Source organism: Pan paniscus, chromosome 6, assembly GCF_029289425.2.
Source record: "Pan paniscus chromosome 6, NHGRI_mPanPan1-v2.0_pri, whole genome shotgun sequence".
Classification (NCBI taxonomy): Eukaryota; Metazoa; Chordata; class Mammalia; order Primates; family Hominidae; genus Pan; species Pan paniscus.
Genome location: NC_073255.2, coordinates 187,337,660 through 187,398,607, shown reverse-complemented (window position 1 = coordinate 187,398,607; position 60,948 = coordinate 187,337,660). Strand labels below are relative to the sequence as shown.

General features: G+C 54.8%; 1 protein-coding gene across 6 annotated transcripts; it reads left to right on the top strand.

Moving 5' to 3' along the window:
* The first annotated feature begins 2,631 nt into the window (after positions 1-2,631).
* Positions 2,632-35,996, top strand: KCNH2 (potassium voltage-gated channel subfamily H member 2). 6 transcript variants are annotated; one of them, XM_014345869.5, is made up of 15 exons: positions 2,632-3,116; positions 6,016-6,246; positions 21,226-21,390; positions 22,460-22,903; positions 23,461-23,672; positions 28,108-28,536; positions 29,121-29,508; positions 29,837-30,036; positions 30,538-30,790; positions 31,910-32,103; positions 32,416-32,515; positions 33,073-33,345; positions 33,433-33,619; positions 33,893-34,070; positions 35,438-35,996. In XM_014345869.5, exons 1-15 carry the CDS (start codon positions 3,041-3,043, stop codon positions 35,585-35,587), a joined length of 3,480 nt encoding a protein of 1,159 aa, XP_014201355.2. In that variant the 5' UTR covers positions 2,632-3,040; the 3' UTR covers positions 35,588-35,996. The 6 variants fall into 6 exon arrangements, with proteins under 6 accessions (XP_014201355.2, XP_034821131.1, XP_054971504.1 ...); XM_034965240.3 differs by having other exon boundaries at positions 2,648-2,802; XM_034965239.3 differs by lacking the exon at positions 2,632-3,116 and adding an exon at positions 5,914-5,932.
* Positions 35,997-60,948: the final 24,952 nt, after the last annotated feature.

Below are 60,948 nucleotides of genomic sequence, written 5' to 3'. Positions count from 1 at the left end.
TTGGGAGCTGGGAGGAGCCTGGATATCTCACTGTAGCCTCTCTGTTCCCTCAGTCACAGGCAGGGTGCGGGAGAGCTCTTCCCAGGAATGGTCTCTGAAATGGCTCTTGGAGCTGAGATGGGGGTGGGGCAGATTCTAGAGGCTTAACAGCCCAGCTCTTGGTATTAGGGTTGGGCACTTTTCTCTTTGTCCCAGATCTGGGGGTAGCAGAGGTGGGAAGTTGAAGGCAGTGGGGGCTTCTCCATCAGCTCATCCGAGGCCCAGAAATGTTGCTTTGGGGAGAGCTTGTCCCCTCTCACAGCTTCTCTTCCTCAGCTCAATTTTTGAGTGTGGGGGCGGCTAAGTGGGTCTGCCTTCAGGCTCTACCCTGAGCCTCCAAGGAAGTCAGAAATCTACATTCAGCTTTGACTTCTGAGTATGTGGAGTGGGCTGGGGGGAGAGAGGGAGAGATCTGTCTCTCCTCAGCTTGAGGGAGCAGCTCTCTTCTTGCCTCTGTGCACAGAAGGAGGGCTACCCCGTGCCTGGGCTCCTCTCTGTTTGGGAGGATGAAGGGCTCCTCTGACTCCTGTCTTCCCTTTGGGATAAGAGCAGAGGCCTGTCCCAGCAACACGGGTACAGGAGTGGAGGACAGCTGGCCAGCTCAGATGAGTGGCTCCTTCCCTTCAGGGCCTGGCTCTCCCTCTCCCTTGGTCTGGAGAGAGGGGGAGGCTACAGATGTCCCTTTCCCTTCTCGCTCTCCCATGCCCATTCTCAGCTGCTGGCCTTTGCTCACTTTCTCTCCATCCCCTGGCCTGGACAGGAGGACACTTCACTCACACATGAATCATCCTGGATTCATGGTAGGCAACCCAGCAGCCAGGGGTGGCCTTGGGGCGTGGCGGGGGCTGGGCCAGTCATGGACTAGGTTCTACCCGGAACCCAGATGTGTTGATGCACCTGATGCCAAATGCTACGCCAAGGAGAAGCTTGTGCTGTGGAAGGCCCTGGGCCCCCGGGGGGGTGAGTGAGGAAACTGCTGGCAGTGGAGAGGGCCTGAGGAATAACTGCACAGGCAAGAGCCTCTGGACTTTTTTAGCATCAGCTGTGGAGCCACCTCCTTCTCTCCCACTGGCTGCCTCCCTGAGTCACTGCCCACCCACCAGCAAATAAAAAAGAGTGTCATCTGCTGGCCAGTGGCCCCATTTGGCCCCAGTGTTTGCATCTTTGTGCTCCTGGGTGGAAGGTGAGAGTCCGGGTAGGGTGGTCTCACCACGACAGTTTTCTGCGCCTTCCTCCTTCGGGACTCCGCTTCCTTCCCTGCCCTTTGTTCTTCCCCTCCCCCCATGATGGTTCTCGCTGGTGACAAGACCCAGCCCCTGCTCCAAGGACAGAGGCAGCTGCAAGCCCTCAGGAGCCCCCACATGGCCCCATCCATCTAGACAGGTCTCTGATCCGGCTGCAGGGAGGGGACCCTCGGCTGTTCAGCTGCGACTCCTCCCTCCCCGCCCGCCCACTCAGCTGTCAACACTCGCCTCCCCGCCCTGGCCTTCCCGGGGCCCTGCCTGACTGCTAAGTCCGAGGACACCGCGCCCAGAGACCCTCACTCAGATCCATGCAGGCGATGAGCAGGCGGCGGGCAGACACCCCGCCTGCCCTTGAGCATCCCTAGGCCTCCTTGCCTAAATAAGGGAGCCGCAGCTGGAGCGAGCCAGCTGGCCGGGGGGAGGGGCCTGCGGCTAGGCCAGGGCTTTCCGAGGGGCTGGGCCGTGGCCGTGGCCGCCGCCGCAGGGCCCCGAGCCCGCCGATTGGGCGTGCAAGGCTGGCCCCGGGCTGCCGGGGGAGGGCGGGCCGCTCGCACACGGGGATCCCCTGGTTGGAACCTCGCGCTCAGGGACCTCTCTTTGATCCTGCAGCTAGGAGGCCGCAACTGCTGTCAGAATGTCCCTCTCTGTGCAGCTCCTATGCAGAGCCCCACAGAGGGCTCTCTCTCTCTCTCTCCGTGTGTGTGTGTATATGTGTGTGTGTGTGTGTGTGTATATGTGTGTATGTGTGTGTGTGTGTGTGTGTGTGTGTGTGTGTGTGTGTTGGGGCAGGGGGCGTGCCCCTTCTAAGTTTAACCCTCCCTTATTTCAGAGCTCTGCTGCTCTGGGGCCTCCAGATTGTCTTGCTTTTCCTATTTCCAGGGTCTCCCTTGACCCCGGGCTCGTCTTCGAGGGCCCAGGCCTTGCCCCGGTCACCCACAGTAGGCACTGAGCGCGTGCTGTGTATACCAAGCCAGTGCTCGGCGTGGTGGGGAACCAGGGCATAAGGACCCGCCGTTTCCCTTCAAATCAGGTTTCTTAGTCGCTAATCTGGGGTGGGGGTGGAATCCCTTCCCCCATCCCGGCCGCCTACAAGCCGGCCATGGCACCTGTCCTCACGGTTTCCCCTGCCTAAGGGTCCCTTCCCCCTCTTCTGGGCGCGCGAGTCCCAGGGGCTCCTTGGCAGAGCGAGGGGCTGGCGCTGGGGGAGCACTCGGCGCGGCTCAGCCAATGGGAAGGTCGGGCGCGCGCGGTGGGGCGGGAGGGGGGAGAGAGGGCGGCGCTGCAGGCGCGCGGCAGGCGGGAGGGGGCCGGGAGGCGGGGGCCGGAGCCGGAGGGGCGCGCGCCACATTAACCCTTCCGCGGCCGGGCCGAGCCGCAGGCGCTGCCCGAGCCGCGGGCGCTGGAGCGGCTGTCGGCGCGGTGGCAGGCGGGAGCCAGGAGCCCGGGGCTCGGGCGGGCGGAGCGCAGCGCGGGGACGCGGCGGAGCGGGCCCCGCGGCTCGGCGGGGGCCGGCAGACAGGTGTGCCGGCGGCGGGCGGCTCGCGCTCAGGCGGCTCCAGGCCGGGCCCGGGGTCCGGAGCGGGGAGCCGGGAGCCGAGCGAGGACCCGGCGCCCGCAGTCCAGTCTTGGCCGCGCCCGTGCTCGGCTTGGCCGCGGGGTGCGGGGACCACGGCCCGGCCGGGCCACCCGAAGCCTAGTGCTGGGCCGGGCCGGGCCGGGGTGGGTGGGGGCCCGCCCGGCCCGCCCATGGGCTCAGGATGCCGGTGCGGAGGGGCCACGTCGCGCCGCAGAACACCTTCCTGGACACCATCATCCGCAAGTTTGAGGGCCAGAGTGAGTGGGGGAGGGGGCTGAGCGGGGAGGGGGCTCTGGGGGCGGGCCGAGCTCTTCCGAGTGTGGATGGGGGGGCGTGCCCGGGCCGTGTGCGTCGGCAAGTGCGAGTCAATGGGGCCTGGTGGGCCCCAGGCTTTGGCGAGGGGACGGCGGGGGCAAGGCTTGGTGCACCGGGGCCGTGGGCACCGGGCCAAACGGTTTGGGGTTGGGGCTTGGGGCGGGAAACTCAGCTCAGGCTTTTGGGATCGGAGTGTGTGTGACACGCTGAGTGTGCAGGGAAGGGATGTGGGATGGAGTGTGCAGGTGTCCCCAACTCTGGGTGCGTGGACGTGGATGGGGCTGTGTGCAAGGGCATAAGAGTGTGTACGACCCAAACCCTGGGATCCCGAGAGTCCAGCGCGCACACTGGTCTTGCCAGATCTTGACTGTGTTGTGCCTGAGGGACTGAAAAGCCGTGGATGCAGGGTCAGCCCATAATCTCTTCTTGTGTGTGCCGTGTGTATATGACCCTGAGCCCATGTGTCACCCGTGAGTTAGACCCTGTATGGGCGGTGGGGAGGTGTCTTTGACAAGGCTGCGAGCTTGTGGGCTCTGTGGAGACAGGATGTCCTGGGGCTAGAGCTGGGCTTTGAGGGTAAGCAGCTCCCTGTGGTACCCCCAAGTTGTGGGTTTTCTTGCCCTGGACACTGTCACCTAATTCCCTTATGGGGACCGGGAGTACAGCACCCCTAATGCCTGCCTGGTAGGGAGGCTTCTAGAAGGGTCCCAGATTAGGCAAATGTCCTGGGGGTGGGCAGCATTCATGTGCCTGTCCCTAGGAGGCTGCATGAGCCACAGTGGGTGTGACTGCCAAGGGCCCTGGGAGTTGGGAGAGGATGACATTCCTTGCCCATGACCCTGTGAGCACAGGACAACGCGTGCTTGTAACGGTGGTTGGGGGAAGGAGGGGTCAGTCCGATGGTCAGTATTGTGTGAAGCGGAGGAACAAGATGATCCTGAGGGGGTGGAGACAATGACACTGGTTGAGGGCCTCCCTGAGAGGTGGGGGTGGGCCCAGGGGGAGGCTGTGGGCGGGCCTACGAGGAGGCTGGGATGGATGTGGGGGGGGGTGCTGGATTCTAGCCCTACCTTTGCCACTGACTGCCATGTGACCTTGAGTGACTCTTCCCTCTTTGGGTCTCAGGTTCCAGGTCTGTGGAGGAGGGGCAGGCTTTCTGTCCCATCCCTGTATTCCAGGATCTCAGTGAAGGGTGTGTGGTGGGGTGGGGCATGCCTTCGAAGAAACTTGCTCTTCTTTCCCCAGCCTGGGAGAGAGGACAAGGGGTGGTTTTTCTTCTATGAAGCTGGGGTGTGTGGCTGGGCCTCTGGACTGCCTTGGACTGTGGCAGAGCTGGAGGCCGAGTTAGGGGGTCTTTTCAGGTGACAGGAAACCCTGACTCCTGGAATTGATGGCTGCCTGGGAGGTCTGGGGGGCCTTGGGAACTGGCCAAAAGATGACCCAGTTCCAAAAGGCAACTTTCTGGGGGCCAGGGGAAGGGAGAATCGAGAAAGGTGGGAGGAGGCCAAGTCCCGATGGCCTGGGCCTATCTCAGGGTGCCCTGCTGCAGCCCAGCCTTGCACGTAGGATTGCCTAGGGCTGCAACCTGAGGGCTATGCCTGCTGGGGAGGGGAGGGGAGGGGAGGGGGAGAATTCCAACTGCTACTGAAAGCCCCAGCATTACAGGCCAAAGTGGCCGGAAACTTCTGTTTATAAAAAGCTCTTATCCCAGGAGCATCTTGCCTGGCACAAGTGAGGCTGCTGCCTGCCTGCTGCTCACTCGCCAGCCTGGCTCTCCGGGCAGGCCTGGAGTCAGGGAGCCAAGTCTGGCAGAAATGGAACCATGGGGGTGCTTATCCAGGATGAGGCCAAACTGAGGAAGGCCTCACATCCCTGGGCAGGTCCCCTTTCTTGGGTCTGTTTTCCTACAAGTGGGGCCAAAGTCTCAGGCCCCGCCCAGGCTCCAGGTGTGTCCAGGGTTTGGAGCTGCAGGTCCCTCTCTTTGCTTCCTATGACCTTGGGCTTCTGCCTGTGACCCTCAGCTTATTCTTCTGCCTCTGCCAGACCAAGGTTCAAAAGCTGGCTCTATCATTTACAAGCTGCAAGACTTGGGCATGGTGCCGAACTTCTCTGGAGCCTTGGTTTCTTCATCTATAAAAGGAGGATAATAACACCTACCTTATGGGGTTGTCAGAGGACCTAATGAGATGCAGCGTCCTTAGGTGTTCAACGTGTAACTTCCCTCATCCTCTCTGGCACACCCACCCCTCAGCTCCTGACTGCCCTTGGGGCGGGGGTGGTGTGCAGAAGTTCTAGGGGGTACTGACCTGGTAGGATCCTCAGATAATCGGGGAGTGATTTCCTAGGGAGCCTCAGGATAAGGAGTGGCTCAGGGAGCGCCCCCCAGTCTGGAGAGCAGGGAAATTAAAAGCAGAATCCAGAGAGCCGGTGCAAAGGGAATCCTGGCCGCCATCTCTGGCCTTTCCCAGGCTCCCTTTCTAGGCCCAGTGTTTATCCCTCCGCCGCGGCTGCTGACACGCGTTGCTGACACCCGCCAGGCTGGCCTCAGCCTCGGGCATGGAGGAGGCGGCGGGCTGCTGGCGGCCTGCCCGGGGGAAGCCACGCAGCCCGCCCGCGGGCCAGGCGGAGGAGGGGGCGCGCCGCGCGGCCCGGCCGGCCAGGCACCTGTATCGGGGCACACGCACAGCTGCGTTCGCCCCCTGCTGGGGACCCCAGTCCCAGCCATGCTTCCTGTGGCGGGGAGTCCCCGGGCGGCTGTGTGAGTGGAGAATGTGGGGAAGGGCTGGGAGTCCCCGAGGCTGGGGTCCCCGCTCACGCGCACTCTCCTCCCCGCCCCCCTAGGCCGTAAGTTCATCATCGCCAACGCTCGGGTGGAGAACTGCGCCGTCATCTACTGCAACGACGGCTTCTGCGAGCTGTGCGGCTACTCGCGGGCCGAGGTGATGCAGCGACCCTGCACCTGCGACTTCCTGCACGGGCCGCGCACGCAGCGCCGCGCTGCCGCGCAGATCGCGCAGGCACTGCTGGGCGCCGAGGAGCGCAAAGTGGAAATCGCCTTCTACCGGAAAGATGGTAGGCGCGGGCCGGGGCGGGGCCACGACCAGGGGCGGGGTCAAGAGGGGCGGGACCACGGCGAGGGGCAGGGTGCGTGGGGGTGTGGGGGTGTGGGGGTGTGGGGGCCGCTGGAGAACGCCCCGAGCCCGGGCAGGGTTCTGTGGGGGTGTGACGCGGGCGGGGGCCCTGCGGTGTGCCTGTGGGAGGCGCGGTTCCGGGGCCTGCGCCTCACTCTGCTGAGATGGTTTTCAGGAGGGCAAAGGAGTTGCTAGGCTGTGGGTCTGGCTCCTCTGGTCCTTTTTTTCCCTGGGCAGGTGTGGGCACGTAGAGCAAGTTGGACTAGAGTTAGACCGAGCTGGGATGGCAGGTACGTGCGTGGATGGAGGTTAAAGGTCAGACTGGCAGTTGGGCGCTGACATCCGGGCACAGGCCCCTATCTACCTTAGGGCAGTTGCTGCCAGGTGACAGGTCTGGGAGATGTCATGCAGGGACAGGAGGGCTGCAGGACTCTGGCTGTCTCTGCTGCCCCCCTCCTGCCCTGCGCTTCAACAGCACCTGGGGGAGGTGCGTGCCTCTCCCCGCAACCTCAGTTCCCTTTGTCTCAGCTGTCGAGCGCCCTGCCCTGCCACCCTCTCCTGCGCCAGGTGTCTTTACTCAGCCACCGCCTCCCAGCACAGCTGCTCTGGGCTTCCGGAGAGCGGATAAACAGAGCCCGGGGTGGGGCTCCTCCCACACTGTGAATGCCCTGTTGGGGTGGGCTCTGGTCAGGGCAGGAGGACTGGGGTCCTGTGGGCAGAATCCGGCTGCAGAGGCGGCTCTGGAACGCGTGCAAACCTTGCTGCTTCCTAGCGTGTGTCCCATAAGCATTGACTCAACCCTTGTGAGCCTGGCAGGCACTAGGCTCTTGGAGATGGGCAGGACAGATGAGGCTCCTGCCCTCAGGGAGCTTGTCTGCTGTAGACAGTGAGCACGCTCTGCTTTCTGTTTGGGACCAGGCCAGCCAGCTCCATGTGCCAGCCCTGTGTGCTCAGGGTTGGCTGGGGTGGCCCTGCAAAGCTTTGCATCCTCCAGGCTGTGCTTTTGCAGGCGTGCACAGTCTGTGGCATCACTGGACGGCACTAGAGGGGGCATGGTCCCTGCACCCTGTGGAAGAAGGTTCGCTCACAGCAAATCAGGGTTCTAACTGGCAGGAGGCAGGGGCTGTGAGACTAGACTCAAACCCTGAAGGCAGTGGATGGTTTCTAGGGGCTAGACACTGGGCCAAATGCTTTACTTCTCTTATCTCAGGCACTCTTCACAACCCAGGGAGGTAGACACTACTGTTGTCTTCATTTTGGGGGATGAAGTAACTGAAGTTCACACAGTCACACAGCTAGAAAATAGCAGTTGGGAACGGAGCCCACATCTGTCTGACCGGAGCCCTGTGCGCTCTGTTCTGTCTGTCGTATACTGAAAATGACACCAGGTAGTTGCAGGTCTATCTGTATGCTGTACATTATCTCATGTGAAATTTTATTGTAGAAGTTTGCCAACCACAGGTGTACTGAAGAGAATGTGAACCCATAAGTCCTGGGTTTGTGTCTAAGACAATGCTGGAAATTATACACTACTGGACAAGTTGGTTGACTTCCCTGGGCCTGTTTCTACTTCTGGGATAACGTGCCTTGCTTTGGACCTTCACAAGGGTGCTGAGCTTTCATAGAGAGTGCCTGCAACGGGCCGTGCTCTGTAAACACGGTGCCAGTCCCACTACGATGTAGCTGTGCTGGGGATTTGGCCTCTTGGCAACAGCGGCTGAGGGCTCTTTCCTTTGGCTGTGGTATGTGTGGAGTGCTCTTAGGTGGAGCTGGCCCTCCCTCCCAGTCTAGGCTGGCCCCTTCTGGAGAGGATGGCTATGGGCCCCCTTCTGCAGAGAAGTTATTTTAGGATCACCTAATCCAAGCCATTCGACTTGCAGGTGGAAGGACGGAGAAGCAGAGGTCTGATGACCAGTGAATCAGTGGAAGGAGTGGGATTAGAACCCAGATCCCCAGCCCAAGTTCAAACTTGTCCCCTCTCCAGGTTACAACTCCAAAAAATGGGGCTGTGACCCAGAAAACTCTGTGCCAGCAATCTCTGTCTGTCCCCTTCTTCACTCTCACCTAGTTTCCACGGGGCTCAGGTGTCTCCTGTTGGCCAACAGGCTGGCCTGGCACTCAGCCACCTAGGACCCCATGTATCCTGGCATTCTAGGCCTGGGGTGATGCAGACAGATTTCCTCAGCCTCCGCTTCTTCTGCCTTGAAACACTCAGTCCCTCCTGTGATCCCCGGGACCTGGCTTGGGCTGCGTGTGTGCGTGCCTGTGTGTGTACTCACACGTGGGCCCGGTAGGGAGGCGGAGGTGAGGAATGCCTGTGCCACCCCTTGTTTCTGTCCAGGCCTTTCTCAGGGTCTCTGCCTGGGCCAGCCTCGGGTAGGGGGAGCTGGGCAGGAGGGGGAGCTGGGCAGGAGGTGGAGCCTTCTGCTGGCAGGCGCCGCCGTGGACAGCTGTGCTGTGTTGGTGCCTCTAGCCTTGCTCTGCGCAGTGTCAGGGCCTGGAGCCAGACAGCCCCATTATTTAGTTGCTGGGACTGCTGGGAGGTGGGGAGGCTAGACTGGGGGAGTGTGGGCTGAAGGGAGAGACACGAGGTGCCTGGGGCTCACTGGCCCTGTGCCCCTTGAAGTCAGGCCCGGGATTAAGGTGGAATTGGGGGCAGAGTCCAGTGGTGTGAGGCTGGCTGGCGGTAACATCCCCGCAAGGCCCTGGGGAGGCACCCCGGGCAGCAGGTGCTGGCTGGGTTCACACCTGTGCTCCCACATCGCCATGGGGGCTGTGGCTCTCCTCTGCCAGTCCTCACAGAGTCCCTTCTCTCTGTGCCCCTGCATCCTCTCTGCTCTTTGTTCCTGCCTCTGCTCCCTGCTTCCCTGCCACCGTGTTCAGCCAGCCTGACTGTGCCCACCTTCTCGGCTCCTCTCTCACTCCCCACATCTCCTTGCCTTTGTCTTCTGCCTGCCTGGCTTACTCTCTGTCCCTTGGTCTTTATCTCCTCTCTGGTGCCTCCTCCTGTCTTCTTCCCTCGCCTCAGCACCCCGGAACCTTGCTCCTTGCCTCTCTCCCTCTCTCCCATTGTCCCCCACCCCTCGGAGCCTCTATCTGGAAGGCTCTGTCTGGCTGCTCATACCTCCGACTGGCCTGGCCTGGCTCCATGTCCCTGTGTCCCCGGGAGCTTGTGCGTGGGTGGGGACGGTGGTGTCTCTGGAGAGGAGTCTATTGGCTTCTCCACTCCAGCTGCAGGCCGGTTGCCATGGTAACAGGGTCAGAGGGGCCCCCCCCCCCCACTGCAACAGCTGATGCTGCGGCTGTTGGGAGGGGGTGGAGACCTGCTGTCCAGGCCTGCTCCCCAGTGCACTGTGCCCAGGGCCTCAGAGGTGGCCCCATGCCCAGTGGGCTTCGGTCCGTCCCCGGCCTTGGACCCCAGCCTCCCCAGTGCTCCTGCAGGCCTCAGACCTCAGACTGCCCTGAAATCCTCAGTACCTCCTGTGATCAGCCCCACTCCTCTGGGCCTCCTGCCCTTCTCCGTCCCCCAAGGCCGTCTGTCCTGTCCTCTTCCTCGCCTTCTTCATCTCTTCCTGTGCCCATTCCTTTAAATCAGACGCCCTGCTCTTGTCACCACCACGCCTCACCTTCTCCCTCATGGCTGACCCCTCCCCAGCTCAGATACCCACTTTCTGCTTCCTTTCAGCCCCCTAGGTCTGAGCTGAGGATGAAAGAAGCTTTTCCTTGAAGGGGAGCCTTGAGGCTGGGAAGGCAGGTGGGACAGGGATTGGTGCATAAGTGGGTTTTGTTGTCTTGAGATAGGAGGCAGACCAGAGCGATCCCAGAGGATGGGGCTTAGACACAGGAGAACTTTTCCTGTGGCACTGAAGCTATCAGGGGAGCGCCCTTCATCGTGGGGACAGCGGTGTTCCTATCCTTCTGGTCAAGGCCTGGTGCAGCCTGGAGACAGGGCTGAGTGGGAGAATCTGCAGGGCTGCCCGGTGTGGGCGGGGGTCCATGGGGGCCCTGCTTCTGAGCCAGTTGCCTCTTGCCCTGCAGCACCTTCCCTCCACCTTTCCCTTCTCTAGCTGGATCAGAGGCCTGTTGGAGGGGCTCCACGGGGGTCAATCCTGAGCTGCGGCTGTCTGTCCTGGTCTGCCGGGGCTGCAGTCTTCCTATCCCAGTCCTGCTCCAGGGGTGAGGCAGGCATGACGCAACTGAAGGGTGCTATCTACTCCTCGACCCACCCTGGGGTCTGGAGAGCGTCGGGAGAGCGGCTTCTCCGTGTTGCGTCTTCTGCAGCCCCCGGAGAGGAGCTATGTAAATATTTGCGAAGAGCTGTCTGAGATGGGAGCAGAGTTTGATGGTGGCCTTGGGCTCTGGGGAGGGGGGCCATGGGGCAGCAGAAGGGCCAGCTTGGGGGTGTGTGAGGGGGGAGACTGGGCCTCTTTTCTCCCCAGAGGTGGCTTCCTGGGTGGGGTGATTTTGGAGGTTCCAAGAAAGCCCTTCACGTGTTGGTATTTCCCTGAAGCGTTCCTGAAACTCCTCCCTTAGAGAACTTCTGCGTTTAGAATGCTCCTTTTTCTTTAAAAACACGTTCTCGCTCATTGCCCCCTCCCAGTATAGAGACAGAAAGTATTTAGCCCTTTAGTGTGAGGGAGTTTAACAGAACTTCCCTCCCGACGTGGGCAGGAGGGCCATGGGAGTCAGGGTCAGTAGAAGAGGGAGGGGTGCTGGGACAGGTGATGAATGTGGGGTGCTCCCCTAAAGTCCCCTCCATGTCCTTAGTCTTGCCCATAAAGATCTCTATGCTGTGGCCTGTGGTTGGCCTCAGATAAACCCCTCTCCTTTTTGGGTGCTTATCCAGGATGAGAAACACCTTGGGAGCCAGGCAGCCTTGGTCCTCCGCCTCCTGCAGTACTGGAGGAGGTTCCCTGTCCCTCTCCCCGCCACCAGGCCTTGAGCTCCAGGTGGGTGGAGAGCAGCCCATCTGCTTTGTTCTCTGTTGTATCTGCGTGCTCAGTGCACAGCGAGAGCTCGGCACTGTTTGCTGAATGAATGAATGAATGAATGGGGTGGGCAGTGTGCTGCGTTGCAGGAGCCTTCCCTGGGAGTCAGGTGACTTGGCAGGAGTTTCCAGCTTGGTTACAGACTTGCTGTGTCTGGGAGTCCTCTAGCCTTGCTTCGCGTGGACATTGTGGGGCACAGGAGCATCTGGGGGCTCCCAGCTTCTTCACCCTCAGAGGTGGACCGAGGAGGATGGGGTGGGGGGACAGAGAGCACAGCTGAGGTGGGGGTGATGCCACCTGACCAGCAGCACAAGGCACTTCTATTGTTGTGACTGCACTTTGTAGTTTGCAAACTGGGGAACCACGCTTTACCGCAGGTGGTCCTCATGGCCCTGTGAAAGGCAGGATTCCTCTCCGTCACTTTACGGGAGGGAAGCTCTTGCTTAGAAAGGCTGAGGCACTTGCCCAAGTTTACCCAGCTGGCGGGTGGCCTGAGTGGGAACCTGAGCCTAGCTGTCCCCTCCCTGCCCAGCGTGGAATGCCACTGCACCAGCTCTCTGGCCCCCAGAGAGCCCTTCTGGGGCATGATGGGCTCAGGGCCTCAGGAAACTTGGATTTTAGCTGGGGTCTGCAAACCTCCATTCCTCGTTTGCTAAGTGGGATCATAGCACCTGTCCCTGATGCACTTTGGGGTGTGAGGGTGTTCCTGGAATGAGATGACAGACACCCACAAAGCAGCGTGCGGTGCCAGAGCTCATTCTCCTCGCCATGAAGCAGGGCGTCACCTAAGTGGCTGCAGCTTCTAGCCCGTGCTGTTGCAATCGTGGGAAATGAGCCTGACCCAGGGCCTCAGCACCCCTGCTCCTATGGTGCACCCCGCCCCATCCTGCATGCTGCCTGCCTCTCCCCTTCCCTCCCCGCAGGCTGCTGCTGGCCCCGGGTCCTGCCTTTCCCCCAAATAATTGAAACCACAGCATTTGTGTTATTGCTTTTTCCTTTCTCTTTCATTTTATTTTTTCCTTTTCCCTTTTATCTCACTCTCCAGTCTCATTACCCTCCCCATAGGCAACTGTTCAAATGTACTTACTGTGAATGTGTTGCTTGCATATGTTCTTGCAAATGTGTATTTTGTCTGGATATATGCATATAGATTTAATTTATGTAAATGATATTGTGCTATATGTTGTATTTTGGTGTTCGCTTTTCTTACTTGGGAATGTGCTTTAAGTCCAGCTGGGTTGCTGTTCGACATCTAGTCTGTAGGTGCGTATTCAGTGGCATGCGGCCGCCACGCTTCACCCACCCACTCTCCCGGGGAGGGACCCTACAATGTCTCCAACTCCCAGCCACTGTAAATGAGGCTGTAGTGAATATCCTTGGACATGGTCCCTTCTGGACTTCGGTGAGGATGTCTGTGGGATACACGCCCAGGAGTGGAATTGCTGGATCACAGGACATGTGGACACTTAACTAAGTACTGCCATGCCTGTCATCACCCTCCTTCTCAGAGCTCGAGATTTCCATACCCGCATATCTCGGCCACTCTCGACATTATCTACCTTTCTAAATTTTGCCAATCTAATAGGTGACAGTGATTTCTTGTTGCTTTAATTTGCATTCCTTTGATTTCTGTTGAGTCTGAGCATCTCTTAGGCCTGGTAGCCTCTTGGGCTTACTTTCCCGTGAATTGCCTGCTCATGTCCTTTGCTCATTTTAATTTTGATGTCGCCGTCTTTTGTCCTTGTTGATTTGCAGGAGTTGCTTGTGTACTCTAGAGATACCAATGCATACTGTTAAACATTCAGTGTATTTCAGATTTTAATTCCTTGTTGAACTGGAAACAGATATTGCAAATATCTTCTCCCATTCAGTCTCTCTTCAATTTATCCAACAAAGATACTTAATTTTGATGCAAACAAATTCATTGATTTTTAGCTTTGTTTGTACTTTTGAAGTGTCTCAGGCTGCAGAGGGTCTCCATTTTCTTCTGTTCTCTTAATTGTTCTGCTGTTCTCAGTTAGGTCTATAATCTGTCCTGAGACTACCCCGTATGTGGTGTCAAGTAGGGATCGAGTTTTATTTTTTCCATGTAATGTGCCAACTTTCCCAACGCATCTTGTAAACAGTCTGTTCTTTTCCACTGAATTGTGGGGCAGCCTTTATCAGGTTAATCTCCCACATAGCCATGAGTCTGTCCCTGTGCTCTCTGTTCTGTTCCAAATATTTATTTACTGGCTCTTGCATTGATATAGCTTAACAAAAACCTATAGCCTTCCGTATGTCTTAGCGTCTGCTGAGGCAAATCCTCTCTCTTCATTCTGTTTTTTAAAGGCTGACATAGCTATTTGTGGATCTCCCTTGTTCTTCATAAACTTTATTTATTAATTAATTAATTTTTTCAGATGGAGTCTTACTCTGTTGCCCAGGCTGGAGTGCAGTGGCATGATCTCGGCTCACTGCAGCCTCTGCCTCTTGGGTTCAAGCGATTCTCCTGTCTCAGCCTCCTGAGTAGCTGGGATTACAGGTGTGCACCACCACATCCGGCTAATTTTTGTATTTTTAGTAGAGACGGGGTTTCTCCATGTTGGCCAGGATGGTCTCGAACTCCTGACCTCAGGTGATCCGCCCGCCTTGGCCTCCCAAAGTGCTGGCTTACAGACATGAGCCACCACGCCTGGCCTCCCTTTTTCTTCATAAACTTTAGAGAAAGTTTATTGAATTCTTGGAAAGAAAACACCCACTAGATTCTTGATTGGAATTAGTTTGGTTCTATAGATTAATTTGGGGAGAACTGACATCTTTGTATTTGTCCCACTTCAAGAGCCTGGATTGTCTCTCCATTTACCAGATGAGTTCTGTATTTCTTGCTAGTTTAAGGTTTTGTTCCCTTTTGCCCTGACTCCAACAGGGGTCTTGTACCTTCTTGGTCAATTCCTGGACACTTAAGAGTTTTTGTTGCTATTGTAAAAGACGTATTGTTTTTGACTATGTTTCCTAATTGCTTGTGTAGAAAAATGCTTTATATTTTTGCGGGCTGATCTTGTATCTCGCAACCTTGCTGAACTCTCTGATCTAATTAGTTCTAATTGTTTATCTGTTGATTTCTTGGTGGTCTCTAGGCAAGTGACCCCGTCATCTGCAAATAATGCCAGTTTTCGCTGTTTATGTTTGGATCACCGTCACGTGTTTTGATGCTCGAATGTTCCACCTGACTTTTTGGGGGCTTTTCATTAGCACTCATATTTGTTTGTTGGTGCTTCACAGTGTCCTGTGTGTGTGTGTTGGGGGGGGGCAAATCAATGAGGAATTATAACTCTTGGCTTAAGCTGTGACTCATGGCAGAGCTGGAATTGGGACAGGGCTTTATCAAAGCCTTACCAGGCTGTCTGGGGTATGCTAGGAGCCAAGACAGAGCACAGACCTAGAAGCCTACAGGCCACTCACTAGAGGAGACCCCAGAGTGTCCCCTGGTGGACAGTGGCAGCTGTGTGCACCTTCACTGCCCTGTGGCAAGCTGTGTGTGGGGTCACAGTGAAGGGGGGCTGAAGGGGACTGAGGCTCAGAAGTCTCACACCTGGTGCAGTTCCTGCTTTTGCCGCCTTCCCTTGGGTTCCTGGGTGCCTCTGTGTTCCATGAAAACTGATGACCAGGTTGAATTTTGCTTCATCAAAAGGCACCTTAATTCCCATGGTTGCTCCATCTGCTGTCCAGACTTGGGCTGGAGGGCACCACGGGCTTGAAATGGGCAAATTCTGCTGTGAAAGGGTGGGCTGTGCCCCTGGATCTGGAAGGGAGCTGAGAGGGTGGGGACATGGCCTGTCCCCACCTGTTATGACTGCAGATCACCAACCCTGAGTCCACCCTCAGTTCTTCTGCAACTGCCAGTCCTGCCCTGGCCTCAGGGCTCTGACTCGGATGGACGGGGAAGCCCGGCCAGTGTACAGTGGCCTTCTAGACGATGGGCATTGTTTGGACAAGTTCTCCAAGAGCAGCGTCCATGTGGGTCAGACGGAGCAGTCAAGGAAACCTTTCTAGAGGGGGTCCTAGAAGGCTGGGGAGGAGTTGGAGGGAAGAGGGGTGGGGGCCATGGGGAGCAGGAGGGAAGGGCTGAAGCTGGGGCGCAACTGCCCGGGACTCACGTGCCTGTGCAGGGAGCTGTGGAGAGCTGCTTCCTGGCATCAGCGTGCCCTTGTTTCACCTTCCCAGGCTTCTCAGCAGGAGGGCAGGGGGTGGGACTTCCAGTTCATGCACCACCCGAGAGGCAGAGCCAGGCCCCAGAGCTTTAGAGAAGCTAGAGGACAGAGATCTTCTGAGGCATTGCTGTGGTCCGGGGCAGAGATGGCTCAGGCATGCCACATGCAGTGGATTTGGGTGGGTCTAGATGACTACAGCGGCCCCCAAGACCCTATAAATGATCCCATAGATTGCTGGCTGGGTCTCAGGCTGGAAGGGGTGGTGAAGGAGTCTGTCTGGAGATGCTGCTTCTGTGGGGTCAGGGTCTGAGCTTGGGGCCCCTCAACCTGCTGCATTTCCCAGATCCTGGAGGCAGGAGCTTAGGACTGGTCTCTGTCTCATTCAGCACACACACACACGCGCGCACACACACACTCTCTCCCTGTCTCTGTCTCTGTCCCTCCCTCTCTCTCATTCACTGTTTGGCCTCTTGGGCTCCCTAACTCTGTCCCCTGGGCCTGCAATGTCCCTGGCCTTTCCTAGGCCCCTGGCTGCCCATGAGAGCTGTGTTAGTGACACGGTGGCCCCCTGCCAGGAGCGGCTCCTGCTGCATCTTCCTGTCGCCGCCACCAGGCTAAATATAACCTGACACTGCACAGCCCTGGGCTGCTGCTCCGGAGACAGCCTCTCTGCCTGGGGGCGGACAGGCCGACTGGAGCCCCAGCCTCCTGCCCTCAGCGTGACTTTGGGCCTGTCCTGGGCACAGCTCCTCCTGCTCCGAGCGAGGCAGGAAGGCAACCAGGGCGAGGATGGCTGCCTCCCTGAGGTCACCTTCCCTGCAGGGACCCAGCACCCTGCCTTGTTAGAGTTCTGGATGCTTCCACAAAGCCATCTGTCATCTCATCTGGCACCCAGTGCAGGAATCACTTGTCCCCACAGTACCCGCAGGGAGCCTGAAGCCCAGGGAGGTGGGTGACCTGCCCATAGCCACAGAAAATAGAGGGAACGCAGGAGCCACCATGGCTGGGGTAGAGTGGCTCGGCTCCCTGGGGCTCCTCCACCTGTCTGGCTTGTTCCCTCTCCTTCCCTCTTGCCCCATGCATCAAACTGGGGTCCTGTTGGATGGGTGGTTCACTGGGGGCAGGTGCCAGGCGTGTCTTGTTGGTCATGGTGGCTCAACACTTCGTGGGCACGGATGTGCTTAGTGATTTGCAGAGGACTGGGAGGAGCTGCCTGGGAAGAAGCTGTGATAGCACCTCATTTACAGAGGAGCGCACGGAGACTCTGACCCCAGAAGGTGCCTAAGGTCACTCAGGGCCATCTGCAGCCTCTTCCTCCCCACCTGGTGCTGACATGGGAGATAAGGCCTGCCCCTGCCACAGCCAAATGTGGCTCCTGCCTGGGGCCTGGCCTAGGCTAGCGGTGCCCAGAGGTGGGGAATTGGGTGGAGCCCCTGACCTCGGATGGGTTGGGATGCTGGGCAGGAACAGTGCCCCCCACCCCAGGTAGACTGCTGGGTGTGGATTGGCACCAAATGAAAGCAAGCTGGCGTTGTGTTCTGAGAATTGATGGACACCTTCTGTGGTAGCAGGATGGCGCTGTACCTGCCACTCTGGGAATGTGTCCAGGCCTGGCTCTCCCGCTCTGCTCTGAGCTGCATGGCCTCTGGAGGCCTGCTAGGTGGCCAGCCTGCCTGCCTCACCCAGGCCATTGGGCCCAAAGGCACGGGGGTTCTAAGGAGCCACGGAGCCTGTGCAGGGATGGTTGCGTCCATGGGTGCCTCCCCTTACAGAGGGCCCAGGAAGCAGAACTGGGCCAGGCAGGGAGAACCTTCTCACCCAAAGTAAGGTGTCTTCAGCCAGCGCTGGGGCTGAGGCTGGGGCGGGAGTGGGGTCGGGACTGGGGCTGGGGTGGGAATGGGGCCAGGGCAGAGTGTTCTGGCATTAGCCACATGAGCCAGGCTGGCCCTGGGGCCTCTCATTGCTAAGCTCCCTCCACCCTTGTCTGCCTCTCTTCTGTCTCAAGCTTATGGTGACCTCAAGCCAGGCTCTGAGCTTCACATATCTTAGGCCATTTCACCCCTACAGCCCTGGGGGGTGGGCAGGATCACCCTGTGTTGCAGATGAGCGCCCTGGGGCTCTGGGCCGGTAAGTGACCGGCCCAAAGTCATTCTAATGCAATGTGCAGAGGCCACCTGACTCCACAGCCCATGCCCCCTCCTTTTGAGACTGGGAACCCTCTCCCCTGTTGCACCCCCTCCGCCCTCCTTGTCTGTCCTGGCTGCCCCCTGAGTGCGCCCAGTGCTGGCTGCCTCGGGAGTGTGGGCTGTGCCTGCCACGGAGTGGCTCTCAGCGGAACTGCAGCCTGCAGCAGCTGGGTCCTTCATCTCTGCCCTGGGGAGCTGGGGCCACTGGCAGGAGCCAGGGCGAGTCGGTGGGAGAAGGGAGCAGAGCGAGGGCCTGGGGGTCTGGAGTAGGTGGCACTGGGGCAAGTGAAGGGACTCCCATCCCCCCATGACCCAGCCAGTGGTGGAATGGAGTCTGGCTGGGAGGCCTGGCTGAAGAGCTGGGAGCAGGTGATGTGGCAGTTCACCGAAGCCCCAGCCGACCCGGCAGGGTGGTTGCAGGCAGTGCCTCTGAGAGCCCAGGCCTATCTGGGGCCCCTACTTTCCTTCCTTCCACATCCCCTTGATGATCGCTAGATCTCCCCCGCCCCAGCCCCTGCCATCAGGCAGGGCTCCAGTTCACATTTTTTGAATAACCAGGCCTTTGACAGGGTTATTTTGAAAGGAAAAATTTCTTGAATCTCGACAAAGGAAGAGGGCCAGCAGTCACTCCTCTCTCTCTCTCTCTCTCTCTCTCTGTCTCTCGTGTGTGTGTGTAAGTGTGAGTTACAGGCTTGTGCTGTGAGGTGGCGTATACCTAGAGTTTCTGCGACCCTGGCAGGGGGTTTTGAGATGTGGGGTCCTGGACTGGGTGGGCTTCAGAATGCCATTCTGGGCTGTCTTGCTGAGCAGCTTGAGCTGAAGAGGGGACGGGCTGCTGAGGTCTCAAGGTTGGAATTTCTGGGGCCCTGTGTTGGGGACAGAGTCTCCAGCCCATTCTGAAGGTTGGGTCCATCTTGGCTCCAGACTCTAGACTTCTCTGAGGCAAGCTCCCTGGTGGAGGACTTAGGTTCGAGGGCCTGGCTGGCTGTGGTCCCTGGGGTGGGTGCTGGGGTCTCTTGGGCTAAGGCTTCCTGGTCTCCGGCCTCTCCTCAGTCCTGGTGAGGCGCATCCCTGTTCAGGCCGCTGCCGGCCATCACCATATTAGGGCATAAACTCCAGGCAGGCTGTCTGGGTGCCAAATGGTCTCCAGCTGGGCCCAGCCCCCTGCAGCTTCCAACACCACTGCTGTGTGTCAGAGGCCGGAGGTCAGGGGACAAGAGTGGCTGCTGCAGGGAGACCCAGACAGAGCCCCAGAGCTCAGGGCCCTCGGGCGGGGCTGTGAGGGTCTGGGATGTGGTGAGTGGAAGAGCTGTGGGGTGGGGCGGAGAGTTCCTGGCCAGCCCCTTCACCTAGTGCCATCCTGTTTAAGCTGGTTTCAGAAGACCTCGTTCCCCTAGATGAATCCCCAGCGGGTTAGAATCCTCGAGCCTGGCCAGCATCTGCCATGCATCAGGCCCTTCCCACCTGGCCTGCTCCCTGCCTCCCCAGCACGCAGCCCCTTGGCCTCACTGTCAGGCTTCAAGCACCAGCTCCAAGTCCCAGGGGTGGTGTCGCCTCCAGGTTGCCGGTGTCTGTTGCCGGCTTCTACCTTGACTCACAGCACCACCACTGTCGCCCCTGCTGTGGGTTTGAGATCAGGAGTAGGGGTGAGCCAGGGAGGCTCTAGGAGGTAGAAAGGTGAGGAGAGGCTGGGTGCGGTGGCTCACACCTGTAATCCTTGCACTTTGGGAGGCCGAGGCAGGCAGATCACTTGAGGCCAGGAGTTTGAGACCAGCCTGGCCAACACAGTGAAAACCCTGTCTCTATCAAAATATACAAAAGTTAGCTGGGTGTGGTAGCATGCAGCTGTAGTCCCAGCTACTTGGGAGGCTGAGGCAGGAGAATCACTTGGACCTGGGAGGCAGAGGTTGCAGTGAGCCAAGATCATGCCGCTGCACTCCACCCTGGGTAACAGAGTGAAACCCTGTCTCAGAAAAAAAAAAAAAAAAAAAAAAAAAAGGGAGGCTGGGTTGCTAAGATGGAGTGGGACTGCATGGTTTGTCACCCTCGCCTCTCCCCCATGCCTGCAGCCTCCCTGTCTGCATAGCCTGTCACTGACACCACCAGCCAGTGCTGGCCCCAGGGCGTATGACTCTAGGTGCTAGGCACTAACGTGGGGACGGGAGACACTGGGAGGCAGAGAAGACAGCTGAGCAGAGGGGGAGCTGAGAGGAAGGAAGAGGCTCCCTAGGGAGAGTGGGAGATGAGGAACCTGCCTGGTGGGTCCCTGGGGGGCCATAGAGGAGCTGGAGCCGGCTGTTTACTGCCTTCTGGTTTCATTAAGGACTTCCTGTGGGCAGGAGGTTCTGAGCTGGGCCTTAGGTGGAACTGAGTGCTTGGCCTAAAAGGGGCTCCTTCAGAAATCAGCACGGGTAGGGGGGCGGGGGGCGGTGGGGCAGCAGGGGGCCCATGTGCTCAACAGGGAGCTGAGGGAGACCAGGGGTGCTTGGCGTAGGGGACTGACCTCATCTGGTACAGGGCCTTTGGCGGACAGAGAGAGACTGGAAAAGAAAAAATCAAGGATCGAGGGGAACGCGAGGCGAGGTGAAGATGAAAGATCTAGAAGCAGTGCTTCTTAGACTCTTTGGTGAAGGATCAGTGTTTTTTAATGCTAATATGTTATAGGCTGGTACATCTGTGAAATACAAGAGCACATGCGCGGATTTTGTGGTGATGCCAAATTGCTGTAAAGTTTTTGAAATTCTTGCTCTCAACGTCTGTCCTTATCTTGTGTGCTGACACAACGGCTGGTGCTAATCTAGAGAACAGAGAGACAGATAGTAACAGCTAACCGTCTGTAGTGTGCGGCATACGCCAGGCATTGCCTAAGCGCTCAGCATGTGCTGACTTGGTTAATCTTTATAACTCATGAGAAAAGAGTTATATACATTATGTGTATCACAACATCACTGTGTACCCCATAAATATGTACAATTATTGTGTCAATTAAAAAGTTAAAACATTTTAAAAAGAAAAATTATTATTCTTCCCATTTTATAGACGGAAAAAATGAGGCACAAGGATGTTAAATAATTTAGGAAAAAAGCATAAGTGATTAAGCAGCAGATCCGGGCTATGAACCCAGAGATCGTAGGCCTAAAGTCTGTGGGCTTAAGCACTGTGCTACAGCGCCTCGCGTGAGGGAAAGGCAGAGGTGCTGGGAGGATATGAGGAAATGAGATAGGGAGGAAATGAGATCAAAGATGGCGGAAGAAAGGATCATAGCCAGCGTGAGAGAAAGTGCAGCTGGGAAAGAGCTAGATAAATCATATAGGCAGAGAGAGGGGTAGGGGAGCCTGGCAGCAACAAGCTGGGGTACACAGATTGAGGGGAGCCATAAGGGCGGCAGGCACATGGCCGGGTGGGGGATCAGGACGGGAGATCCCAGAGAGGAAGGGCCATACGGGGAGGCAGAAGTGGACGGGCCCACTTGGGTTCCAGGGTCCATCCTGCCTGGCTTTCTGCTCTGCCCACTGAGAGGGTGCCAAGGGGGCTATGTCCTCCCACTCTGCAGGGAGCTGCTTCCTATGTCTGGTGGATGTGGTGCCCGTGAAGAACGAGGATGGGGCTGTCATCATGTTCATCCTCAATTTCGAGGTGGTGATGGAGAAGGACATGGTGGGGTCCCCGGCTCATGACACCAATCACCGGGCCCCCCCCACCAGCTGGCTGGCCCCAGGTAAGTGTACTTGCTTTAGGGCAGGCTCAGGGGTTCGTGGTCTCACTTCTCTGGGGCTGTGAGCTGTCCAAGGTCAACGCTCTGCAGGAAGGGAGGATGTAATGGTTGGGTGGGGGGTCCCCCCTTTGGAGGTGGGAAGTGAACCCTGTACCCTGAGGATGTGGCTTGGTTCCCCTGGCCCAGGATGGACACATAGGGGTGGAATGACAGGGCCCAGAATCACAGGTCCTTGGCGTGGGCTAGCACCGTTTCCCTAGCTTCATCTGTTGGGCTTCCCATCCCAGCATCCCCTGGGAGCGGTCCTCTCTCCAGCCTGGCTTGAGCAGCCCAGGGTGGGGAACATGACCACCTGGGAGCAGCTCCTCCCCTTAGTAGGAAGCTGTGTCCCATGGACTCAGCTGTGTGTAGTTTCTTTCATCTGCTCCTTGTTCATGGACTGGCCAAGTTTCCTGGGGGTCTGGGCTAGCTGAGGAGAGGCTTTGAGGGAATGCCCACCTGGGCTGGACCATCCCCTTGACAACAAAGGCTCTGAGTCCCTTCCTCTGTCAGGATGCCCTCTTTGGCTTAATTTTAATCTTTCCCTCAGCATCATGACAAAAGTGCTCACCTCTTGGTTTCTTACACTCTAAAATGACAGTGTCAGTAAAACTGGCCCTACCTGCTCATCGGATGCCACCCCTGACGGCAGGGCCCCTGGCATTGCGTCGCCCACTTAGGCGCAGGCCCCACGCACTGGCTGTGTGACCTCCAGAGAGTGACATGACGCCTTTGTGTCCACACTTCCTCATGTCTAAAATGGGGACGCTGGCACCCAGTGGCCGGTGTGAGAGACAGGGATGATTTATGGAATCCGCCCTGAAGTGTCGCTTCAGATATGGCGGTTTATGATGACTGGATTCTAGAATGATTTTTGAGACTCGAGGTCAAAATATTGTGAATGGAAGTGGGGATGGGGGGTTGCCCGTTCCCCTCCTTCCCTTACCCAGCGGCTGGGGGTCCATTTCCCAGGCCTTGCCCGCTCCGGGGCTGCTCGCGGTCCCCACAACCACGTGCCTCTCCTCTCCCGCAGGCCGCGCCAAGACCTTCCGCCTGAAGCTGCCCGCGCTGCTGGCGCTGACGGCCCGGGAGTCGTCGGTGCGGTCGGGCGGCGCGGGCGGCGCGGGCGCCCCGGGGGCCGTGGTGGTGGACGTGGACCTGACGCCCGCGGCACCCAGCAGCGAGTCGCTGGCCCTGGACGAAGTGACAGCCATGGACAACCACGTGGCAGGGCTCGGGCCCGCGGAGGAGCGGCGTGCGCTGGTGGGTCCCGGCTCTCCGCCCCCCAGCGCGCCCGGCCAGCTCCCATCGCCCCGGGCGCACAGCCTCAACCCCGACGCCTCGGGCTCCAGCTGCAGCCTGGCCCGGACGCGCTCCCGAGAAAGCTGCGCCAGCGTGCGCCGCGCCTCGTCGGCCGACGACATCGAGGCCATGCGCGCCGGGGTGCTGCCCCCGCCACCGCGCCACGCCAGCACCGGTGAGGGCGCCGCGGGACCCGTTCCGCCCCAGCCCACGCTTCCTCTGCTGCCAGGCTTGCTGCATTCTGGGCCCTCGGCTTCTGACCTTTTCACTACGTCCTGGGTGCCTGGGAGATGGAAATCCCATTAAGCACTTATTTAATTCCATTAAGTGGCTTGTTGCGCTATTAAATGTCCATTCATCCCATTACATTCTTCCACTCCCAGAGCCCTGGTGGGCCCCTGGAGCTGGCTGTCCCGGGACGGCCTGGAGCAGGGATGCCCTGGGCAGGAGACGTGCCCAGCCTCCGAACACCACCTGGCCCCCTGCCTGCCAGCGTCCTGGGGCAGACCGTTTCCTCTTCCTCTTCCTGGTCTCAGGGCTGTCTCCTGGCTGCTTCCTTAGAGTGGGACAGGGGTCTGACCTCTCTTGTTTCTTGTGACTCCCCTGGTCTCTTGAGCTGACCCCATGGACTCCTGACTGTGCAGGGCCTGGTCTCCACTCTCGCTCTATGGGTGGCCTGCCTGGCCTGGGGCCCTGGGCCTGCTGGCCTGACCACGCTGCCTCTCCACCTAGGGGCCATGCACCCACTGCGCAGCGGCTTGCTCAACTCCACCTCGGACTCCGACCTCGTGCGCTACCGCACCATTAGCAAGATTCCCCAAATCACCCTCAACTTTGTGGACCTCAAGGGCGACCCCTTCTTGGCTTCGCCCACCAGTGACCGTGAGATCATAGCACCTAAGATAAAGGAGCGAACCCACAATGTCACTGAGAAGGTCACCCAGGTAGGCGCCCAGCGGCTGGGCTCTCCTCTCACCTTGGAGGAGCTTGGCAAGGGGGTGGGAGTGGGCTGTGGTCCAGAGCCGGGTGGAGGGGGCTAGCCAGTGAGGGCCTCTTGGAGGGAGGCAGACCTGAGGGTTGGGGTTGGCAATCTATTCCAGAGCTGGGATGGGGGGAGAGGGGACAGTCTGAGAAGTCCTGGAGAGGGGACTGGAGGGGTCTGGTAAAGGGCTGGGAATGGCAGATGCGGAGGTCGGGTGGATGGGGTGCGTGCCTTCAGGGCACTGGGTGAGGACAGGGCAGTTGAGGCTGGGGACATGACAGGGCCAGTAGCAAGGGGGGAAGGCGGCCTGAGGGACATGAAAGGTCTGGCTGCAGGGTGTGTGAAGGAAGTACTAGGGGCCAAGCCAACTGGGAGGCTTCAAATGAGAAGGGGTCACAGAGGTCAAGGACAGGAGGGTCCTAATTCTTCCAGGCCAAGGTGATATGCCAGGCAGAGGGTGGGCCTCAGTCCTGTGGGGATGGCCAGGATGGCCTCGAGGGGCCCAACTATGTCCCTAAAGCATGGGAGAAGCAAGTTTTCTTCTCATAGGGAGGTGGTGGGTACAAAGATATGGAAGGGTCAGGTCCCTGAATCCTGGGCCAGAGAAGACCCCTCAGCCTTGGGGGCATTAGCCAGCCTGGTCTTCTGTCCCCTCCTGGGTTTGGGGTCCTCCTGGCAGCAAGAGGACCTGCGACCCCTCCATGGCTTCATCCACCCGACACCTTATCCTAGCCTTTGGGGGCTGGGGGTGGGTGGGTCAGGAGTGCAGATCTCTGCAGTGAGTGAGAAGCCTGGGATAATGTGGAGGACTCCTGTCCCAAGCTGTCCCCTCCTGCCCCTTCCACAGCAGCTGCCTGGGTTGGCTCATGTAAGGGAGCTGCCCTGCTACCTCGGCGGGCTCCTGGCCCTGCTCCCACCGCCTGGCTCTCTGGGTCCCTGCCAGGTCTCCAGCCCACTGGCCTTGACTCCAGAGCATTCCCCCTCACCCCAGGCCCTTATCTGGCCGCCTACCCCTCTCTTCCTCCTCCCTTGCTTCTCTCTTGGTTCCCACCTGAGCCCCTGGCATCTGCCCTGCTCCTGTGCCCGCTGCATGTGCCCGTGAGTTGCGGTGGATCTGTGCATGTGAGCCTGTATGTGTCGGCCGGCGTGTGTGTTCCTGCCGGTCACTAGCAGTCTCTCCATCTCTGGGTGTCTCTGTCTGACTCTGGCTGGCTCAGCACTGGACCGGCTGGGCGGGGGTGTCAGGGAGACCATTAATCTGCGGTGACAGGCCCGGCTGCTGGCGGAGGGGGAGGGGCTCAGGCTGCGGGAGCGCCACTGCAGGAGCCCGGGCGGGCTGCGGGGGAGGGGGCCGCTGGCTGGGCACCGGCGGGGCGGGGGAGCCTAGTGTGGCGGGGTGGGGGTGGGGACCTGGTAGAAGGAGGGGCCGGCTGGAGGAGCTGAGGTTCCGAGTGCGGCCGCTGCTGGGCTGGCGGGCGGGCAGAGCACGGCACCCTGGCAGCAGGGCCCACGCCACGGGGCCATGGGCAGCTCAAGCCAGGCAGGCTGCTGCCCACGCTTACTGCCAGGGTGACCCCAGCCCCGGGGCCCAGCCACAACCACCCTGGCTTCATGCCAGGGGCTGCTCTGGTTGCCAGTCGGCCAGCCTCGGGGGTGCAGCCTGGGCTGGGACTGCTGCTGGGGTGCAGGTGAGGCAGTGGCCAGGCCCTCAGGCCCCAGGGCAGGCAGGCTGCAGGGAGCCAAGTCCTCCATGGCGGCCCCAGCCGGGAAGGCGAGCAGGACAGGGGCTCTGCGGCCCAGGGCCCAGAAAGGCCGGGTGAGGCGGGCCGTGCGCATCTCCAGCCTCGTGGCCCAGGAGGTAGGTGACACCCGGTCCTTCCTCTTTCTGGGGCCGGCACGCTGAGGCAGGTGGCTGGCCCAAGGGCTCTGACTCCAGGCTGGGGAGAGGGCTGCTGGGAAGTAGGAAGCTTTGGGAGCCGTGGGGCCTGGCCCTGCTCACCCGCGCCTGGCTCCTGTTCTCATTCCCTCCCAGGCTGGGCTTACAGAGTTTCCCTTGCTGGGACTTCCCCGCTCCTGTGGCTGCCATGGCCCACAGTCCTGGAGCTCAAAATGCAAAGTGGGGAGATGACAGGAATGAGATGGGTGCCCAGAGAGATGGTGGGGAGGCGGAGTGGGACAAAGGAGCCCACGGGCAGGACCAGGAGAAGCCGGCAGGCGACAGCTGGGCCTGGCATGGAGGCGCTGGGGCTCCTTTGCTCTGTGTGCTGGGGTTGGACCCTGTGGGCAAAGGAGGCTTGTGCTGTTTTGGGGGGTCGAGGAGGCTGGAATGTGCGGAAGCCACTGTGTGGGTGGTGAGGGCGCGCTGGGCTGAGGCACCTGGCTCATCTCTTCATGGGCAGCCGAGGTGTGGTGGCTGGGCCATGCACTACTCTGTGACCTCCTGGGAGCCATCCAGCGGCTCTTCTGTCAGCCTGGGGCAGGCTTGGGCCGACAGTGGAGGAGGAGTGGGAGGTGGCTCAGGGCTGAGTCTGGGAATCCCATCCCTGCCCCCACCACCCCACATCTGCGCATTCTGCCTTGACTCATACACTCTTTCCAGCTGGGGGACAGGTACGGGTAGGTCTTCCCACCCACAGCTGAGGAGCCAGGGTTTGGCTTAAGCAAGCCAGCTTCAGTATTCTATAGGACAACAGGCTGGGGGGACAGACCTGGCCCAAGGCCATAGGTGAGCTGGTGGCTGCAGAGCTGGGACTGGCCCCTGTCAGGTGTGCCCCATGCACGTGTGAGTTTGTACCCTGGGGCAGTGTTGCTCATGCTGTGTGCAGACTCAGGGGTAGGGTCACTGCTGTTAGGGGTGGTCCTGACACCTCCGCCCAGAGGCTTGACCTCTCAGGCACAGAGAAGAGCCCTATCCAGGGGCAGCTACCTTCTTCTGCCCCCTTATCAGCAGGGGCCTGGCCAGTGTTTTCTTTTTTTTTTTTCAGTCCCCACTTGATCACTGAAGGGCCACCCACCCATGGGCATTTGCTCTCTGCCTTAAGGAGCTGGGCACTTAGACAGCAGACAGAGCAGAAATGGAGCCTGTGAGCCTGTCCATGTGTTCCCTCCCTGCTCTAGGCCTCAGCTGCTCCCGCAGCCCATCTGGTACCGCTGGAGGCCCTGTGTCCACCCCAGGGTGGTCAAATCTTTGACTATGACCCGTCTTGACTTCTAGTTATTTCCTCTAAGGAGATGTTCTCCCAGCAGCGCCATCTGTGAAGGTGTCTTGGGCAAGCCCAGCTTGAGTATGAAGGGGAGTCTTTGGGACTCATCAACTATGGCCTCCCCAACCTGAAAGCCTGAGGGTGTGGGGGCCTGGGAGTCGGTGCTTCTGGGAGCAGGGCCAGCACCTCTGGAATTCATGGGGGCTGGGCAAGGCCTTGGGTTCAGCTGGCTGCCCAGGGATGGCAGGGAGAGCTTGGGGAGGGGGCTTTTGGGTTGAGCTGCATGCCTGAGAGAGGATTCTAGGGAGACCCAGAAGCTTCTGGGACAGTGTGGAGAAGCTGGCCGGAGCTCTTCTTAGTTTGCCTTGGGAGCAAGAGGGACGTGCCTGCTGTCACCGGGTCCGGATGGCCAGCCTGCCTCTGTCTGATGACTGTGGAGGAGGCAGAGTGTGAGTGTGAGCTGGTACAGGGGCTGTGTGTGTCACCGCTGAGCAGTCCCTGTGTGCACGTCCCTCTGTATAAGTTGGGTGCCATCTCCTCCCTGCTGGGCTATGTCTTCTTTGTCCCTTTGTAAGAGGGTGGGAGGATGAGGACTGTGGGCTGTCCCGGACCTGTGTGGAGAGGGGGCTGAGGGAGCGAGCTGTGCGAGTGGAGGGTGGGAGTGTCTTGGTCTTTCCCCATCCTGGTTGCCTGGTGTCCTCGGGCCTGTGGCATGAAGAGGGGCTGGTAGGAACTGCAGTGACTACCAGTCAATGGATTGGGGCTATGGCTCCTGGGGCCACTGCCCAGGTTGGGAGCTGTTGTCCTTGGAACCCTTTCCGGTCTGAGACTATGGCGTGTGTGGTTGGGTGTGTGGGCCAGCGTCTCAGGGCAGTCACAGTGGCAGGTCTGCATCTGCATTGCCGGCGGGGAGCAGCACTGGGTGTTCCTGCCGAGTGGCCTGAATCCACGTCTGCTGGGAAATGTTGGAACTGTTTGGAGCCAGTCCTGTGCTGTGTGGCATTTTGGGAACCATGATGCCCAAACCTGGGGGTGGCCATTTGCTGTGGTCGCTTGGCTGAGGGGTGGGCATTCTGATGGAAGCTTTTTTTGGCCTCCTCCTCATTCTGCTTGGCCCCGGCAGAGATGTCATCGCTCCTGCCCCCGAGGTCCCATGGCCTGCCTCACCCACACCTCCGCCTTCCCCGGGTGCAGGTCCTGTCCCTGGGCGCCGACGTGCTGCCTGAGTACAAGCTGCAGGCACCGCGCATCCACCGCTGGACCATCCTGCATTACAGCCCCTTCAAGGCCGTGTGGGACTGGCTCATCCTGCTGCTGGTCATCTACACGGCCGTCTTCACACCCTACTCGGCTGCCTTCCTGCTGAAGGAGACGGAAGAAGGCCCGTCTGCTACCGAGTGTGGCTACGCCTGCCAGCCGCTGGCTGTGGTGGACCTCATCGTGGACATCATGTTCATTGTGGACATCCTCATCAACTTCCGCACCACCTACGTCAATGCCAACGAGGAGGTGGTCAGCCACCCCGGCCGCATCGCCGTCCACTACTTCAAGGGCTGGTTCCTCATCGACATGGTGGCCGCCATCCCCTTCGACCTGCTCATCTTCGGCTCTGGCTCTGAGGAGGTGGGGTCAGCAAGGAGGCAGGTGGTGTAGGGAGAGGAGAGGCCAGGAATGTGGTGGGAGGTAGTGGGGTGGAGGGGGTGGCGAGGAGGACAGAGAAAGAGAGAGAGAGAAAGAGAGAAAGACAGTGGGAGAGAGACATGGTGGCAAGGCAGCTGCAGAGGCAAGGTGGGTACCCCAGCAAACCTATGCTCCTTCCCTCCACACAAGCTCCTCGCAGGTTGCAGAGGGCCACACAGGACACCTTTTTTCTAATTCGTCCATCCCAAGGGGCCATTATTTTGTAGCGTCACCAAAGTGCCCTAGAAGCTGGTGGGAGTGGGCAGGCACCCTAGGGTGATCACTGCACCTGTCAGTGCCTCTGTTTCCTCATCCACACTATGGGGGCTGCCTCTGTCCCAAAGCTAGCACTAAGATTAATGAGACACCTGTGCTGGGCCCAGCGTGGGCTTCAACTCTTAGGAGGAGGGTCTAGGAAGTCTTTGGGGATCTGACCTCTGATGCCCGCTCTGAGGGCCGCAGCACCTCCCCTCCTCCCTTGCCCCCCTTGCCCCATCAAAGGAATGTGCCCCTTCCCTGTCCCCCAGCTGATCGGGCTGCTGAAGACTGCGCGGCTGCTGCGGCTGGTGCGCGTGGCGCGGAAGCTGGATCGCTACTCAGAGTACGGCGCGGCCGTGCTGTTCTTGCTCATGTGCACCTTTGCGCTCATCGCGCACTGGCTGGCCTGCATCTGGTACGCCATCGGCAACATGGAGCAGCCGCACATGGACTCACGCATCGGCTGGCTGCACAACCTGGGCGACCAGATAGGCAAACCCTACAACAGCAGCGGCCTGGGCGGCCCCTCCATCAAGGACAAGTATGTGACGGCGCTCTACTTCACCTTCAGCAGCCTCACCAGCGTGGGCTTCGGCAACGTCTCTCCCAACACCAACTCAGAGAAGATCTTCTCCATCTGCGTCATGCTCATTGGCTGTGAGTGTGCCCAGGGGCGGGCGGCGGGGAGAGCCCACGGTGGAGGAACCCAAGTTGGAGGAAACTGAGGCTGCTAGCCGGGCCAGAGTGAGGACCCTGGAACTTAGACACTCCAGGGGCCACCATCGTGACATGGTTTGGGGGCTGGGTCACCAGGGCGGGGACTACTGAAGGGTGGGGTGTGCTGGAGCGCAGATGTACAAGGGCGTCTCGTGGGCATGTCGACGCTGAGACTGAGACACTGACCTGGTGCGGGGCCTGAGCAGGGTCCCTGTGGGTGGGTGGGGTCCCTGCAGAGGCTGACGGCCCCACGTGCCCACGCCCCCAGCCCTCATGTACGCTAGCATCTTCGGCAACGTGTCGGCCATCATCCAGCGGCTGTACTCGGGCACAGCCCGCTACCACACACAGATGCTGCGGGTGCGGGAGTTCATCCGCTTCCACCAGATCCCCAACCCCCTGCGCCAGCGCCTCGAGGAGTACTTCCAGCACGCCTGGTCCTACACCAACGGCATCGACATGAACGCGGTGAGGCCACCAGAGCGTGGCCAGTGGGTGGCAGGCTGGGAAGAGTGGGGTGGCAGAGGGGAGCCTCTTGGCACAGCAAACAAGTCTCAGGCGGTCACAGTCAGTAGTAAGGACCCTGGAGGCACGTTGCCCCTTTTTGCCCATGAGGAAATGGAAGCCCTTGGAACCCCTTCCCTGGAGAGCTCCCCTTTTGGGGTGGGAGGTATATGTCACATAGGCGATGGGGTTAAATCCTTGTGACAGCCCAGGGCGGGAATGGTCTCTATGCCTTACAAATAAGAACATGGAGGTCTAGAGCCCAAGGGTGCTCGGCCAGGCATGGTGAAGCTGGAGTGGGGTCCCAGGTCCTTCCCAAGACACTGGGCCCCCTGATGCTTCCGAGATCTCCCAGGCCTGGAGATTGAGATTTCTCTGACATGGAGGGGTGGGATGGTGGAGTGGAGTGTGGGTTGGGGGGTCCCAAGGGAGGGTGTGCTGAGCTGCCCCCCACCCTGCCCCCAGGTGCTGAAGGGCTTCCCTGAGTGCCTGCAGGCTGACATCTGCCTGCACCTGAACCGCTCACTGCTGCAGCACTGCAAACCCTTCCGAGGGGCCACCAAGGGCTGCCTTCGGGCCCTGGCTATGAAGTTCAAGACCACACATGCACCGCCAGGGGACACACTGGTGCATGCTGGGGACCTGCTCACCGCCCTGTACTTCATCTCCCGGGGCTCCATCGAGATCCTGCGGGGCGACGTCGTCGTGGCCATCCTGGGTATGGGGTGGGGGGCGGGCACTGGACTGGAAATGCCCTCTGCAGCTTCAAGAGGTGCGAGCCTTCTGAATATGCAGTCACTGGGGCTGCGGACCTGGGACTGCCTGCAGGGTCACTGGGCTCCTTTAATTCACCTAAAGTCAGGCCCTCCAAGCGGGGCCATGGAGAGGAGCCCCACGTGGGGTGAGGCTGCTGAACTCTGGGGTTCCCACATTCTCCTTCCCTTCAGGATCTGCCACAAACAGACACTTTTTGCTTCCTTAAAGTAGGATCAAATCTAGATCCTCTAGCCTGGGCAGTAGAGGAAGAAATGCTAGCCTGGAAGCTCGGCATTTGGTTTCACTAAGGGCCATGTGGTTCCCTGCAGCCTCATGCCTGGCCCCTTGACACATCCAAAGCAAAGGGAGTCCTGCCCCCTCCCCCCACTTCCTTTCTACCCTGCCTGTGCACAGTGGGTGGGTTGGTGTGTCTGGACACTGAGGACTTCCTCCCCCTTTGCCTGTCCTTCCCTTGGCCCTGTGTGCCTCAGGGCAGATATAGCAAACTCTTTCCACCATAGTTGATGGTAGGACATTTTAGATTTTGTTTCTCAGCTCTGTACAAACACAAATACACACCCCCACAAAACTAAAATCAAAGTTTCACTACATAACACTGGGCCTTACTGCATGTGGTTCATTCTAGCATTTCTGTTCTGTGCTGTGCCTAAGCTATACTACTGTATGTTCTTTCAGTAAAAAAAAAAAAAAAAAAAAAAAAATGCTGGTTTTGATTCACTACTGTGTTCTGATCTTTGGTTTGAAGAACATTGCTTATAAGGGTGCAGTGATTGGCTAAGAGGGTGTTTGGGACCTGGGGTTTGGGGTAGTCCTGCTGGCTGGGTCTCATTTGCTGGGAGACCCTGGGCTCCTGGCCCCTCTGGCACTGTCGTGCCTGCTGGGAGCTGAGGGAGGGTGGGCTGGCAGATTGCTTCCCCGGTTGTGTGGGTTGGGGGCCGGCTGGCAGGCGACCCAGCTGAGGGGACGTGCTCTGCCCGGGGTGGGGATGCCGGGAGAAGGTGCCTGCTGCCTGGATGCCGCCCCCCGGGGCTGAGCTCCCTGTCCTCTCCATGGCCTCCAGGGAAGAATGACATCTTTGGGGAGCCTCTGAACCTGTATGCAAGGCCTGGCAAGTCGAACGGGGACGTGCGGGCCCTCACCTACTGTGACCTACACAAGATCCATCGGGACGACCTGCTGGAGGTGCTGGACATGTACCCTGAGTTCTCCGACCACTTCTGGTCCAGCCTGGAGATCACCTTCAACCTGCGAGATGTGAGTTGGCTGCCCTGAGCTGGACCCCATCCTCCTGCTTCCAGCTGTGTGGCTGCCCCTTTGCTGTGTGACATTGAATGTGATGCTTCTCTGTCTCAGTTTCCCTGTCTGTCAAATGGTATCATAGAGCAGCCTACAAAAGTCCCAAACTCAGTCTTTGCCTGGGGCAAAATCACACTGGGGGCAGGGAAGGGTTTTCCCAGAGCTGGGGCGCCCAGCCCTACTTTTTCTGTGTTAAGGAGGGAGCTTGGGGCCTGACCCTGGTGGGGCAGGAGAGCACCGAAAGGGCCCTGATACTGATTTTGGTTCCAGACCAACATGATCCCGGGTTCCCCCGGCAGTACGGAGTTAGAGGGTGGCTTCAGTCGGCAACGCAAGCGCAAGCTGTCCTTCCGCAGGCGCACGGACAAGGGTGAGGCGGGGGAGGGGAGGAAGGGGGAGGGCGGGGACAAGGTGAGGCTGGGAGCTGGAAGGCGGGGTGGGCTGTGTCTGCTTTACCCAGGCCTCAGACCTTCCCATCCCTTCCTCCAGTGTGCCCACTCCACACCCCAGCTGTCCAGATGCTGCCCATCTTTCAGGGCCCCTGCAGCTGTCACCTCCTCCAGGAAGCCCTCTTCCACCCTCCAGGGCAAGCCTAGGCTTTTTGGACTTCACGGGGCTGGGGTCTCTGTGAGCACTGAGGAGGAAAGAACATAGAACAAAGGAGGGCCAGGGAGCCAACGATGGGGCTGAGGCCCCGCAGTCCCAGAGATCCGCCAACCCCTGAAGCACCATTGCCAGTGCTTGGGCAGTCAGGGGGTCCTGGGAGTTCTTGGTCGGCTTGACAGTGGGTGCAGAAGAAGCGACTGGGGACAAACCAGGGCGTCCTGCCCGGTCCTCTCTCAGGCTCGCTCCTGTCCCCTCCTCTACCCTCGCCCCCTCCTCTCTGCTCTCCTCCCCTCTCTGAGGCCCATTCTCTGTTTCCCACAGACACGGAGCAGCCAGGGGAGGTGTCGGCCTTGGGGCCGGGCCGGGCGGGGGCAGGGCCGAGTAGCCGGGGCCGGCCGGGGGGGCCGTGGGGGGAGAGCCCGTCCAGTGGCCCCTCCAGCCCTGAGAGCAGTGAGGATGAGGGCCCAGGCCGCAGCTCCAGCCCCCTCCGCCTGGTGCCCTTCTCCAGCCCCAGGCCCCCCGGAGAGCCGCCGGGTGGGGAGCCCCTGATGGAGGACTGCGAGAAGAGCAGCGACACTTGCAACCCCCTGTCAGGTATCCCGGGCGACGGGCGAGGGAGGACCGGGCGTGGCAGCGGTGGTGCGTCTACCCCGCTCACCCAGCTCTGCTCTCTGGCTGCAGGCGCCTTCTCGGGAGTGTCCAACATTTTCAGCTTCTGGGGGGACAGTCGGGGCCGCCAGTACCAGGAGCTCCCTCGATGCCCCGCCCCCACCCCCAGCCTCCTCAACATCCCCCTCTCCAGCCCGGGTCGGCGGCCCCGGGGCGACGTGGAGAGCAGGCTGGATGCCCTCCAGCGTCAGCTCAACAGGTGAGGGAGTGCAGGTGGGGTGGGGGGGCACGCCCTGGGGTCTGGTCCAGGTCCTGGCGGTGTTGTCTGGTAGAGGGAGAGGGCCTGTCTGTGTGTGCAGCAGCTGGATCCCCTTCTTCCATTCCTAGCCCAGCTGGGGGCTGCCACACCTCTAGCGCGGAGGGCCTGGGTTGACAGGCTGCCCCTCCCCCCTCCCCTTCCCCTTCCCCACTCCCGGTGGAGGCTGTCACTGGTGTCCCCACTTCTCTGAGCATCCCCCACTTCCTGCCCCAGGCTGGAGACCCGGCTGAGTGCAGACATGGCCACTGTCCTGCAGCTGCTACAGAGGCAGATGACGCTGGTCCCGCCCGCCTACAGTGCTGTGACCACCCCGGGGCCTGGCCCCACTTCCACATCCCCACTGTTGCCCGTCAGCCCCCTCCCCACCCTCACCTTGGACTCGCTTTCTCAGGTAAGCTCCAGCCCTGCTTCCTCGATGTACCCCTACCCGCTTGTTCCCCGATTCCAGCCCAAATCTGCTTTGCTGCCTTTCTGCTGGGCTCTGTGGCCCAGCCTCCCTGAACCTTGTTCCTGCCCTCCTCCCACCCCTGTCCTCCTGGAGGAAGGCTGCTTCAGGAGCTGCAGGCTCAGGGCAGGGCAGGAGAGTCCCCCGTCCAAAGCCCCTAGACAGCTGGGTGCAGGGAACCTGTAGGCTAAGTGGCCCGCAGCCTCACTCCCCTAGTGTCCACAGCCTCCACCGCCAGGCCCCGGAGCATCGCCTGAAGAGCCAGCTCCAACTGTGGTGCCTGTGTCACGGCCACAGGTGGTCTCCAAGAACTGACTGAACCCGAGACGTGGCGGTGGAGGCTGCATACCAGAGTGTCTAGGGACAGGGTCCCAGGTCCCTTCCGTGAGCGACACTCCCTGGTCTCACTGTCCTGCCCATCCTTGCCCTTGGCAGTGGCTGTCACAGGGTCATCTTGAGGGTGCTTGGCATTTCCCAGGGTGCAGAGGCCAAGCCCCCAGGGGAGGACTTCCTGGGCCTGCTTTGCCCCCTCTGCTAGAGATGGGCCTTAGTTGCCCCTTGTCCTCTCCTGGGTGGACCTGCATGTTCCTGGCCTCTGCAGGATGGCGGTGTCTGTGCCAACCTCCGCGTCCATGGTGGGGACTCCTCTGGCTGCCAGAGGCGGCCTGGGATCTGCTCCCTCCCCACTTCCCTTGGCATCCGCTCCCCCCTCCCATATGCTGCCTGCTCCTGTTTGCAGACACCAGGGCCCACGTCAGCAAATGTGCCAGTCTCCCTTCGCAGCCGCCCCCGCAGAGCTCTCACCAGCAGACGCTCAGTACCCACAAACCCCTCCCGCCTGCCCCGGCCCTCTCCCTGGCCTTCAGATGCCTGGCCGCCAGCCTGCCTCTGTTTCTAGGTCCCCGAGTTCTTTCTGGATTGCAGGAAGGAATCTTGTCTCTTTTTCTGTCCCAGCTTCTGTCCCAACACAGAGACTGCTTGTTCCAGGTTGGGTTGGGCTGGGCTCAGCGGCCACATTCCCTCGGGAAGAGACAGGGGCCTAGGGTTTTCCCTGCTCCCAGCTCTCTTGTTTGGCTCCTGCTCTCAGAGAATGCCTTTCTCTACTTCCCACCTTGGTGCCTCCCCTTGGTGGCCCCTGTCCTGCTCTCGCTGCCTTGGCTCTTGTCCCCTCCAGCTTCTCTGCCCACCTGACTCTCCTCTTGGCCCTCCTGTCCTCCCGTCCATCCTCTGTCCCCGGGTTCTCCTGCCCCTTTCCCTCCCCTTCCTCCTCCTCCATGGCCTCTTTGCCTGCCCATGCTCTGTGTGTATTGCAGGTTTCCCAGTTCATGGCGTGTGAGGAGCTGCCCCCAGGGGCCCCAGAGCTTCCCCAAGAAGGCCCCACGCGACGCCTCTCCCTACCAGGCCAGCTGGGGGCCCTCACCTCCCAGCCCCTGCACAGACACGGCTCGGACCCGGGCAGTTAGTGGGGCTGCCCAGTGTGGACACGTGGCTCACCCAGGGATCAAGGCGCTGCTGGGCCGCTCCCCTTGGAGGCCCTGCTCAGGAGGCCCTGACCGTGGAAGGGGAGAGGAACTCAAAAGCACAGCTCCTCCCCCAGCCCTTGGGACCATCTTCTCCTGCAGTCCCCTGGGCCCCAGTGAGAGGGGCAGGGGCAGGGCCGGCAGTAGGTGGGGCCTGTGGTCCCCCCACTGCCCTGAGGGCATTAGCTGGTCTAACTGCCCGGAGGCACCCGGCCCTGGGCCTTAGGCACCTCAAGGACTTTTCTGCTATTTACTGCTCTTATTGTTAAGGATAATAATTAAGGATCATATGAATAATTAATGAAGATGCTGATGACTATGAATAATAAATAATTATCCTGAGGAGACTCCAGTGGTGCTGGGAGGGTGTAACTGTTACTTGCTGTGTCCTGTGTTCATGTCTGGACATGCATAGGTGTGCCTGCACAGGAATCCGGGTCTGTCTGCATGCCCAGGCCCACAGGGCTGCCCCTGTATCCAGGTCTGGGTGTGTGCAGTGGGGGTGCTCCCTGGGGGCTGACACAGGTCATCTCCAGGGAGACAGAATCTTGTCTCTATAGGGCCCTGGATTCAAGATAACAAAAAACCCCCTGAACCACATGCAATTAGAGGCAGTCCTGATGGGACACTGACCTGGTGTCTAGCCCCTGAGGGCCATGTGCCTCTGCTGGGTGGGGCACCCTGGCTCCCACAGCTTGGCTTCACACTGACTGTGGAAGCAGCCCTGCACTTGTCTCCCTCACCCAGTTCCTGAGCCTGCGTTGACCCTAACCTGAAATTGGTCTGAGTCCTGGCTCCCCCTGCCACCCACAACTTAGCCTTATCTTATCCAACACAATTGGGCCCCGGACACACTGGTGACTCCAGCCCTGACCAGAGCTCACCTGGTGTCTGGCTGCAGATGGACCTCACTTGTATCACCTTGGTCCCCTGTGATCCTGGATCTCAAGAGGAGCTTCCTGAAGAGGGTGCAACCTTCAGGGTGACTCATTCCCATGACCGGGGAGCAAGGCAAGGCAGATGTCTTGGGGACAGTGAAGGGTGTATGTGCAAGTGCCTGCGTGTGCCTGTGTGTGTGTACATGTGTGTGCATGTGCTGCTGGGCTTGTAAGGACGTGCAGCCCCCAGAGGAATGTGGTGCAATGACCGAGGCTAGTGTGGAGAGCCAATGGGTGGCGGGCAGGCTGTGCCCAGCTGGGCGGGTTTGCAGGCAGGGAGCTGCCAAAGGCCTCCAGAGACAGAGCAGCTTCTCACTGAGTCTTTGAAACCTCTGACCCTTGGAGGTGGGTTTGTTGACTGTTTTATTTTATTTATTTTTTTTTGAGATGGAGTCCCGCTCTGTCACCCAGGCTGGAGTGCAGTGGCACAATCTCAACTCCTTGCAAGCTCCGCCTCCTGGGTTCAGGCCATTCTCCTGCCTCAGCCTCCTGAGTAGCTGGGACTACAGGCACCCACTGCCACGCTCAGCTAATTTTTTGTATTTTTAGTAGAGACCGGGTTTCACTGTGTTAGCCAGGATGGTCTTGATCTCCTGACCTCATGATCCGCCCGCCTCAGCCTCCCAAAATACTGGGATTACAGGCGTGAGCCACCGCACCTGGCTGTTGACTGTTTTAAAGACAACTGTGCCGTTCTCACTGCCCATGCCTGGGTGGGGCGGCTGTTGGTCTCTGAGCAGCCTGGAAGGTTCCCTGTGCCCAGAGCAGGGAGGAGAGAAGGAAGGGATCTCCCCCTTTCCAGGGCCTGGGAGAGACAGGGAGAAGGAAGAGATCCACAGGTCAGAGGGGGAGAGGGGTGACAGAGAGGGATGCCAGGCAGAAAAGACAGGTTTGTGCATCAGGATCTGTCCCACACATGTACACACATGCACATCAGGATCTGTCCCACACATGTACACACATGCACATGTGAGTGTGAGCTTGCTTCTGCTCATGGTTTAAAAGTTTAACACAGGCCTTCCTGGTTGGTTGATGTGACTGTCACTGCAGGTGGGGGCCTAGCTGGGGTGGCCTAGATTTGGTGTCAGTGGGGCGTGGCTCTGCTTATGGACTCTGGAGCCCAGGGCAGGAGACAGACCCAGGCAGTGGCTTATGGGGAGCAGTGAAGGTACATACGAAACTCAATGCTCTTCGCATGCTGGGCTGTGAGCTGAGCCAACTCCCCGCTCCCTGGTGCTGTTTCATCCTTGTCATGGTCTGCCCTTGTCCTTAGAGTGCCTTCATCTTGGGAGTCTGCCTGATGCCCACCACTCCGTGTCCAGCAGCCGGGCTGGGTGTTGGCGGACACAGAGAGGAGAGGAAGAAAGGGCCTTTGCCCCCCCTCCTGGCTTTGTAGCAGAGGTGCCACCGGTTATTTCTTTGCGGCACCATGCCAGCACCACGGTTAGCTATCTTCCCCTAGGTGAGGGCCCTGCCTGGGCGGTGGAGGTCTGGTGTGGATTTTGGTGCTCCTGAGGAGTGGATGCATGTGTGTGAGTGAGTGTGCATGTGTCTGTGCTCAGGATGGGGTCTGGCCCAGCAGAAGGCAACCTGTCCATGCTGGTCCTTGATAGAAATACACGGGTGTCCTGGAGTCAGTTCAGTCTGGATGGGTCAGGCTGCCCAGATGCCCCTTGCCAAGTCCCTTCCAGGACTCCCCTGCCAAGGCTGGAGAGTGGGTGAGGGGCAGTCACAGTGGCTGCGTTTGCCAGGTGGTCCCTGGGTCTGGTATGCAGCTGGGTGCTCTGCCCTTGTGTCCTGAATCCCTACCCCAGCGGAGGGCATGTTAGCATCCACATGAGGACAGTCAGTTTCTGGCTGGTCCAGTGACTGGCTGGAGGTCACATCCCTAGTTGGTGGCAGGTGCGTCAGACTTCAGGTTCTCCCCACCCATCCTCCCGCCTGCACTGCCCAGCCACAGGCAGGCCTGCTCCTTGGCTCCTCCCCTCATCTGGGCTCCCAGAGCGACAGGAAGTTTGGTGGTGAGGACAAGGGCAAGCCGTGGTGGTGCAGTCCCTCCCCTCCCGCAGGGCTGGGCACCTGGCTGTTAAGGGCCTGTCATCCAGAGCTGAGGGTTTTCCCCAACCAAGAGAGCCAGAGGGTGGGACGGGAGCTGGAGGGAGCTGTGGCAAGAGAGGAAGGGATCCATGTGGTTGTCAACACCTGGCAGAAGCCTGGCGCAGGGCCCCAAGCTGGAGTCTGGTCAGGAGCTGGGAGCAGGAACAGAAGCGGGAGGGCAGCGTGGCCTGTCTCGCCTCCACCTCCATCCCCAGGCGTGGAGGGATGCCCAGCCTGCCTATCCAGGTGCAAGCTGGTCTCCAGCACCTGTCCTTACCTAAGATCTCATCCCCGCTCAGCCGGGTGGTGGCAGCTCTCACATTTCACTGACAAATAACAGCAATGGATAGTTCCTGAGCACGCCCTTTGCGGCAAGCATTATTCCAGCCACCTGAAACCAAAGCCCCAGAGGCTGAGTGACTTGCCCGAGCATACCCCACTCCTGAGAGTGGAGCTGGAAGGTGAGCCCAGGTGGTCTGAGTCACATGCCTGCTGGTCCTGAAGGGACAGGTGGACTTCTCCCCCTTGCCTGCAGGGCAAAGCCCTCTGTGCCAGTTTTGCACAGAGGTTCTCATCTTTCTTTCCAGACTCACCTGCCCTCTCCCCTCCCTGCCATGTGGGTCATGCTGCAGCCATGCGAGCTTCCGTCCTGTTCACCATGTTCTTGCATCTGCCCTGTCTTGCTCTCTTCTTGTGACGCAGACTCCCTCATCCTTGGTGTGGAAAGACCCTTCTGTCCTCCCAGCCCTAGCATGGACGTCGCCGCTCCTGAGGCCTTCTGCAGGTTTCTCAGCCGGTTGTGGCACTCGCTGGCACCTGTGTTAGGGGCTCCCCACACCCTGCCTGCTTGCTCGTCTGTCCTCCATAAAGGGGAAGGGCTGAATGCTGGTCATCTTTTCGCCTATTCCCACCCAGCATCTAGCACAGTGCCCAGGACCTGATGTGGCCACTAGGCAGCCCACAAGACCCCATGTTTGAGGATTTTGCACAGAAAAGGGAGATGTCTTCCTGACAGAGTTGGCTGGGCTAAAATTTGCTTCTGTCCCTGGAGGTCGCTTTCTTCCCAAAGGCTTGGCCTCTGGATTGTGGCTGCCTCCCCGCCTGCCTCCCCGCCTGCCTCCCCAGGGAGCACAAGCCCCACGCCTTCACTGGCAATGTGGCTACAAATGCTTATCTTTTTTTTTCTTTTTACTTTAGCACAACCAAGGTAAATATTAAATATTTGAAAGAGAATAATGGGAGCAGTGGGGAGGATAAACCAGAGACTTGGACCGAGAGCCTCAAGACCATTCATTTTGTAGATTGAATGTTGGGGCCTGTCCGTGGCTGCCCCAGTCTGTGGGCTTGTGGGCCCCACCCTGTTCCCATGCTCTGGGATGCCTCTGAGGTGGAACTGGGGATACTTTTTTGCAGGGGGGTTTGCTCCCAGTTTCCAGTTTCCAGGTGGCCTCTGAGTGGAGGGCTCCAGCTCACCGTCCTCTGGGTGGTTGTTCATTTGTCCTTCGATGGTCAAGGCTGAGGGAGGTTACACCGAGGGCTTTGCAGTTCCAGATTCAGGTCTGTGGGATCTACCTTTTCCCCTGGTGGTGGACAGTCTTCTGGAAACTGAAACCTGATTGAACTTGCTTTTCAGTGAGAGCTTACAGTGCTGTAGGAAGAGGTATTTCTTTGTAGGAGTCCTGGCAGCTTGACAACACAAGGACCATAAGAGGACACATGTGGTGTGTTAGTGTCTCTCAAGTGCTCAACGATGTTGAAATAAATGGAAAACGCAGGGCCTTCCAAAGTGACTGTTTTGAGGCATTTTTAGATAATTGTATATCATTAAAGAGTGGTTAGTGTGAAAATTGATTTAGTAAAAGATTAAATAGTAACTATTTTCTTAAAGCTGCATATATGCCTGGTATTAAGCGATAAAAACTCAATTTAAGGCTGGATGCGGTGGCTCACGCCTCTAATCCCAGCACTTTTGGGGGCCCGAGGCAGGTGGATTGCTTGAGATTAGGAGTTGGAGACCAACCTGGGCAATATGGCAAAACCCTGTCTCTACAAAAAAATACAAAAATTAGCCAGCATGATAGCACGCACCTGTAGTCCCAGCTACTTGGGAGGCTAAAGTGGGAGGACAGCTTGAGCCTGGGAGGCGGAGGTTTCAGTGAGCCGAGATCGCACCACTGCACTCTAGACTGGGCAACAGAGCCAGACCCTGTCTCAAAAAAACCCAACCCTCCCACCCCCAAAACTCAATTTATCTTGATCTTTTTATTACAGTAGCATTTTAAAGAGGGTGCTTCTTAATCACTTTGAATTACTAAACATCCAAGTACAATTCTAGTTTTTTGTTGTTGTTGTTGTTAACTTTCGTCTTCCAAAAAAAGAAAAAGAGAATGCATTCTGAGGCACTTGTTTAAATAATCAGCTTCATTATTTTATATTAATAATCACACCTTATAAGTGAGTTGGAAGTCTGCAAGAGACATTGCTAAGAAACCAGAGCAGAAGAATTTAGCATGATCCTCTTACCATTATTTTAAAATTAGCAATAGCATAAGGTCTGGCTGCAAAAGACTTAGATGCTAACTGGCAAGAAAATCACTCATTAGGGAAACAGTCTGGAGAGGGCTCTCATAGCAACACAACCATATGTGACAGCTCTGCTTCCCCTTTCTGCTCTACCAGGTGATGGCAGCCAGATAATCAGATGGAACTTGCTGATGAGGGACACTAGGAAGGTCAAATCAGGGTGGTCTCCTGGTCTTAAGCAGCCCAGGTGGAATGGAAGTCTTAGCAGAGAGGCTGTATTTAATGTCAAGTTGCCCTGGGTGCCCTGGGATGATGACTCTTCCGCTGGGAAGTTTGGCTTTCTGTGGGGCTCTAAGTGACCTTAGGGAAGTGTTATTCTCAGGCTGGAGAAAGGAGCATGGAGGAATGAGGATTAGGCGACATGGGAATGAGTGAAGGGACTCAGCTGTCCTCCATCCTCTGGCCCTGGGGGAGCTTTTTCTTTCAGATACTGAGAAATGGGTTGAGCCCATGTGCCTAGTGCCACCCCATGTCTCTGGGGATGCCTGAGGGGCAGGGGCGAGGCTTATGTTCTGAGTCAAGGCACCTGAGACGTTGGAGTCAGCAGGCACTGGCTCCTAAGCATGCAGCTGGTTCCTGTGCCTGGGAGGATTGCTTTAGCTCGGGGTTCAAGACTAGCCTGGGCAACAGGCTCTTAAAAAAATAATTTAAAAAAATCAGCTGGGCATTGTGGCATGTGCCTGTAGTCCCAGCTACTTGGGAGGCTGAGGCAGGAGGATTCCTTGAGCCCAGGAAGTTGAGGCTGCAGTGAGTCATGATCGCCCCACTGCACTCCAGCCTGGGCAACAGAGCAAAATACCCTGTCTCCAAAAAGAAAAAAATGTGAGGGGCCTTTGTGAGCACTGGGGAAGTTACCTCACGATACAGGCCAGAAAACAACTTAAAAGATGATCCCAGACCTTCAAGCCCTAAGTTCTTGGCCACCCTGTCAGTGCCACCTCACTGGTGACCTTTTTCCTTGTCCTCCCACAGCCACTGGGATGCTATCCAGATGCATCTGATGAACCCCAGGGAGGAATTAAAACATGGCCCTGGAAGGGAGGAGAGGCTGCAGTATGGCTTCTGTCTTGGTCAGCAAGCAGTTTTCCCATAATAATAATTAGCCATCATAATGAGGCAGCACGTTGCAGAGATGCGGAGCTGGCAAGGATGAGGAAGCTGCAAAGGAACTGTGCTGAATGGGAGGCACAGAACCTCCTGGGAGAGCAGAGCCTGGTGCAGGTCTGAGGGTTGGGCTGGGCTTGGCTCAGTGGCTCCTGTCATGCCTCAAAGGCAGTCCTGAGGCGCACAGGAAGTGGTGCGTGATCGTAGGCTGAGCTGTTCAGCTCAGGGCTTGCAAAGCCCAGGTCTTAGGAATATCCCTTCCTGAGCCAATTAGCTTCCTACTTGCCGAGGCAGCTGCTGCAGCTTTAGCCCAGGCTATTCTCTTGCAACCTCAGGCATCAGGTGAAGGATCAGTGTTTGGAGGGGACGGCAAGTGCCATTGCTTATTAGAGACTCAAGTCATACCAGACATGACTGAGGAGGTGTTGGGGCACAGCGTTGCTTGCTAAGGACAAACTCCTTGAAGTTTCCTGCTAACTTTTCACCAACTGGTAAACGTTGAATGTTCTGGGTAACTGCCAAATTTGTGGTTCAGAAATGGAAAAAGTGCAGAAAAGCTGAAAGTGACTTTAGCAAAGAGGCAGCTCCTTTGGCTGAAGTGCTTGGCAGGGTGGACGTAACTGACGCAGCAGGACAGACACGCCTCTCTCCTCAGCATCCCCTGTGGGTGGCGTCTCCTTGGTCCTGGGTCTTGGGTTAGCCCCGCAGCTGGATCCGGTGCTGGTGAGGCTCCTGTCCAGGTGGCCTCACTCCAGCAGAGCAGACTGGGCCTTGTGGGTGCTTACCATGCCCGGGATCCCCCGTGGAGACTTTATACCCCAACCCAGGGCAGGAGAGCTTTCACTTAAAATGTTTTCCTTGAGCCCCACCTAGAATCACAGAAAGTCGCCAAAAGTCATGAGAGAGCACAGTCCACCCCGTCGTTTTTCAGTGGGGGAGAATGAGGCTTAAAGTTGCTCAAGGCAGGAGTTTCCAGAGCAGCACGGCCCCTCACTTCCCGTCCTGCTGCAGGCTGGATGGGATGCAACCGCACCCTTCAGTAGCTCATAATTTAGCTGGGACCATATAAGAGAAATAAAAGAAAATGACCATGGCCCCACTTTTATGAAGTGCCTAACAGAGCTTCTTTTATTCCTATTCAAGTCCTCCTCATTCTCCAGGACCTGGCTCCTGGCAGCCCTCTCCATAAAGCCTCTCCATGAACCCTTGTCAGTCTACAGCTATCCTCTGTGGCATTGCATGACACACGAAGCCACACCGTCCTGTAACTTTTTTTTTTTTTTTTTTTGAGATGGAGTTGAGTTTTGCTCTTTTCGCCCAGGCTGGAGTGCAATGGCACGATCTCACTGCAACCTCTGCCTCCCGGGTTCAAGCGATTCTCCTGCCTCAGCTTCATGAGTAGCTGGGATTACAGGCATGCGGTACTATGCCCAGATAATTTTGTATTTTTATAGAGAGGTGGGGTTTCACCATATTGGCCAGGCTAGTCACGAATTCCTGACCTCGGGTGATCCACCCGCGTTGGCCTCCCAAAGTGCTGGGACTACAGGCGTGAGCCACTGTGCCCGGTCCTGTAACAGTTTTTTTAAATTAATTATTATTTTTTTAAGAGACAAGGTCTCCCTCTGTTACCCAGGCTGGAGTGCAGTGGTGTGACTATGGCTCACTGCAGCCTCAACCTCCTGAGCTCAAGTGATCCTCCCGCCCCAGCTTCCCGAGCAGCTGAGACCACAGGCGTGTGCCACCACACCTGGATAATGTTTTCTCACTGAAAGTGGAAACAGCCATTTCTGTCTTCTATATTAGCAGAAAAAATATTTTTAAAAACCCGAAGGACTGAACTTTCAGTTCTTACTGCAAAGCCCGCAGGGGCAGGGTTATCTGGACCGGAGGGATGTCCACTCTTGGCTCACAGCCTGACTTTGATACTGTGTTCTCTGTGGCCTAAGGAACTTACAATGGGGCTTCAGTAGTCTCATATCCTAAACACGTTATCGAGTTGTCTTCATTTTCAGAAATCATTAAGGGACACATTTGACCCACATAGAGACTGGCAGGGTCCCAGTTGCCTGCTAAGTTCTCAGACAGGGCCAGGCTGATGAAAATTCAACTTAAGTCATTAATTGCTGCATAATAGCAATGGTGCCGTTGTGAATGGAGGTGGGGTCCTTAGAAACTGGCTCTGGAGGATGGGGCAGGGACTTGGCTCTTGGAGATGCGGCTATGAGAGCTCCTGGGAATGACATGGAGGGAATAACAGGTGTCTTGACACTAGCACCTGGAGGTGTGTGAGGGGCCAGGATGGACTGCGGATAGACCAGTCAGCGTACCCAGCGCAGTCAGCACAACCAGATGGCCATGTGCTCCGGGGCCAGAGGGAGACGGAGGGACACTGTGGCCCAGATGTAAATGATGGATTTGCTTTTTTTGTATTTTATTTTATTTTTTGAGATGGAGTCTCACACTGTTGCCCAGGCTGGAGTGCAGTGGGGCGATGTCAGCTGAAGCGATTCTCTGCCTCAGCCCTCCCGAGTAGCTGGGATTACAGGCGTGAACCACCATGCCTGGCTAATTTTTGTATTTTTAGTAGAAATGGCATTTCATCATGTTGGCCAGGCTGCTCTTGAACTCCTGACCTCAAGCAATCCTCCTGGCTCTGACTCCCAAAGTGCTGGGATTACAGGTGTGAGCCACCATGCCCGGCCGCATCTTTTTGTATTTTAAAGTGAAATTTAAAAGCACATGTTAAGGGTTAAAATTATGAAACAGACCTGATATAAAACATGTTATTTTGGGGATAAATTTTCCTGGTTGCTGTTGTGGAGAAGGTGGAATAGTTCACCTTTGGTGAAATAAACTAGAAATGTGGTGTTAGTCTTGTCTACCTAACACGACTATAAATTCTTTGCAGCCAGGGCCGAGATTGCGGTGGAGATGAAGTGAGGGTCTGTTTGAGGAAGTCTCTCTCCAGAGGTGTGCACGAAGGACCAGCAGCAGAGTGGCACTGCCTGAAGGTGTCTTTGTGAACATCCCCGCCCCTGAGGATTGGAAATAGAAACCTGGGGTTTTAATTCTGTCCATTTTTGTCATTGTCACAGAGCTCAGTGAAAGCTGACTGGCTACTTGAAAATATCAGGGTTGGAAAGTGGGCTTTTGAGAAAACTTATCAAGCGATAGATCACTGGAGGCTGGGAGGGGCACAAGATCAGGTGCTGGGGAGCTGAGACCAGCAGACTGGAAGGCTCTTGAGAGTGCAGGGCTCCATCTATTTACCATGCCGAGCAGGAGATGGAGTCCTGGAGGCAGGAGGTGGCTTGCCCAAGGCCATAGAAATAGAGTCAGGGCCAGGTTTAGGACACAGCTCTGGCCCCTCAATTCCACAAATGCAGAACTGTGATGCTCCCAACCCTTGGAACATAGCTTTGTAAAACCCAGATTTTTCTTTTTTTTTTTTTTCTTTTTTTTTTGAGATAGGGTCTCCCTCTGACAGCCAGGCTGGAGTGCAGTGGCATGATCACAGCTCATTGCAGCCTCAACCTCCCTTGGCTCAAGCGATCCTCCCAACTCAGCCGCCTGAGTTGCTGGGACTACAGGTGAGCACCACCATACCTGGCTATTTTTTTTTTTTTTTTGGTATTTTGTAGGGTTTCACCATGTTGCCCAGGCTGGTCTTGAACTCCTGGGCTCAAGAAATCCACCTGTCTCAGCCTCCCAAAGTGCTGGGATTACAGGTGTGAGCCACCATGCCTGGCCTGGCCTGTTCTTGGGTGTGAAGGTATCTGATGTGCTGAGCGGCCTGTGCGTGGGGTTCTTTCTCCAGGGTTGGAGAGGGATGGTGCAGAGCCCTTTAGCTGTTCCCATTCATTTCCGCAGAAGGTGTTATGTCTTTGAGAAGAGGGAAACAGTGGAATCTGTTTCAATCAATATTTATTTGGATAATCACCATCTGGCTGGAGCTCCCAGGCCCTCACCCTACCCATCTCTCCACTTCTCTGGCTGCCTGCCAGTGGATCCCAGTTACAGGCCTGGACCTCAAGGGAGGGCGAGGACAGTCTCAGGTCAGAAGGAACAAAACTAGGCTGTCTTGTCCTGCTCTTATGTCCAGGCGGGCATGTCTTTCCTCCAGTCCACGGTTTTCAACCAGAGGTGATATTGCCCCCCAGGCATGCGTGGCAATGTCTGTGCACTTTCGGTTGTCCCACTTCAGGGTGGTGGTAGATGGGTTGTTACTGGCATCTAGTGGGTAGAGGCCAGTAACATCCTGCAGGCACAGGACAGCCCCCACAACAGAGAATCAGCCAGCCCCAGATGGCTATAGTGCTGAGGCTCAGAAACCCCGCTCCAGGCCTGTTCTTCATGATTTTTTGGGAAGAGGGGTTTCCCAGCTGCCTTCTTCCCCTACACAACATGACAGCAAGCCACTGCGGGGCCTGGTTTCACCTCCTACCTCAATGTTTTCTCACTGAAAGTGGAAACAGCCATTTCTGTCTTCTATATTAACAGTAAAAATATTTTTAAAAGCTGACTGTAGTTTAAACTGAATGTCCTGGGAGAAAGGCAGGTTATTCCTGTGAGGAAGAGATGGCTCCTTTTGTTCAGGAGTACCCTGCAGTCTGTTTGGTTATTAACGATGAGGTCCTTAGAGAGGGGCCTGGGTAAGTGAGAGCTGGTCAGAGATGGTACACCAGGAATCGTTTCGGAGTCTTTTTTTTTTTTTTGAGACAGAGTCTCACTCTGTTGCCCAGGCTGGAGTGCAGTGGCACGATCTTGGCTCACTGCAACCTCTGCCTCTTGGGTTCAAGTGATTGTTGTGCCTCAGCCTCCCCAGTAGCTGGGATTACAGGTGTGCAGCACCATGCCCAGTTAATTTTTGTATTTTTAGTAGAGATGGAGTTTCACCATGTTGGCCAGTCTGGTCTTGAACTCTTGGCCTTAAGTGATCCGCCTGCCTTGGCCTCCCAAAGTGCTGGGGTTACAGGCATGGGCCACCCCACCTGGCACACTTTTGAGTCTTTAAGGGCATCCTGGGAGAGATGAGGCCCAGCGGTGAGAAGGAGAAGAGACTTCCATGGCCTATGAAGACGTGCGGAATTATTTTTTGGTGGGAAATGGCCAATGAATATTTAGGAAAATTGATGTTCGACATTTAGTGTTAGGTTACTTCGCCCCAGTGGTTCTGTTACCCTCCTAGTCCTCAGTAAACGCTTGTCACACACATTGCTGTTTGTTAGTGGTGCTTGGGGCAGTAGAGGAGGGGACATTTCCTGGAGGACAGAGCTACACGCTGAGCGGAGGCAGGGTAGAGGGAGGTGGGCAGGAGCCGGCCACACCCCCGCATGGCTGCAGTCTGCTCCCAGCATGGGTGATGCTAGGACATTCCCTTGGCCCCCAGATATACTACTGAAGGTGACTTTAAAAATTTTTTATTTAATTATTTATTTATTTCTGAGATGGAGTCTCGCTCTGTCACCCAAGCTGGAGTGCAGTGGTGTGATCTTGACTCATTGCAACCTCTGCCTCCCTGGTTCAAGCAATTCTCCTGCCTCAGCCTCCCGAGTAGCTGGGATTACAAGTGTGTGCCACCACGCCCAGCTAATTTTTGTGTTTTTAGTAGGGGCGGGGTTTCACCATGTTGGCCAGGCTGGTCCCGAACGTCTGACCTCAAGTGATCCACTTGCCTTGGCCTCCCAAAGTGCTGGGATTGCAGATGTGAGCCCCTGTGCCCAGCCCCATTTCAAAAATTTTTAAATTTTCATTTTTTAAACTTTTATTTTAGGTTCAAGGGTACATGTGCAGGTTTGTTATGTGGGTAAATTGCATGTCGTGGGGGTTTGCTGTACAGGTTGTTTTATTACCCAGGTAATAAGTGTAATACCTGAGGTAGTTTTTTGGGCTGCACCCTCCTCCCATGGAAGATGACTTTTTTTTTCTTTTGAAACAGAGTTTTGCTCTGTCACCCAGCTGGAGTGCAATGGCATGACCTTGGCTCACTGCAACCTCTGCCTCCCGGGTTCAAGCGATTCTCCTGCCTCACCCTGCTGAGTAGCTGGGATTACAGGCACCCGCCATCATGCCTGGGCAACTTTTGTATTTTTAGTAGAGATGGGGTTTCACCATTTTGGCTAGGCTGGTCTCGAACTGCTGACCTCAGGCGATCCACCCGCCTCAGCCTCTGAAGGTGCTGGGATTACAAACGTGAGCCACGGTGCCCGGCCAGAAGGTGACTTTTTAAGGGGCTTGCTGGGAGGAGTGCAGCAGACAGGCCAATCTCCATTTTGTATGTGTGGGCCTTCCCCATGGTAGACACAGGGGTTACATATATCATCACAACCCTTTGTGACCACAGCTGCTCGTTGCCTGCCCCAATATCCATTATTCTTTTCCTCTTCAGTAATGGAACCTCCAATGTTGAGCTCATCCCATGGCTTCCTAGAATAACGACCATTCACCAGCCTCCTTTGCAGCTTGGTGTTGCCCTGTGATTAAGCTTGGGCCAGTAGGATGGGAGTGAAAGTGCCATGTGTAACTTTTGGGAAGCGCTTTTTAAGGGAGGAGAGTTTCTCCTTCACCTCTCCTTCTCCCTGCTGACTGAAGCGTGAGGTGTCACTCTCAAGATGGATGAGCCTCATGGACAAAAGCTCCCAGGTTTCTAACGATGGAAGAGCTTCCACACTGTGCTGACTGCCGCAGCTGCTGCCCACTGGCCCGAGGCAGTTAAGAGAGGTAGGAAGAGGAGTGTATGGGACCAGCCATGCTGCCTCCCTTCTCCAGCACCCTTTTCTCTCTCCTGAGCAGAGGAAGGCAAAGGGGACTCTCTCTGGGTCTGTGAATTAATCACAAGCCACTGGCCTTCATAGGATGCTTGGGATTAATTCTGGAGCTTATTCATGGCTATTCTGCCCTGAATTCATGGCCATTAGCCCCTCTTCCCTCAGCTCCTGGCAATCCCATACCCATCTTTCTTTGCATAAGCTTCTTATCAGCTCTACACCTGTTATAGCTGCTGGTCATCTGGTGTCATGATGTATCAGCCAGTGTGCAGTTATAAAAGCAGACATTACTCCAGATATTTCAAAGAGGATTTAGTTCAGGGACTATTGGAAACATGGGCTACACATGTGGAAGAAGAGCTGCCACAGTGAACAGGAGGAAAGGGTGATGCCAATAGGTCAGGAAGCTGCCACTGCCCCTCGGAGAGAGCCCACAGCACACACTCACTGCTGCTGCTGGAGAGCTGCCGAACGCAAGCTGCTCTGTGGTCCCCACGAAGCCACCAGCGCTGCTAAAAGCCACAGTGGCCTGCTGCAGTTGTGGCAGAAGCTTAGTGGCTTCTTTCTCCTCTCCTCTCCTCTCCTGTCATTGATTCTCATTGGTGAAACTCAGCCAGAACCCAGTTGGTGAGGGAGTCTGAAATGTAATTTTTACAATTCAGAGGGAAGTATGGAAAGGAGTGTGGGTGTCAGGGCTAAAGGCCAATAATTGGCTCATGGAGGAAAGTGCGCAGCTTTCCAGGTGAGCCTCACCCCTTGTATTTTTTCATTTTTGAATTAAAATGTGTTTTTATTGAGGAAAATTTAAAATATATACGAAAGCACTAAGAACAGTCTAATAATCCTTTAGGTATTTATCAGATAACTTTAACAATGATCAATTCATATCCAATCTTGTTTCCACATACCCTCCACTCCCCAACACCAGATTATTTTGGTGCAAATCCCAAACACCATATAATTTCTTTCTTTTTTTTTTTTTTTCTGAGATGGGGTCTCAGCTCTGTTGCCCAGGCTGGAGTGCAGTGGCGCGATCTCGGCTCACTGCAAGCTCCGCCTCCCGGGCTCACGCCATTCTCCCGCCTCAGGCTCCCAAGTAGCTGGGACTACAGGCACCCACCACCATGCCCGGCTAATTTTTTGTATTTTTAGTAGAGACGGGGTTTCGCCGTGTTAGCCAGGATGGTCTTGATCTCCTGACCTCGTGATCCGCCTGCCTCGGCCTCCCAAAATGCTGGGATTACAGGCATGAGCCACCGCGCCTGGCCCAAACACCATATAATTTCATCTGTAAATATTCCAATTTTTCTAAAAGATGAGGACTCAAAAAATACATAGCCACAATAGCTTACCACATCTAAGGTAGAGTAATTCCCTGATATCATCAAATATTCCGTTAGCAATCAAACTTCAGTTGTTTCATATATCTATATCTCTGTATATGTATATATACACATACATATATTTTATAGAGAGACAGGGCCTTGCTATATTGCCCAGGTTGGACTTGAACTTGTGGGCTCAAGTGATCCTCCTGCCTCATCCTCCCAAGTAGCTGAGGATACAGGTGTGCACCACTGCATCCAGCTTCATATATTTTTGAAATAGTTTTCTTTATTTGAACCAGAAACCAAATAAGATCCATACATTGTAACGAGTAGATATGACTCTTAAGTACCTTTTATTCTATGGGGTCCTCCTCCATATTTTTCTTTGTGTTTTGTTTTGATTGAAGAATCTAGGTTGTTCATTCTTTAGAGTTTTCTACAATCTGAATTTTGCTGATTGTATCCTTATGATGTGGCTCAACATTAGAGGGGACCAACAGGTCTTGGTTTTACCCACTGCTAAAACCAAGAAAGTCCTGAGCAAACCAGAATGGTTAGTCACTCTGCATTTTTCTCTGTCACCCGTATTTCTCATAAGTTGGTAGTTAAACCTAGAATTTTTATCAGACTCAGGCTTCAATTTTTGGCAAGATTATTCCCTAGTTAGTGGTGTATTATTCCAACAGGAGACACAGAAATAGCTGGCTGCCTCTCTTCTTGTGATTTTAGCAGCTATAAACGACGGTTGCTTAAACCTATGAATTCATTACAGGTTGCAAAATAGTGATGTTCTAATTCTGTCTTCCTTTTTCATTTATTAGCTGGAATTCTCTTATAGTGAGAAATGAACTCTCAGCAACTCTTTGGTTACCCAGAGGTAAAGTTCATATCGTAAAGGCAATATAAACATGCAGTTCATTCCCTTTATTTGCTACCTTTCAAAATATGGTTCTCTGACATCTCCCCAAAGTGAAGAATGATATTCCTCTAGTGGTATTATAAACTCATAGGCTGGAAAAAAAAATGTATTTCAACACTTCCTAGTTATTATCCTTATTGATCTCACATGTTTCCATCTTTGGCCAGTGGGAACTTATATTCAGGTTGGTTCCTGAGTTATTTTGACATGACCCTGGTAGGTTTTTTTTCCCCCCAAACACAGCTTTATTGAGCCGTCATTGACAATCAAAGGATTGCACATATTTAATGTATATAATCTAATGAGTTTGGACATATGCAAATGCCTGTGATAGCACGTCCACAATCAGGGTGAAAGATCCAAAACCTCCCAGAGTTTCCTTGTGGGCCCTTGTGTGTGTTAAGAATACTTAGCATACAAACTTGATAGCTTCCTTGTTTTATGATATTACAAGATGTTCCAAACCAAATCATTTTGTACCTTTCCTGTCCTGATCTTGGAAACAGCCATTTCTCCGATGAGTCTCGGTTCTTTTTAATAGGAAATGTATTTATAGCTAGGAGTTCTCATTACTACTAGGCTGGTCTCTGTCCTTTCGATGGCTATAGCTAGGAAATAAGCATTCCTTTTAAGACATTATATAATGTGTTCATGCTGTTATCACTGATTCTCATTCAGAACTACAGAGTTTTAATTTAACCTCGTTGATCTTACATCTTTATCCCCTTTTCCCCACACTGAAAATCCTGACTCTTAATGGCACCAACATCATTACTCATTGGCTTTATCTCACAACAAACACACATGCAGTAGTCTCAGAGCAGTAATACCAACCACCACAACTAACACTATGGTGACTGGAAATCTCTCTGTGATATTTTTGAAGTTCTTTTTGTCCTTAATATATCCCACTAGGGATGTATAGTGAAATTACTGTGTTTAAGTCGGTTGGAATAATTCCTTCTTGCATGGTTATGTTCCGTAATTATGGTTCATTTGTGTAATTTCCCTTTTCATTTTTAGGACTTGCATTTTAAGTTTAATTCTAAAGTTGAATCTACAAAGCAAAGTATATTCAAAGAAGTCTCATTTCTATGCCTGTCTACTCCCCTCCTCTCCCATAGATAACCGTTAAGGTATTTGTGTTTGTCCTTTCAACATTTTTTAAAATAAGCAAGTGTACGTATGTATGCCTCTAGTTTCCCTACTTGTGTTTTTTAGATGAATGAAAGTGTCCATACGTACTTTTTTCTTCCTTGCTTGATCCACTTAGTATCTGGAGAGGAGTCCACATCAGTAAGAAGAGACACGCCTCATTCCCTCACAGCTGTGTAGTATGTCATCATTTGGATGTAGCTGACTCAAACGGTCCCCTGGTGGTTGCCATTTGTTTCCAGTCCTTTGTTGTTATTACAAAATTCTGCTACAGTACATAGTCTTGTGCATACATCCTTTCATATTTTTGCTAGTGTATCTTTGGGAGGAATTCCAAGATTTGCTGGGTCAAAGGTCAATGCATATGTAATTTTGTAAGATATTGCTAAAGTTCCCACTAGCAACGTGGGAATACTTCTTTCTTTAACCTCGCCAAAAGACTATGCTGTCACACTTTTGGATCTTTGCCCAATTTGATAGATGAGAACTGGTATCTGTCTTTTTAATTTGTATGTTTCCATCGCAGGTTGAATTCCCTGGGAGCAGACTCTGAGACAGAGACTGGAAGGAGGGAGAAGAGGGAGGACTGGGTAGAGGGACAAGTCCGCCTGTGACTCAACCTCAACAGAGAGCCCAGCTGAGCCCACAGTGACCTCTAGGGCTGGCAGGGCCCTTCAGAGAGGCTGCGTAGGAATGATGGGCCTGGCTGTTCTATCCCCGTGTTAATCCATCACTGAGTGTGGGCTGCTCCGGAAGGAGGTGTGACCTTTGGTGAGGCAGTTTTTTTCCTGCCAAGGCAAATCCATGGGAGGGCGGACAGCAGAGGGCCATCCTCTGGTGGCACTTTCCATCATAGGTAGGGATTATGACATTCATTTCAGAAAGACAATCTGGGTGACACATCACGGCATCCACCCTCATTGCTTAATTTACCTATAATATCTACTTTAATGATTTTGTTTTCTACATACTATCTATCTATCTATCTATCTTCTATCTAATCTATCTATGTATCTATCATCTATCAATTATCTACCTATCATCTATCAATCACCTATCTATCTCTGTTATCTATGTATCTATGTATCTATCTATCTTATATCTATCAATCATCCATCTATCATCTATCAATTTTCTTTGTATCTATCAATCAATCATCTATCTCTGTCATCTCTCTCTTCTATCTATCTATCTATCTATCTCTATCATCTATTTATCTATTTATCTAGTTGATTTGTCTTGGATTGAGACAGGTGTGTTAAATATTCTTATTTTTTTTTAAAACAACATGTTTCTGTATATTTCTCCTGTCATCTCTTATATTTTCTGCTTCATGACAGTTGTTGCTAAGCCACTGCCATATAAGTGGCACTTACTGTTAGATCTCCATCGTGATTGCAGACTTTGGGATTCTGTAGCCTCCTTCTGTGTCTCATTTAATGCTCTCTGGTCTGAATCCTGCCTTGTTGGATATCAAGATGGTGACTCATAATTTCTTTTAATTTTTATTTGCCTGTTGTATCTTTCAATTATATTGAACATTTTGATAAGCTTTTATTTTTAAACTTTTGCAATCTCTTTGTATTAGTATTGCCTCTGATATATAGTATAATATTGGGTTTTTCCTTTTTTGCCAATATGGATACCTTTTTCTTCTAACAGCTGAGTTAAGCCCCATTATATTGATTGATCTGATCTATGTGTTTGACCCCAGTTGTCACATTGTTTTATTATACATATCATTGTATACACATATCTATATCTATATCGATATATCAATGTGATCAATTTTTTTAGCTTTCTTTTGGTATTTCGAAGGTTTGAATTTTTGTTCTAATAAATACCTTTATTCTAATACCTTTATATGACACTTTTAGCTTCCTAGTTTTGGTTGTTTTGTATTAGTTCCCTACTTCAAGCAATATTAAAATTGGTTAGTAATATCTTCTCCCTCCCTTGTCTCCTCCAGCATATATTCTGAAGCGATACTCTTTGAATTTCTGTTTCTACCTATAAGGCAACCAGCAAGCTTGTTTTACTTTTTATCTACTTTCCCCACTCTCTCCCCTGTTTTCTTTTTCTCAAGGGATGCGGTCTCTCTCTGTCATCCAGGCTGGAGTGCAGTCGTGTGATCAGAACTCACTGTGGCCTCGAATTCTTGGGTTTCTGTGATCCTCCTGCCTCAGCCTCCCGAGTAGCTGGGGACACAGGTGCCACCACCATGCTGGGCTCCCTCCTGGATTTTTGACTGTTGTAATCTATCTACAGTGTCAGAACACAGCCGTCACCTTCTACATGACCGCCCTTATAATTATCGTTTCATCTTGGCACTGAACTTACAGCCAGTCCTTGTATGAACGGCTTTCCAGTCATTTGTGTTGTTTGAAGCTTGTTCTTTAGTGGATTCTTCAGTAAAAGTGCACGAGAGTGACACTCCCTGAGTTCTCCAACATTTGCAGACATAACTAAGATCTGTCAATAGCCTTTCCACTTAAAGGTTGTCTTGGCTCACATTGTCTTTCCTTGAGTACTTAAAATATTTTACTTCACTGTCTTCTGGCATAAAGCATGGCCATTGAAAAATCTAAATGCAACCTAATCTTTCCTCCACTTCCTTCCATAAGTAACTTGGTCTGTTAAACTGGACATCCAAAGATTTTTTTCTTTTCAAAGTGTGTAGTCCCACTAGCATATGTCCCTGTTGGTGGTCCTGTGACGACTTTCCTATTGTACAATATGCTTCCATATCCAATACAGTATGCAGTTTTAAGTATCTTTATTTCAGGAAGATTCTAAATTTAGTTTTCCATGTTATTCTGTTCTGCGGCTTTTGTTTTCTTCTTGGGGATTTTTATTATATGAATACTTCATCTTCTTAGGCCACCTCCTGTTACTTTCTCTTGTATTCTTTTCATTGCCTTGTTCATACCTTTTAACTAAAACTTTTTTCTTTTCTCATCCTTTATTTCATTTAAGACATTATCCACTGTGTCTATTTGCACCGACAGTTCTTCTAACTTAGACTTCATTTCTAAAATAATTTTTATTTCACATCTGAGTCTCTTCTGTCTTTTCATACTATTGTTTTATTTCCTTATTTTGGATCTTTTCTACTTCTGACTCATGCTGGTCTTCATAGCGTCCATCACTTTGTGTATTTTTGTTCATTTTGAACTATGAAGGGCCAGTGTTGGTTTGTGCTTTGGCCAAGTCATTCTGGTTGGTGAGCCTTCATTGTCTGCAGGATAGTATTTGGCTCCTCATCGCTTTTTTCTCAAATTAACTTAGAATGATATTTATGTGAAATTATTTCCCACTGCTCATGCTTAAGTAAAATGAATTTTCTGTACTTTTAGGGAAGAAGGTTGGGCTAGGATGACTTTTTTTGGACTTTATGACTCTAGAGTCTGGTTTCTGTTCTTTCACTTGGGGTTAGAAGATACGAACCCCACATTCTGAGCACTCTCTCTCCTTTGATCTCCTCCCTCTCTTTAAACTGGGCCTTGTCTTCTCTTTGTCCCCATTGACCCCAATCCAATCAATTCACATTCTTTTCTCAGCAGTTTTTCCCCAGTGCGAGATTTGGACTCAGAAGGCAGCTGTGGTGTGTCAGTGTGCTGAATTCCCAGGGTCCAGGTCACTCCAGCACAGTTCCATCTTACTGAGGTCCCCTTGTTCTCACCTCTGACTCGGCACCTACACACCCCCTGCCCGGTGTTGGCGGCTGTGCTCCGACAGGCCTGCAGGGAGTCCCTGGACACGCACCAGACGGGCTGTGCTGTTATGATCCCCGGGCCCAGCAGAGGCCCAGCTGTTTTTCCTGCTCTTCCTCCTTTCTACACAACTGTTTACGTCACGCTGCTCTTGAAGCTATCAGCAGTTTGCCCGGACACATTCATAATTTGGGTTTGTGAGTTTGTGGGGACACCTTGTCACCCAGATTTGTTGTAGATATTCTCCATAGATCTACAACAGGAAACGTTTTCAGGAAGGGTTTTGGTTTTGCTATTCTGGTTCTGTTCTCTTTTATGTGGTGATTTGGGGACATATATACATATATATATATTTTTTTTCTTTTTCTTTTTAGAGACAGGGTCTCACTCTGTTGCCCAGGCTGGAGTGCAGTGGTGCCATTGTAGCTCACTGCAGCCTCAAACTCCTGGGCTCTGACAATCCTCCTGCTTCAGCCTCCAGAGTAGCTGGGACTATAGGTGTGAGCCACCAGGCCCAGCATTGATTTGAGGATATTAAACAAACAAGCAGTTGTGGGCCATTAATATCCATATCTGGTCCTGTTTATTAATTGAAATTATTAAGAAATTTTAAGTGTAATATATACCTGGTGATGTTAATGAAATGCTAGTTAACTACTGTATCCTATGTGCTGGAAATGTCCTATTTAGGGCAATGTGTCCAAAGGGCACAGACTGAGTAAACATAATAAAGATTTCAGGGTTGAATTAAGTTTTCTAGGGCTGCTATCACAAAATGCCACAAACCTGGTAGTTTTAAATGGCAGAAACAGACTTTCTGGCAGTTCTGGAAGACAGGAGTTGAAAGTGTTGGCAGGCTATGCTCCCTCTGAAGGGTCCAGGGAGGAGTCTTCTTGCCTCTCTCAGCTTCTGGTGGTTGCCAGCAATTCTTGGCATCTTGATGACATCTGCAAAGGCCTTATTTCTAAAGAAAGCCACGTCCACAGGGACCAGGTGGACATGGATTTTGGGGGACATGATTTAACTCAGTACAGGGGTCTTAGGTTAGGTAATTATATAATAGGGGGACTTCCTAGATAAAGAGAAACAAAAATATTCCAGAAAAAGAGTCCGGAGACCTAGACCCAGCTCTTCCAACCTCTGGCATCAGCAAGATGACCACTGAATCCCTATTAATGAGTTTCTTTTTAGAAGCCTGAAACCCTCCTGTGGGCTAAGAAGGAAACGAGTCAGAATAGGTGCCAAGAGCTATAAATTTTCTCTGTCTGGGGTCATTATTCCATTGCCTACAGGCACATACTTGGCAGCTCAAAGTAAATCAGTCACATTCACCAGTCTAGGTGGATGCACTGGTTATTTAATTAATTGGATGTACATAGTTCAGGGTCCTAGCTCTTGATGGGCACCTGCCAAATTCTTGGCAGTCTAGAAATATCCCAAGGGAACTTTTCTGACTTATAAATAGAATTCTCATAATCACACGTGCCACCCTTGTTCTACCACCAAGCCTACACCTCATCAGTGTATTTTAACAACAACGACAACGACAATGAACAACAGCAGCAATCCTATTCCAACTCACCATTTCTGGACAGTGTTTTATGTCTTCAGAACATTAGTAGCTGCTTCACAATGAATATGGAGCAGTCTCTTAGCTAGTTGGCATGGTCCTACGAATGATTAATATGCCCTTTGTCTTTCTGTATCATTTTTAAAAGATTTGAACAGCTTCTCCAGGAACTTTAATTCTACTGGACACACACTGAAGTTGTGATATTTGAGGCCCAAGGTAGGATAGAGTTAGCTGTTTATTCCCCCAAGGTCACAGTTATCCAGTGTATTGCACACTATTCTCCACCATTCTCAACAACTTTCCACTCATTCTCTGCTAACGTCATACCAACTTCCCACCAGCCTCGCAAGTCAGCCTCCCAATTTCGTATTACTAACTGGTCATCTCTCAACCGTGGGCCATTGTCCCCAGCAAGGCCTTTTACCTTTATGTGGAGCATCCTCTTGGGTCTTAATGAATAGCAATTTGAGTCATTTTTGCACTTGCATCTGTCCCTGCATGCATCTTTCTATTTCTGCGTATCTTTTCATACGTCCTTCTCTCCTACTGGCCTTCTCTTTAATTCTCCTTTTCCTCTGGTAACGAGATCTGTCTAGTCTACTTTCCTTCTATTCCTTTCTCTAACAGAGGTATCAGGCAGACTTGACTTGCAGACAATAGAACTAACTCTAGCTGTTTAAATCAGAAAAGGATTTAATACAGAGAATTAAGTGCCTATAAAAATGTTGCCAAATTGGAAGACTGTTTCCAGACCCACTCTTAGAACACCAGCAAGGAACTGGCAAGGGAACTGCTACCTCTCCCATCAACCAGGAAGCGGACACCAGAATCACCCACTAGCTGCAATCCAGGATCAGGAAGCCATGGCTATGCCTGTTTCTCCCCAAACACAATGCTGTTCATTGCAATCTGCAGGCAGAAATGTTGTTGTCACAATTGTTGGTGGAAAATGGATGCCTTCCATACTGCTGCCTCTCTTCCTACTTAAATCAGTTTTGAGATCTAGTCTACGGGCATGCACACTTTACCTGGAAGAATGGATGGGCTGGAGTGAAGCTCAACAGTAATTCATGGGCAATGGAAAATATTTGGCCAGAGACTCAGAGGCTTGGCAGGGACCCAGATAGATGATTGGTGATAAAACAACCTGAGGAAGAGGGAGGTGGGTGAACCCTGAACATGTGAGGATATTTGTGTCCCATGTGAATACTCCAGAAGAGGCTCTCAGTAAACGCAACCCAGCCTGTGGACATTGGTCAGCCTCCCCTCCACTTCCCCCAGCCATCCCAGTGATCTCTCAATGGGCCCGTGTACAAAATGCCTGTGGCAGCAGAGACAGAGGCCCAGATTTGGGCTCAACGCTACGGATTTTTCCATCACCAAGTCTGGTCTGCATCCTGCTAGCACTAAGTGCTCAGCTTCTTCTTTTTTTTTGAGATGGAGTCTCCCTCTGTTGCCCAGGCTGGAGCGCAGTGGCATGAGCTTGGCTCACTACAACCTCAGCCTCCTGGGTTCTAAACAATTCTCCTGCCTCAGCCTCCTGAGTAGCTGGGACTACAGGTGTGCACCATCATGCCCGGCTAATTTTGTATTTTTAGTAGAGATGGGCTTTCACCATGTTGGCCAGGCTGGTCTCGAACTCCTGACCTCAGGTGATCTGCCCACCTTGGCCTCCCAAAGTGCTGGGATTACAGGCGTGAGCCACTGCACCCGGCCTCAGCTTCTTAATAAGTGTCTTCTTGACCATGACAGTATTACATACAAATTACTTCTAACCAAGGAAGTGATTTTACTTCAAAAGAGTGAGATGCTGGAGGGACATTTGCAGGATTCCACTGTCTGGCAATGTCCTCAGATCACCTGAAGTGCTGGCCTGATGGAGGGGTTGGCCTGTTGGAGATGCATTCCAGGCACGGGCCTGCTCATGTCACAAGGCCCAGGCTGTTGCTCTCCTCTGAGCCTTATTCTTACTCCCTTCTGCCCCATCTATCTTAGCCTTTTTCTCTTTTCCCAGCTTCCTAAAATTTTCACTCCCCAGTGTGTCCTATGAACCATTGTTCTACTGGTGGTAAAGTTCAAGGTCAACTCATTTCTTCCCCTCACTCTACCTTCATATTAACTGAAGCCTTGCTCTCTGTCTTCTGAACACATTTTTATTAGACAAGGCACTTTATGTTGGAAGTTGCAGAAACCCAGCTCCAACTAGCTTATGCTAAAAGGGAATCTGTTGGCTGCTATAACAGAGAAGGGCAGGATATTACTGGTTTTAGGTTAGGCTGGATTTACATGATCAACTGATGTCCTGAGAGCTCAGTCTGTTGCCAACTTTGGCTCTGCTTTACTCTTGTTGGGTTCACTCTCTGGCAGTATCTTTCTGTGGCTTTAAGAAAGCGACTGGTAGCTCCAGGTTGTGATCTTTACAAATGCAGCTCTCATGAGGGAAGCCCTGTTTCTCTTTAATAGAAATAACCAGGCTGGATGCAGAGGCTCACATCTTTAATCCCAACATTTCAGGAGGCCGAGGTGGGAGCATTGCTTGAGCCTAGGCATTTGAGACCAGCCTAGGCAACATAAAGAGACCCCATCTTTACCCCCACCACCAACAACAAAAAGAATTAGCTGGGTGTAGTCCCAGCTACTCAGGAGGCTGAGGTAGGAGGATCACTTGAGCCCAGGAGTTTTTGAGGCTGCAGTGAGCTAAGATAGTGCCACCGTACTCTAGACTGGGCGACAGAGTGAGGCCCTGTCTCTAAAGAAAAAGAAATAAGAGAAGGACTGTGTGGTAGATAGAGCTCCCTCTCCCCTCTCCCCTCTCCCCTCCCCCCTCCCCCTCTCCCCTCTCCCCTCTGATGCCACAGTCTCCCTCTGATGCCGAGCCGAAGCTGGACGGTACTGCTGCCATCTCAGCTCACTGCAACCTCCCTGCCCGATTCTCCTGCCTCAGCCTGCCGAGTGCCTGCGATTGCAGGCGTGCGCCGCCACGCCTGACTGGTTTTCGTATTTTTTTGGTGGAGACGGGGTTTCGATGTGTCGGCTGGGCTGGTCTCCAGCTCCTAACCGCGAGTGATCCGCCAGCCTCGGCCTCCCGAGGTGCCGGGATTGCAGACGGAGTCTCGTTAACTCA

What these genes read in the sequence shown, in the direction of transcription:
- KCNH2 (XM_014345869.5), top strand. Translation starts at nt 3,041, where the DNA reads ATGCCGGTGCGGAGGGGCCACGTCGCGCCGCAGAACACCTTCCTGGAC. An exon ending in CACCAGCTGGCTGGCCCCAG is followed by an intron (nt 21,391 to 22,459) that starts GTAAGTGTACTT and finishes CCTCTCCCGCAG; the next exon opens with GCCGCGCCAAGACCTTCCGC. An exon ending in TCACTGAGAAGGTCACCCAG is followed by an intron (nt 23,673 to 28,107) that starts GTAGGCGCCCAG and finishes CCCCGGGTGCAG; the next exon opens with GTCCTGTCCCTGGGCGCCGA.